The following is a 71942-nucleotide window of genomic DNA, read 5'->3' as shown; positions in this document are numbered from 1 at the left end:
CAAAATATTGTATTTGACATACTACTATTATAAAAGGATAAATAAAGTAATGGGAATAAGCTCGATGATTGGTACCATCGATTATATAGTTGTATTGTTATAAATTAAAGATATTATAAAATAATTTAATATCCTACATATATGTGTGTGTATTACAAAAGTTTAAATATTAAACTAGAGATTTGAAAATTTCATTGGCTTCCAAATAATAAATATACACATGTATATACATAATAGAATCTTTTGATGGTATACACAATATAATAATCAAATATCTTCTGAAGATAAACATAAGAGAAAATAGCACTGGTAATTCTTATAAAGAAATGAAGCCATTATAAGAATAAATCATGAAACCTATTATGTTTTAAAATGCCATCTGTTTCAATAAAATATTCCGTGCATCGGAATCTCATAATATATCAGCATGAATAGAGTTGGTTGTAAGCATATTTATTACATTGAACCTAGTTATGGTATCAATGGAGACAATGATATATTTGAAACTCCATTCTCCAACCAAAAGAAAACCACAACCATAATAATATCTATGCTTAAATGAAAAAGTTAGGATATTCATATTCACTGGTAACAACCAGGATAGTATTTAGACTTGAATCTAAGAAACATGCCTTAGTATAAAGTTTTGAGATAAGCCAATTACTTGCGTAGATAAAGTGTGATGGTTATTGGTATCTCGTAAGGATGATGACTAGAACAGTGTCTGTATGATAAATAAGCAATAACACTTGGCCACTGTTATTTCTTGTTTATTGGTACTACTCGGTTTTAGAATATGATCCATCATGAGAATACTAATTTCCTTGTTTCTTGATATAAGTCAAAATAAATGATGCGCTTTTAAAATCATGATTTGAGAGAAATTCTATTTAAGGGAAATACAATGATAATTACCTCTCCGGCAAGACTGGTAGACTCTCCAGCTTGTCCGGGTGAGATGGGGGTACCTCTCCGGCGAGACCGGGTGAGATGGGGTATATGTTATGGAATTCCCTAAATAGTACCATGATTTGATGTCTAACCTGTTTTTGGAAATATGAATCTGTTAAATACACTGACCTGATGAATGGTGTGTATATTACAGTATGTGAAATATATGATTATATAGATATGTATATCTATGAGGAAATCCAAAGACCATATTAATTGACAATTAGGGATAAATCACGAACAGGTGTGTCAATGATAATTCTAGATTTAATTATCAGGAATCTCTCTCTCGTATACGTCTATAATTCCAATATCAAACATTATTTCGTTTGATCATCTGTCTCGTAGTTCGTGCGACAAGATGAACGACAGGAACTCTATAAGTTGGGACGCCATGGAAAGTATAAGATTTCCCTTTGCGATTATTAATGCATTAAGAAGCCTGTAACCAAAAGTTGTGCTAAGACACAAAACATCTAAAAACTTATAGAGAATCGTTTTACCTTTATTAAGAACTCTTGAGAAGATAAGAGTAACCACAACTAGATATACTTACAAGAACTTTCTTCCCCTATAACTCTACTAAGATTGACCATTCGGAACCCTTAAATTTATTTTGACAGGAATATATACCTAACTGATAAATCTTTAGTTATACCTCTTCAAAGTTATAGAGGTAAATGAAGAATTTAAATCCATTAAAAAGATAATACAAATTAAAGGTAAGAATCTCAAAGCATAGAGAATAGTTCTGGTCAAAGTAAAGTGAAATTCAAAACAAAGACCGGAATATACCTAGAAACTAAACTAACTAAAAATATTCATCCATATTTCAGGGAATCTCGAGGACGAGATTTAAAACAAGGTGGGGAGGATGTAACATTCCCAAAATTTTTATTTATATAAAATATATAAACTTATGTTATTAAAAGGATGCATCATGGGTAAGTTGACCAATGAAAATATGAGTTATTTTGGGCAAGCGTAGGAACCATTTAATAATTAAATTATAAAAATACATTATATTGGAACCTACTCTGTTTCTAATAAAACTTGGTTCAAAATGTAGATAAAATTATTCTCGTTTTTATGGCATATTTATTATTTTATAAAACATTATGTTTTATAAATCATAGACGTCAAATAAGTGAAGCAGTTAAATTAATTATAATATATATATATTAAATAATATAAATAAAATAATCTATGAACTAAAACTCCTACTTTTAAACCTAGGACTCATTCTACGTAAATAAGAATACATGAAAATGGAAATGAAAAGTAAATGCATGAAAATCCTAACTTTAAAGTCAACACATGTATACGTGTAGCTCTAATATTGAACATATGAATGATGAATTCGTGTACGTGTATCTTTAGCTTGCGTGAACTCAAAGCTAAAAGGAGTATAAATAGGAAGCTCAGCTTCTTTCTTTTTTTGCCATATCATTCACTCTTGTCCCTATAATTTCTTGGTAATTCACCAAAGCCCTGACCCGTTTTAAGTATTTTAACCCTTGATCACTGATACCTTGTCCAACTGACGTAGGGCCCCGTAACGTATATCAAGGCTCTGCCTAAATTCGTTGGGGTTCTGTCTCGTGACGTAGGGATAAAGTAGAATTGGGTCACTATACTTAATGTGAGTGCACTATATATTTTATTAAATAATCCAGGAGTTGTACCCAAAATATAACAAACCTCCCGAATATTTTTCTGACACCCTACACTTCCTAAGATACACCCCGTATGTGAAAACCGAGCCCAAAATACAATATATTATTAAAAATAATTAAAAAACAAGAAAATATAAGTTTAGGCGGGCCGCGTAAAGATCCTCGATTAGTTAATGCGGGCCGCGAGAGGCTAAAAAGGTGGCGCAGCCCGGTGCGGCCACGTGGCCCAACACCCGGCTAAGCTAGTTGTCGACTCAGCACAGCTACGCGTTGACCCAGCTTTGACGCGGGCCGCGTAAGCTTTGTGCTTATGTTACGCGGGCCGCGAGAGACCCAGGTTCAGCAACTATATAAGAAGGCCATCGGGTTCAACCAAATTTCGTTCACAATTCATTCCCAATCTCAAAATTCTGAATTAGAGTTATTATACACGGGTATTATACCCCCCTAATTAGCGAAGCTCTGCCTCGTTGTAAGTATCATATGTCACACCCCAACCGATGGCGGAATCATCGGGGCGCGGCACTGAGCGAAACAGATTGTTCAGAAGTCTCCACAACAACTATCATACAATTCAGTTATATAACACGTCCCATACCGTGTCCCAAATAATAACAAGTTATCATAGAAATCAACTAAACAATATGGGAACTGTTCCGACAACTCAAATTCTTAATTATTACAGACCGAAAGTAAATATTGTTTTAAGACCTCTAGACGGCTATCCGTAAATCTTACTGACTACAGGTGCCAGTACAAGATCTACAGATAATTATGGCCCTGGGGGGGCAGGTACGTGGACACTGTCCTAAGGTCACAGGCTCCTAGAAGCTTATTATTGCCTCGCTTCCCTAGCACGCTAGTAGCTTAAACACCTGTCACATACGTTAAAATAAAAGTCAATACATATAATGTAAAGGTGAGTACACAAGTTTGATATAGCATATAGAGTTCGAATAGTTTACGCATAACCAAGCACGTACACAAGGGAAAACGATGCATGTAGATTATCAACATGGGACCATCGATACCAACGACTTCGGGTTGACTGTCCGAGACAGTTCGCAATACATGATTACCACCGTAATCCATGCAAGAAATTGTCCTTAGCAACCCCCGTGTGAACGGGTGCTGAGTCCAAACTATAGTACTACGTTGCTAAAGCAGGTAGATAGCACTCCACGTGTAAACATAATAAACAGCAATCATTTAGACAAGTAATACATGCAAGTAGGTTAGCGTTCAAATAGTTTGTGTTGTTTGTGAATTTGATAGATTACGTATGTAACACCCAAAAGTGCTGAAAGCAAAAAGGGATCGAGTATACTCACAGTGGTTGATTGTGGATTGAAGGGAGCACTGAGAATAGGTTAGCCTGAATAGTTCGATAACACAACGATGAGTAACGCGGAAAAGTAAACAATGTACTTGGATCGAGTAGGCCATTCGATCGGACAGCAGTTCGATCGAGTGGGCTGTTCGATTGGTTTGAAAGTCCGTTCGAACATCCATTCGATCGGTCGGCTGGCTCGATCGGCTGGTTCCTTCAAGTGGATTGTTTCTTCCTTTGATGTGAAGGATGTGTTTGTGTATGATGGTTTGTACTACCTTTCAAGTTGGTCGATCGAACAGTTGTTCGATCGGTTAGCCCAACCGATCGGCTAGCACCTCATTGTTTTCAAATATGTCACTCGATCGGTTGGCATGTTCGATCGGGTGACATTCCAATGTTTCGAAAAGTCTAAGTGTTTTGAAGTATAGTATCTCATGATTCGAGCAGTAATGATTACAATCGAGTGGCGTAGTCGATCGAACAATACCTCGTCAATACTACACTTCATGAGTTTGTGGGACTAAGTGCTAGTCGATCGGTTAGCCTAGCCGATCGGCTGGCATAGTCGTTCGGTTGGGCTGTTCGATCGAACAGCCTAGCCGTTCGGCCAGCTTCTCGATTTGGTTAACCTATCTCTTAACACTTGTTTCTTCCCGTTAATTGTTGATGTTTTAGAGATATTTTGACTACGAGTTGAACCACAAAACTGAAGTCCCTACTTAGTCTACTGACTCGAGCAGGAATCACCCAAGCTCGGCCAGAGGCGGTTTGGAACCAAAGTTTAACGTTTAACCCAAAATCGGTATATCTCTCGGTAAAACCCGAATCTTGAACCATGTGTTTGTTTAGAATGGTTTATAAATCGGTTCAAGTCTCGTTTTCACCTTTTTGAGTGTAAAAGAGTTGAAAGATAGATGAAAACCCATCTTCCAATCCTTTTCCACCGTGAAATGTTAAGATCTTTGGAAGATTTTAGGTTATTGTTGTGGAAATCGGTTAGATCTAGCTTATTCATGGTTGAATGAAGTCAAGAACATGAAGTTCTTGATGAACACCAAGAACACCATGATGACATCACTCAAGAACACCTAGATCTTGGTGATTTCATGGTTGAAATTCAGATTTTGAAAGATAGAAAGATGGAGAATCGATTAATGAACAAAAACGTACAAAGATCAGAACGAAATACTTACCGGTTTGAGAGAAATATGAGATTTAGTGAGAAGAAGAGGCTGGTCGGTCAGAGCTTTTCCAAAAGTGGAAAGTTTGACAAAGACAGCCCTATTTATAGGCTTCCAAAAGAGGAAAGGGTCAGCTGATCGAACAGCATCCCTGATCGAGCAGCTGTCCGATCGAACAGCCTGTTCGATCGGCTAGCCTGTTCGATCAGGTTGCCCTGTTCGATCGGCTAGCCTGTTCGATCAGGTTGCCCTGTTCGAACGGCTTGCCTAGTTTTGAGTGTTTCGCGACGATTTTTGATATATTTCGAGTTCGATGAACGATGATTTGAGGATGATAGAATTCCTAATCAAATTACTTTTAGTAGTAGTCGAGACTATATTTAACATACAAGCATCCTTACAACCTATTTCCAAAGTCGGTTTCGATTGAGTTTGATTCACCCTTGAGTCTTGATTGATTTGATTGATTCACCACACACTTTAACATAAAAGTAAACATGCACAAGTAACACATAAGGCACACACACACGTATGAAAGCATTAAAATTAACCACACTTGAGTTCGATGATTGATTTGATTAGCTTGATTATTGATTGACTAGCTTTATTGCATTGTTACTTCCTATCATTCACAGTCGGTCGTTGATTCACAGTTCGATTGTCGGTCGATTAGTTTGATTATACAACACTTACTCCAAATAATACGAAAATCAAAATGAAACTAAAATGAAATTAATCTTTATTAATCTTTAATTCCAATAACAGTCAATACTTGACTTTGACTTTGACTTTTGGAAAAACACGGGGTGTTACAGTCTCCCCTCCTTTAGGGAATTTCGTCCCGAAATTAGGCCGAGAACCGTACATCGCCGTGTGATTTTACCAATTTGATGCTTCAGATCTATCTGAACAACTGCGGGTACTTGGCCTTCATGTCACTTTCGAGTTCCCAAGTGAACTCCGCGCCTCGTTTGCCTTCCCATCGTACTTTTACAATAGGAATGCGAGAGCGTCTGAGTTGCTTGGTCTGTCGGTCCATGATTTCGACAGGCTTTTCCACGAAGTGTAGCGTTTCGTTGACCTGAAGATCGTCGAGTGGTATTATTGCGTCGTGGTCGGCTACGCATTTTCGAAGGTTTGAAATATGGAAAGTCGGGTGGACATTGCTGAGTTCCTCCGGTAATTCGAGTTTGTAGGCAACTTTACCGATCCTTTCCAGAATCTTAAAAGGTCCAACAAATCGAGGCGCAAGTTTCCCTCTTTTGCCGAATCGGACTACTCCCTTCCAAGGTGATACCTTTAGGAGCACGTAGTCGCCAACTGCAAATTCGCGGGGCCTGCGTCGTTTATCGGCGTACATCTTTTGTCTGTCCCGGGCCTTTACCAAATTTTCCCTTATCTGGTGGATCTTGTCAGTCGTTTCTTGCAGAATCTCGGGCCCAGTCAATTGTGAATGACCGACCTCGTGCCATACAATAGGCGAGCGACATCTCCTACCATACAAGGCTTCGAAAGGTGCCATTTCGATGCTGGAGTGATAGCTATTATTGTACGAAAATTCGACTAACGGTAGGTGTTTGCTCCAACTACCACCAAAATCGATAACACACGCACGGAGCATGTCTTCAATAGTACGAATCGTTCTTTCAGTCTGCCCGTCGGTTTGAGGGTGGAATGCGGTACTCAAATTCAGCGTCGTACCAAGAGCTGCTTGAAAAGTTTCCCACAATCTCGATGTAAACCGAGCATCGCGATCCGAAATGATGTCTCGAGGCGTACCATGATTCTTAATGATCTCGTCGGTGTAGATTTGGGCTAGCTTGGCCACCTTATAGTCTTCTCGTATTGGCAAAAAGTGGGCTGATTTGGTTAGACGGTCGACTATAACCCAAATACTGTCGTGACCTGATGGCGTGGTCGGAAGCTTAGTTATGAAATCCATAGCTATGCTTTCCCACTTCCATACGGGTATCGGCGGTTGTTCGAGTAAGCCTGAAGGTCTTTGGTGTTCAGCCTTGACTCTTGCGCAAGTTAAACAGCTACCAACATATAGAGCAATATCCCTTTTCATCCCAGGCCACCAGTACTTGTAGCGGATGTCCTGGTACATTTTGTCCGCACCGGGATGAATGGAATATCGGGATTTGTGGGCTTCGTTCATGATGATCTTTCGCAAATCTGTCCTCCTCGGAACCCAGATTCGGTCCAGATAATAGAATATCCCGTTGGCTTTGCTCACGAGCTGAGTTCCATCGTGATAGATTCGTTCTTTCTTCAACGTACGCTCGTTAAAGCAAGCGTGTTGTGCTTCACGGATGAGAGCTTCGAGGTTATACTGAGCCTGGATGTTTCAAACACCTATCACGTAATTCTTTCTGCTGAGGGCGTCTGCAACTACATTCGCCTTGCCTGGGTGATAACGGATCTCACAGTCGTAATCGTTGAGAAGTTCTACCCATCGGCGTTGACGCATATTGAGTTCTCTCTGGTTAAAGATATGTTGTAGGCTCTTGTGATCGGTGAAGATCGTGCACTTTGTACCATACAGGTAGTGTCGCCAAATCTTTAAGGCAAAGACAACTGCGCCTAGCTCGAGGTCATGGGTTGTATAGTTCTTCTCGTGGATTTTGAGCTGTCGAGATGCGTAAGCTATAACCTTGTCTCGTTGCATGAGAACACAACCAAGTCCAAGGTTTGAAGCATCACAATAGACAACGAAGTCATCGCTTCCGTCCGGCAGTGTAAGAACTGGTGCATGGCACAGCATATGTTTGAGGGTTTGGAAAGCAGTCTCCTGCGCGGTTCCCCACACAAAAGGCTTGTCTTTATGAGTAAGGGAGGTAAGCGGTACAGCAATCTTTGAGAATCCTTCGATGAATCGCCGGTAGTAACCTGCTAATCCGAGAAAAGAGCGAACTTCTGACGGATTCTTTGGCGTAACCCATCCCTTGACTGCCTCAATCTTTGCAGGATCAACGTGTATACCCCGACTATTCACAATGTGACCCAGAAATTGAACCTCCTCCAACCAGAACTCACACTTGGAGAATTTGGCGTAGAGTTGGTTTCCCTGAAGCAACTCGAGAACCAATCGCAGATGCTGCGCATGTTCGGCCCTCGATCTGGAATAGATCAGGACATCGTCGATGAATACAATGACGAAACGGTCTAAGAACGGTTTACACACGCGATTCATCAGATCCATGAAGACCGCGGGTGCGTTGGTCAAACCAAAAGGCATGACAACAAATTCGTAGTGGCCGTATCGGGTTCGAAAAGCGGTTTTGGGTATGTCTTCCTCTTGAATCCGCAACTGATGGTAGCCTGAACGTAGATCAATCTTGGAGAAACACTGGGCACCTTGTAATTGGTCAAACAGATCATCGATTCTTGGCAAGGGGTATCGGTTCTTGATGGTCAGCTTGTTCAATTCCCGGTAATCGATGCACATTCGGAACGACCCGTCCTTCTTTTTGACGAAAAGGACTGGTGCGCCCCATGGAGAAGTGCTCGGGCGAATGAAGCCTTTTTCAAGTAACTCTTGGAGTTGGTTTGAGAGTTCTCGCATCTCAGATGGAGCGAGTCGATACGGGGCTTTGGCCACTGGGTTGGCTCCTGGAATAAGGTCGATTCGAAAGTCGATATCACGACTTGGAGGTAATCCAGGAAGATCATCAGGGAACACCTGAGGAAATTCTCGGACAACGGGGACATCCTTGACCTCAACTTTCTTTTTCTTGTCCGTCTCTGCTACAACAATGTTGGCCAAGAAGGCTCGATATTCCTTGCGGAGATATTTGCGAGCTTGAAGACAGGACATGAGCTTGAGATCTTTCGCAGTAGTTTCACCGTACACACATAGAATATCACCACTAGCTAGCACAAAACGAATCATCTTATCGGAACACACAACTTCAGCACGGTTTTCACGAAGAAAGTCCATGCCTACTATGACATCGAAACTTCCGAGTTGCATTGGAATGAGATTAATCGGGAATATATGATTGTTGAGCTCGAGAGTACAATCACGGAGCACAGAATTGACAGCAATGGTTCTTCCGGTAGCGATTTCTACTTCGAAGGGTGTCGAAAGATAAGAGCGCTTACGTCTAAGAAGCTTCTCAAATTCAAATGACACAAAGCAGTTATCGGCTCCAGTATCAAACAAACATGATGCATATATACCATTCACAAGGAACGTACCATTGACCACGTTGTTGTCAGCTTGAGCCTGGCGTGCGTTGATGTTGAAAGTTCTGGCGTGAGCGGCTTGTTGTTGAGGCTGTTGTTGTTGTTGCTGGGGTTGTTGAGCTTCTTGTTTCACCACCCTGTTCGGGCACCGATTTGCAAAGTGGTTAGGGTCACCACATGCAAAGCAGGTCCGAACATTGGTTGTTGGGGCCTGAGCGGCTTGTTGAGCTTGAGGAGCAGGTAGCAGGGCTTGGTTAACAGCAGCCTGAGCTTGCGTCTGACGAGGACCATAGCGGCAACTCGCAGTGAAATGCCCGTAAACGTTGCAGTGGGCACAGAATCGGCAGGCCACACCCACCAGGTGATGATAGGAACATGTAGCACAGAGTGGGTGGGGGCCGGTGTACGCACGCTTCGCTGGCGGCGCATTGATCACTGGCGCTGAACGCTGTGGCTGTTGCTGCTGGGCTGGTACAGACTGTAGTGGAGCAGCAGTGGTTGCGGCAGTGCAACTTTTGTTCTTCTTTCTTCTTCTCGAAGACTTGGAGGCTTGAGTGGTGGTGTTGTCGGTTGTTGCGGCGGTGACTTGATGCAGGGGCTTGACTTGCTTATCCCAGAAACCAGCCTTCACCCGCTTGTCATTAATCTCGGCGGCGAGCAGGTAGGTCTCCTCAATCGTTGCGGGCTTTGAAGCTAGGACAAAATCCGCTACACAGTCAGGAAGAGCGCGGATGTATTTTTTTTGATGGTCATGTCGGGAGTCTTGACCTGGTCTGGACAGATGATGCTTAACTGCTTGAAGCGAGCAGTGAGACCGGCGTTGTCACCCTTGTCTTGTTTAATACCCCAGAATTCATCCTCCAACTTATGACGCTCATGGGAGGGACAGTATTCTTCGATCATGATTTCCTTCAGCTTCTTCCATGACAGAGCATAGGCTGCGTCGTTTCCGCGCTTGTTTCTTTCAGCAGTCCACCAGTCCAAAGCACGGGACTGGAAGACGCCGGTAGCATTGAGAGTCCGGAGATTATCTGGGCATCCACTTTGACGAAAGGTGACTTCTATCGAGTCAAACCAGTGAAACATAGCCGTTGGACCATCCTCGCCGGTGAACTCTTTTGGCCCACATGCCTTAAATTGCTTGAAGCTAAAAGCAGTCTTGCTGGATTCTTTCGGAGCATCAGCTTGTGACATCTCAGATGATTTGCTGGCGTTCTCATAAACCTCACTCACGGCCTTCGCCACGGTCTTAGAGATGATAGCAGCCAGACGTCGATCTCTTTTCTCCTGGCGGGTAAGACGCGAGTGTGATCTAGGTTGTCCAGATGACGACATGGTCTGCAATAGACATCGTCACAGGCTCAACACAACGAATTCGAGTCTCACACGTTCTTAGATCTCTAAAGCTTAGAATCACGTCGCATCTCTCGTCACGTAACACATATAATCACATAAGCACATAATCATAGAGGCACTTAAGCACAGAAGCAATTAGAGCACATAAGCAACTAAGCAAGTAGAGTACTTAATTTCCTAAACACGTACGCACTTTTATCACAGAGGTAGTTAATGTCACGTAATTCCTCCTAACAGTACTTAGCAGCACACTTAGTTTCCTGACTACCTCTAAGTTTTGAATATGGCGGTCACATACAACACGTCGAGTAGCTTGGTATGGCGTAGCGTAGCATACTGGTTTCGTTTAGATTACATCAACAGGGATTCGAACCGAGATAGGATAGCAACAAAGGTCACGCAGATTGATAACAAATGGAGTAACCAACAAATCTTAAAACACGTAAACAGGTAAATCATATAAAAACAAAACAACACTCAAAATCGGAGAATGGATTGTCTGCGGCTACTAGACTTTGACTAACCATGGCAATTTAACTATTCACAGTTGACTTGTCGTCACTTTCGACTCTAGGGGACATGCTTCTGCCTCGATTCTTGGGCATTATACATGCGCATTCTAGGCCATACTCGTGAGTTCAGGTCATTGGAGTCCGTCAATTGCCTTGGCGAGATAAAATAAAATCGGAATAACTGCCAAGGTTAGGGTTTCACCCCTAGCTCAGCAATTTCTTCCTTGTTTTAAGAAAATCTTAGAGGAAAGTTTTCATCAAATTACGGGTTTCAGCCCTAATTTGGTATAATTCTCCCCCGTTTGTTGATAGAAATTAGCACAAAGTAATCGGCAAAAATTTGTAATTTAGGCAGGAATTTGCGGGTTTCACTCCTAATCCCGTCCAAATTACAAAATTTGGCTAGGAGTTCGGATGGAATGATAGAATAGAAGGAAACAACATAAGATAAGCACATAAACTTGGTCTCTTGGTTCCTAACTATAGTCTAGGTCTCTAAGACAGCGATCCGGACTAGATCGTGTCTAACCTAATTCCCTATAGTTATGGCTCTGATACCAATCTGTCACACCCCAACCGATGGCGGAATCATCGGGGCGCGGCACTGAGCGAAACAGATTGTTCAGAAGTCTCCACAACAACTATCATACAATTCAGTTATATAACACGTCCCATACCGTGTCCCAAATAATAACAAGTTATCATAGAAATCAACTAAACAATATGGGAACTGTTCCGACAACTCAAATTCTTAATTATTACAGACCGAAAGTAAATATTGTTTTAAGACCTCTAGACGGCTATCCGTAAATCTTACTGACTACAGGTGCCAGTACAAGATCTACAGATAATTATGGCCCTGGGGCAGGTACGTGGACACTGTCCTAAGGTCACAGGCTCCTAGAAGCTTATTATTGCCTCGCTTCCCTAGCACGCTAGTAGCTTAAACACCTGTCACATACGTTAAAATAAAAGTCAATACATATAATGTAAAGGTGAGTACACAAGTTTGATATAGCATATAGAGTTCGAATAGTTTACGCATAACCAAGCACGTACACAAGGGAAAACGATGCATGTAGATTATCAACATGGGACCATCGATACCAACGACTTCGGGTTGACTGTCCGAGACAGTTCGCAATACATGATTACCACCGTAATCCATGCAAGAAATTGTCCTTAGCAACCCCCGTGTGAACGGGTGCTGAGTCCAAACTATAGTACTACGTTGCTAAAGCAGGTAGATAGCACTCCACGTGTAAACATAATAAACAGCAATCATTTAGACAAGTAATACATGCAAGTAGGTTAGCGTTCAAATAGTTTGTGTTGTTTGTGAATTTGATAGATTACGTATGTAACACCCAAAAGTGCTGAAAGCAAAAAGGGATCGAGTATACTCACAGTGGTTGATTGTGGATTGAAGGGAGCACTGAGAATAGGTTAGCCTGAATAGTTCGATAACACAACGATGAGTAACGCGGAAAAGTAAACAATGTACTTGGATCGAGTAGGCCATTCGATCGGACAGCAGTTCGATCGAGTGGGCTGTTCGATTGGTTTGAAAGTCCGTTCGAACATCCATTCGATCGGTCGGCTGGCTCGATCGGCTGGTTCCTTCAAGTGGATTGTTTCTTCCTTTGATGTGAAGGATGTGTTTGTGTATGATGGTTTGTACTACCTTTCAAGTTGGTCGATCGAACAGTTGTTCGATCGGTTAGCCCAACCGATCGGCTAGCACCTCATTGTTTTCAAATATGTCACTCGATCGGTTGGCATGTTCGATCGGGTGACATTCCAATGTTTCGAAAAGTCTAAGTGTTTTGAAGTATAGTATCTCATGATTCGAGCAGTAATGATTACAATCGAGTGGCGTAGTCGATCGAACAATACCTCGTCAATACTACACTTCATGAGTTTGTGGGACTAAGTGCTAGTCGATCGGTTAGCCTAGCCGATCGGCTGGCATAGTCGTTCGGTTGGGCTGTTCGATCGAACAGCCTAGCCGTTCGGCCAGCTTCTCGATTTGGTTAACCTATCTCTTAACACTTGTTTCTTCCCGTTAATTGTTGATGTTTTAGAGATATTTTGACTACGAGTTGAACCACAAAACTGAAGTCCCTACTTAGTCTACTGACTCGAGCAGGAATCACCCAAGCTCGGCCAGAGGCGGTTTGGAACCAAAGTTTAACGTTTAACCCAAAATCGGTATATCTCTCGGTAAAACCCGAATCTTGAACCATGTGTTTGTTTAGAATGGTTTATAAATCGGTTCAAGTCTCGTTTTCACCTTTTTGAGTGTAAAAGAGTTGAAAGATAGATGAAAACCCATCTTCCAATCCTTTTCCACCGTGAAATGTTAAGATCTTTGGAAGATTTTAGGTTATTGTTGTGGAAATCGGTTAGATCTAGCTTATTCATGGTTGAATGAAGTCAAGAACATGAAGTTCTTGATGAACACCAAGAACACCATGATGACATCACTCAAGAACACCTAGATCTTGGTGATTTCATGGTTGAAATTCAGATTTTGAAAGATAGAAAGATGGAGAATCGATTAATGAACAAAAACGTACAAAGATCAGAACGAAATACTTACCGGTTTGAGAGAAATCTGAGATTTAGTGAGAAGAAGAGGCTGGTCGGTCAGAGCTTTTCCAAAAGTGGAAAGTTTGACAAAGACAGCCCTATTTATAGGCTTCCAAAAGAGGAAAGGGTCAGCTGATCGAACAGCATCCCTGATCGAGCAGCTGTCCGATCGAACAGCCTGTTCGATCGGCTAGCCTGTTCGATCAGGTTGCCCTGTTCGATCGGCTAGCCTGTTCGATCAGGTTGCCCTGTTCGAACGGCTTGCCTAGTTTTGAGTGTTTCGCGACGATTTTTGATATATTTCGAGTTCGATGAACGATGATTTGAGGATGATAGAATTCCTAATCAAATTACTTTTAGTAGTAGTCGAGACTATATTTAACATACAAGCATCCTTACAACCTATTTCCAAAGTCGGTTTCGATTGAGTTTGATTCACCCTTGAGTCTTGATTGATTTGATTGATTCACCACACACTTTAACATAAAAGTAAACATGCACAAGTAACACATAAGGCACACACACACGTATGAAAGCATTAAAATTAACCACACTTGAGTTCGATGATTGATTTGATTAGCTTGATTATTGATTGACTAGCTTTATTGCATTGTTACTTCCTATCATTCACAGTCGGTCGTTGATTCACAGTTCGATTGTCGGTCGATTAGTTTGATTATACAACACTTACTCCAAATAATACGAAAATCAAAATGAAACTAAAATGAAATTAATCTTTATTAATCTTTAATTCCAATAACAGTCAATACTTGACTTTGACTTTGACTTTTGGAAAAACACGGGGTGTTACATCATAACCCCTGGAGACGTATTAGATACTCTGCCCGATTGATCTAGGGTTCCGTAACGGCTGTCGTGGTCCTGCCCGACGTAGTCGTTGGAATGCCGTCTCGGGAAGGGTATTACTAATGTTAAAATGGGTTATTATACTAACACGTGTGCATTGTTTATTTAATTAGATTATAACCAGGGAATCACAAAGGAAAGCCCTATAATAGCAATGTGAGTTGATCCTTCTTTTTATAAACTCATTTTTGTGAGTTGATTCACTTTTTGTAAACCTTTTGTTTACAGTTTTTACAAAACCTCACTTAACTAAATACATACAAACCAGTTATTGAGTATTTGTAAAGAATACAATTATAGTGGGTATGTTGGGGTTTTGTATACAAAATTGGTTACTGGCGTGGTAACATCCCATATGTTGAGTATGACCGTACCACTGATGTTAATTGTGATGTCTTGGATACAAATGTAATTGCGGATGTGCCCTTAATACTGCAAATTGGTTTTTACTTAAAGTTGATTAAACTGGGATTCACTCACCAGTATTTCCTGCTGATAAAATGTTTTAAACACGTGTTTCAGGTAACTTAGTATGAAGCCAATAGAAGCCAGCTGGAGAGCACTGAAGGTTTGGAAAAGTGGCAATAAAGTTACCTAAAATAAAATAGATGTTTTTATTAAATAAAATAGGATTTATTCCTATGAAAATGTATGTACTGCAAAACTTGGGAGTTATCCCATGTGTTTAATATTATGAAAATATGGTGGTTTTACTCTGATAAAATATTTCCTAACTACGGTCCTGATGAAAATTTCCGCTGCCAAATTGGATAAATAAATGTGATACCACCGAAACTGGCTCACGGCCGCCCGTTCCCGGGAACTAGGGACCGGGGGTTGTGACAAGACAAGTGTGGGGATGTGATGCGTGGTTGAAAACCGGTGTTCGTTGATGTTTAAGTTGATGTTTTTATTCGACTTTTAATCTGGAATAGCCTACTTTTAATTAGATTTGTGTTTTGCAGGTTTAATGAAGTTTAAGGAGCTTTTCGGGAGCTTTACGGATCACCGGGTCGGAAACCAAAGCACCAGATTGCGTCATGGATCAACCGGGAGAGTCGGGAGCGAAAAATGGAGGATTCACAAAGGAGAGCCCGTCGCCGACGGGGTCCAGACCGTCGGCGACGCCCCCAGATAAACCCGTAGGCTCTTTTTCCCCGTAACCAGTCAATTAACCCGTCGGAGGCATTTGCGTTTTTGGGGACCCGTCGGCGACGGGGTCAGACCCGTCGGCGACGGGTGGTGGTTTTGCAGAATGCGAATTTTGATGAATTAAGGGTCAAGCTCGAATATTATTGGCTGGCTGGCATTGAATTCGGGGGTTACACACTTTGGGGAGTTTGAATCTTGATCTTGGAGCCAATAGACACCATCTCTTACACTCTCAATCACCAACCATTCCATCATCTATCATCTACACAACCGAATCACCATCAAATCCCCAATTCCTCCATTAAACCCTAGTTCATCGAATCACTCACCATTTTTTCCACCATCACCATCCATCACTAACCTTCATCATTCTCCATCCAAGCAAGCTTCAAGATGAATCCTTCCACGTTCCAAACATCCGGTGATCAAGCTTCTTCAACCGTGAGCGGCTAATCATCTCGGTTTCACCCCGGTGTAGGTAGTTGTTAATTTTAGGGTTTCGAATTGTTCTTGTTTTAACTTAGTGACAATTTGTATTTGATTTTTGAAACTCTTGATAATAGTGTTACATTTGTTGCGAATTCGTGAATTGTCGAGCGATGTTAAAAGTTATGACTTCACGAAACGGTGATATGTAATTGTGCATTATCATTGTTAGGATTTACTTGTGTTGATTACAAAGTGTCTTTTTGTCCGTTCTTCGGGGCGTTGATAGTTAGTAGCACCTAAGTCACGGTACACTAAATCCGTTAATCAAATGCAATTGAGTTGAAACTAGAACTTGTAGAAATCCTAGGTTAATAATTACCGAAACCGGGTGTGATTCCTTTTTATTATTATTGTTCTAAATATCCAAAATTCGTGCAATCGTTAAGTAGTAGTTGTCAAGTAAGTAATTCAATTTCAGTAATCCAATTTCACATCTTTCAATTAAACGAAAACCCAAAAATATTTTAGCAAGCTTCATAATTGTGACAATTGTTTATAATTCATTCGAATCCATACACAAACCACATACTCTTCGTGGATCGACCCCTTACTACCACTAACACATTGTTAAGGGTAATTTGGGCTTATAAATATTATCTTTGACCGGAGCGCGACACTCCGATCACCTGTATGGAAATGGGAACTCATAACGATGGACTTTGTTACTAAGTTACCCAAAACCAGAAAAGGTAACGATGCTATTTGGGTAATTGTGGATCGATTAACCAAATCAGCTCATTTTCTACCAATGAAGGAAACCTTTAGCATGGAAAGGTTAGCCAAGTTGTATGTAGATGAAGTAGTATCCTTACATGGAGTCCTACTCTCCATTGTATCGGATAGAGATAGTCGTTTCACTTCCCGTTTCTGGACAAGTTTCCAAGAAGCAATGGGAACTCGACTTAATTTAAGTACCGCATATCATCCTCAAACAGACGGACAAAGTGAAAGGACAATACAAACCCTGGAAGACATGCTCCGAGCATGTGTAATTGACTTTGGTGGTAATTGGGATAGCCATTTACCATTAATTGAATTCTCCTATAACAATAGTTATCATTCGAGCATCAAAGCTGCTCCATTCGAAGCACTGTATGGGCGCAAATGCAGAACTCCCGTATGTTGGGCAGAAATAGGAGAAAGTCAATTATCAGGACCAGAGATTGTGCAAGAAACTACTGACAAGATATCGCAAATCAAGGAAAGTCTGAAGACTGCTAGAGATCGTCAGAAGAGCTATGCAGACAATCGCCGCAAGCCGTTAGAATTCCAAGTCGGAGACAAAGTACTATTAAAAGTATCTCCTTGGAAAGGAGTAGTACGATTCGGTAAGAAAGGAAAACTGAGTCCCAGATATGTTGGACCATTCCCAGTGATCCAACGAATAGGACCAGTAGCTTATCTTTTACAATTACCAGAAGAATTAGCTGGAGTACATGATGTGTTTCATGTATCCAATCTCAAGAAATGTTTATCAGACGAATCCCTGGTAGTACCTCTTCAAGATATAGAGGTAAATGAAAAGCTGAAATTCGTAGAGAAACCTTTACAAATAGAAGATCGGAAAATCAAGTTTCTCAAACACAAACGACTAGTGCTAGTAAAAGTCAAATGGGAATCCAAGAGAGGACCAGAATATACTTGGGAACTGGAATCAGAGATGAAGCGAAAGTACCCTCATCTATTTCAGTAAATCTCGAGGACGAGATTTTTCTTAAGGTGGGGAGGATGTAACAACTGCCACTAAAATCAATAATTAGGACAATAATTAGTCAATAAGAAAACCCTAATTGAGACACTCAATTAATTCTGCATTAGCCCTAAAATTTTCAGAACAATCAGAATCAGGATCAGAGCCCCTAAAACTCAAGGGGGGCAAACCCTAGTTGAATAGTTATCTAAAATAAACGATGGATTGTTCTGATTGGCCAAATATTTTGATTCATCCAAGCTACTCCCGTGCATGGCAAGTCTAGGACATTTAGGTATCCCTTACGGACCGTAAGGGATCAGGCTTACGGTCCGTAAGCAAGGCCAAATTTTGGCTATAAATAGCCGACCTTGGCACTTAACTGTTGAAGTTAAAACGACGTAAAAATCTTCTGTAAAGGTCGAGATATTCTGAATTCAGTTCACAACACACACACGATCACGAGGTGCTGCCGCAATCAGGGTAATAACTCGATCGCTATTACGATTCAACGTCCGATCGATTATAACTATCCAACGATTGTCCGAGTGCTGCTCAAATTGAGCTTGTACTTTGTTATTCATTGTGATTTCAACTTGAATGTTTGAGTGCTGTTCGAATTCGGACTATGCTCTGTCATTCGTTGTGAATCCATTGGATTATTAAGTATCGCACTTGATAATAGTTGTGAGGGTTTAATCTCGTGAATTGACGTAACTGCTGAATTAGTTACTAACCCCGTTTGTGTGTGTGCATTGTTATTTAAATTAGGTTAAAAGACTAATCAGTAAAGCTTATACTCTGCTCGTAAATCTGCAATGTGAGTCATTCTCTTTTCTCACAGTTTGTGAGTCATTCTCTTTTCTCACAGTTTGTGAGTCATTCTCTTTTTATCAACTGTTTTACAAAACTCCAAGTTATTTTCAAAGTTATATTTACAGTGATTAAGTCTATGTAATCACCAAGTTACAGCCGGTATGTGGGGTTTTGTATACATTACTTGTTTCCCGTCACACTTGGACAAACGGGTGGCTAAGGGGTGATCTGACCACAGTTACAGACACCATTGGACAAATGGGCTAGCCAATGGATGGTCGAGTGACAAATACTGTGGGTAGTTGGTTTGATATCAGAAACATTGTAATTCCCCTTAATACTGTAGATTATAACAAATGTGTCGTTTTCAGTAAACTGAATGATTCACTTAGTATTTCCCCGCTGACAAAACCTTTTTCAAACATGTTTCAGGTGATTTGGTATGAGCAAAGAAAAGTGCCATGGAGCATCCCAGCTTAGAAAAGTGGCTCAATGTAAATAAATAAATGAACATGTTTTGAAAATAAAGATTTCCTTGAGAAATCACATTATTGTAAATTTCGGGAATTTATCCCTAAAGTTATGAAACGAGCAGTTTAAATTATTAAAAGATCCTGTTTTAAAAAGACTTCCGCTGTCGCCTAAATTAAATACCACGGGATTCCTGTCCCGCGGCTCCTGCAACGGGTCAAACCGGGTCGGGGGCCGTGACAGGCGGCATCTCCGGCGACATCTCCGGCCTCGCTTTCCTCTCCGCCACCCCCTTTTGTGACCGGTTTTGGTGGTGGTTGCGTTAGGTTTGGTGGCGGACCCTTAGGCGGTGGTGGTGGGGTAGAGGTGGGTGATGCCGATGGCTCCGACACCACTGTAAGCCACCTTCAGAAACGACCTTGCTGGGTTTATTTTGGTATGTTGGCTGTTGATTGGGTTTGGGGTTTCTTTGATCCTGTTTGACGGCGATTATGTGGGTTTGGGATTCTTTGATTCTGTTGGTATTTCTTGGGGTTCTTTTTTATTTTTGTGGGATTGATCTGTTATTAAAAAATGTGGGTTTCTTTGAAATTTTGTGGGATTGAACAGTGTGGTGGTCGACATTGTTGCCGGCGATATGGTCTCTAGATCTCGTTTTGCCGTTGATGACATCATTGTTTCTTGATGTTGTGGTTGTTGGTGGCGGTGAACGATGGGTGAATGTTTTTTGCCCCGATCTTTGATCTTGTCTCTGTTTTTGTCCCGATCTTTGTTTTTGTCCCGATCTTTAAGTTGCACTTGTTTGAATATTTTTTGAATGATGCATGTTGTTTGAATGATGCATTTTGGTATTCTTTGATTCTGTGAGTTTTGATCTGTTGGATTGGGGGGGGGGGGCGATGATGCAAAAAAAAAAAAAAACGTAGATTTTCATGACGATGGCGTGGCAAGGATGGTGGAGGATAGGTTTTTTAACCTGCAACCCCACTTTGCAGCCTTTTGATTATCGGAAAATCTGAGCCAAGCCCCGTTTTTTTTTTCGAGATACACATTGTTTTGATGTTGTTGGTTTTTTATTTTTTCCCCAGTCGATGATGAGAACAATCTATCTGAGACACCTACCGAGTTTGTGATTTATGGGTGCGTTCATTTTGCGTAAAAAAAGTTTTTGTAAAAAAAAAAAGTTAAACCGTAAACTTTGTAACGTAAAACGTAAACTTTTTAACGTAAAACGTAAAAAGTTGAAGGTAAAACGTAAAAAGTTTAACGTAAAACGTAAAAACGTAAAACGTAAAAAGTTTAACGTAAAACGTAAAGCGTAAAAAGTTTAACATAAAACGTAAAACGTAAAATGTAAAACGTAAAAACGTAAAACGTAAAAAGTTTAACGTAAAACGTAAAAAGTAAAAAGTAAAACGTAAAAAGTTTAACGTAAAACGTATAAAGTTTAACGTAAAACCTAAAACGTAAAAAGTTTAACGTAAAATATAAAAATTTTAACGTAAAACGTAAAAGGTAAAAAGTTCAACGTAAAACGTAAAAAGTTTAATAAAAAATCTGAATTTAAAAATACTTTTAATAAAAAAATTATATTTAAAAAATAAAAACTAATATAATAATACAAAAAACAGAGCCGTCCCTAAAAACTCTTGAAAAAATTTAGGCCTCGGGCGACAAAAAGAATTGGGCCCAAAATTATGGTTAAGGGTAAATGAATTACAAAAGTAAAAACTTAACGATGGAGCAAAAACTCGAACTTAAGACCTCACATTATTTTGAGATGATTTTTGCCACTACACCACCAATACTTTTTTACATAATAACAGATAAATATACTAAATATATAATTTAATAAATATATACAAGCTTATAACGACTTTTCGGGCCCTTTGAAATTCTGGGCCTCGGGCGTCGGCACGGGTTTGCCGGGCCCAGAGCCGGCCCTGACAAAAAAGTAATAAAAAACAATAAAACAAAAAGACAGAAAAGTGTAATTTACTAAACTACCCTTTTGGATTAAAATATTAAAGAAATAATAAGACAAAAGATATTTAATATTATTTTCAAATACTTTTAATCTTATCCATCCATCTAGTTGATCTAGTGGCTAGAAAGTGGTTCTCTTTGTTCTTACAACTGAAGATGTTTTTCATTTTAGCGCTCCCCTATATATATAATATATATCGGATTTTTTTTTAAAACACGTGCCTCTCGAAATCACGGGCCCTATGCGGTGATCCTCCCCATACACCCTCATCACCGCCTCTACCTAAAATCTAATATCATAGAGTTAAACCAGACATTCCAAATGACACTAATATAAGTTCTATGGAAATCTGATATCTTTCCTACACTTCCTTTGTATATGTATAAACCTTTTCCTTAAAAAATACAACTAAAATATTTGATAATATCAAATTCTGTTTCTTAAATTTTACTTAGGGTAAATTACTTTTTGAGTCCCTGTGTTTTAGTGGTTTTAACTAGTTAAGTCCAAAAGCAAAAAGTTTAATGACCTGAGTCCCTATAAGCATTTTCTTTAACCATTTGAGTCCTTTTGAGTCCAAATTTGAACCTTTTGAGTCCAATTTTTTGGACTCAAATCGTTATAAAATGAACAAAATTGGATTCAAAACGTCATAAAATAAATGGCTAGGGACTCAGAGCGTTAAACTTTTTGATTTTAGACTTTAGTGATTAAAACCACTAAAACAAAGGGACTCAAAATTTAATTTATTCTTTTACCTAAAAACATATATGCATCACTCATATTTATTTATTTATTTAATTTAATTTCACAACAAAATGAACATTTTTTTAGCACTTTCACACCAAAAACCATCAGGGTGAACACACTTTCCGAAAATCATGCAACAGGTGTCAAACATTTTCGATGCTTCTCATCATCACGTTAACATCATCCTTCACAACAAAACCAATCACCATTGATACAAGATTCTTTCCTCACATCTATACATTTTAAATCTTTAAAAAAGCCCCAATTTTTATCCACCCATATGGGTTAAAAATTCAAGAATCCTATCAAACCTGCTTTTGATTATTTACCCTTTGGTGGGTTATTTGCAAGAATCACTTTCAAGAAAGTCAGCATATAATAAAGGTGTCACCCTTTTGGATCTAGATTAAAAAAATGTAATTTTGCCCTTGTTTTGTTTAATCTATTTTGTTCCCCCATTATATTAATGCCCCCATTAATTAATTGGTTGAAATATCTGTGTCTCCTCTTTGCTAGATGTCGATGTTTATTTGACCTCTGTTTTTTCTTGTATAGGTATAGATAGACATACAGTTGTTAAATTATGGTTGGGGAAATAATATTAATTGCGTATTAATAGCTGTCACTCATAGTTCTTGTTCTTGTTATTCTTATTTTTTCTAGGACAGTTGTGGGATCTGAATTCTTATGGGTGAGTTCTAGATCTGTTAGTCTGTTACCATTCTTATAATTGGTTTTTTTTTTTTTTTAATTAATTGTGCTCAGGTGTTTCTGCATGTGTGTTTTTTTATGTTTACTGTTGCAGATTGAACATTCAAGAATATTAATTTTCTTGCCCCCTTTTCTTCCAAGACACATTTTGGGGGATTGGCTTGATTTTGGAGTGATGATTGAAAACTGAAATCTGGGTCTTGTTATAATTTGGATTAGGGGAAAAGGGTATTGTTTGATTGGGTGAATAATGGGATCTCATCAGCATCATGATCTTGTGCCATTAGCTGCATTGATCAGTAGAGAAATGAAAAGTGAGAAGATGGAGAAACCGACTGTTCGGTACGGCTATGCGGCTCAATCGAGGAAAGGTGAAGATTATTTCATGATGAAAACCGATTGTGCACGGGTTCCTGGTCAACAATCGACAAGTTTTTCAGTTTTCGCGGTATGGGGTTCTCAATGTTTTTGTCTGACATATAACACTACTAAGATCAGATCCATGAGTTTTCAGTTATATATAACACTACTAATTATTTTGTAGGTATTTGATGGTCATAATGGGAATGCTGCAGCATTATATTCAAGGGATAATCTTTTAAACCATATTTTGAGCGCGATTCCTCGTGGTCTCGGACGTGAAGAGTGGCTTCAGGCGTTACCTAGGGCTTTAGTTGCCGGTTTTGTCAAGACCGATAAGGAGTTCCAGAGCAAAGGCATGCACATGTCACCCCTGTTCTTAGTTGTAGTTTTTAATAAATTAGTTTAACTCATGGTTGACTTTTTGCAGGTCAAACTTCAGGAACGACTGCAACCTTTGTAATCGTTGATAGATGGACAGTAACGGTTGCATCGGTTGGGGATTCCCGTTGCATTCTGGATACACAAGGTGGCGGTGTGTCTGTTTTGACCGTTGATCATAGACTTGAAGAGAATCAAGAGGAGTGAGTCAAATCTATAAACGTTGACTTCTTGTGGAGTATAGTTTATTTTTTCTTTTGCATGGTTAAACTTAGTAAAAGTGTTACTAGATGAAAGACGTTGATTATGTTGTAGTGTTATTTCAGACGAGAACGCGTAAAGGCTAGTGGCGGGGAAGTCGGGCGGCTCAGTATCTTGGGCGGTGCTGAGGTATGAGGTTTTACTTGATTAAAGAAGATAATTTTTTTCCCTGAATTTGAATGTAATTCTAATTATGTTTCGACAGATCGGTCCCCTTCGTTGTTGGCCAGGAGGTTTATGTCTTTCTAGATCGATCGGGGACATGGATGTCGGAGAATTTATAGTTCCCATACCATATGTAAAGCAAGTCAAGGTAACCAATTAAGTAACAAACCGTTGGTGGTTAGTGTCTCTGCAGACAATTTGCTTTTAATCTCAGTTTTTGTGGGTCTCATTATGTTTCTAAAGGGACCCACAGTTTGTTTGTTTTTTCTTTTATTTTTCTAACACCATGGAAATCATGTTTTGGTGCAAAAGTTATCGAATGCGGGTGGAAGGCTTATAATAGCTTCCGATGGCATTTGGGATGCCGTGCCATCGGAGATGGCTGCAAAGTCTTGTCGGGGTTTGCCTGCTGAACTTGCTGCTAGGCAAGTTGTGAAGGTAGGTTCTTTATTTAGTATTGAGTAACATGCCATTTTCGTCCCTAAGGTTTGGCCACTTTTGCAACTTTCGTCCAAAGGTTTGTTTTTTCGCATCTAGATCCAAAAGGTTTGAAATCTTGCCATTTTCATCCGACTCGTTAACTCCATTCATTTTTTAACAACCATCAGGGGTATTTCCGTCATTTAGTATTGCCATTTTGATGTAAATAAACAAAACAAATAGCTAGAATGACGAAAATGCCCCCGACTTAACGGAGAAAAAACGGATGGAGTTAACGAGCTGGATGAAAATAGCAAGATTTCAAACCTTTTGGATCCAGATGCGGAAAAACAAACCTTTGGATGAAAGTCGCAAAAGTGGCCAAACCTCAGAGACGAAAAAGGCATTTTCATCTTAAGTATTTTACATAGGGGTGTAAACAAGCCGGGCCGAGCCCGAGCCCGACTAGGCTCGAGCTCGGCTTATCATGTTTTTATGAAGCTCGAGCTCGGCTCGGTTCGAGCCTCCTTATTTGAGCTCGAGCTCGGCTCGCGAGTTAAACTTGGCTCGAGCTATTTTGAGAACAACCTCAAACAAGCTAAAAGCTCGGCTCGAGCTTGCTTCAATATCGCTTAAACGAGCCAAAGCTCGGCTCACCAATGTTATCATCATCATTATTATTTATTATATAAAAATTTTTTTTTTGTTTGGGTTCGTTTAGGCTTGCGGGCCTAAACAAGCGTTGTATCTCAGGCTCGAGCTCGGGCTTGTTAAAGCTCGGCTCGTTCGAGCTTTTAACCGAGCCGATAACGAGTATCTCTCGAGCCTCTAGGCTTGTTTACACCCCTACCTATACATATTGACTTTGGAGGTCAAACCTAGTAATTTGTAATTTACAATTTTTATCTTTGTTTTGGATTTCATTTTTAAACACAACCCCAAATTAGTACTTATATTTGGTACAATACAAATGGGTTATCATCCATTTTGCTTAAACATTTAATGTTTCAAACCAATTATGTGTTAAAACTTTAGTCCGTTGACCCAAAAAGTCAAACTACACCATATGATATTAGTTTCTGACTGGTGCTGGTATGGTTGTTTTTTCAGGAAGCATTAAGGACAAGGGGATTGAGGGATGATACAACCTGCATAGTTGTGGACATAATTCCTCCGGACAACGCAATGCCGCCAGCATCCCCACCGCGTAAAAAGCAAAGCAAGCTCAAAGCTTTCTTTCTCAGAGCAAAGTCTCTTGGTTCTACTAGTAAAATGTCAAAGAAACTGTCTGCTGTAGGCATTGTTGAAGAACTTTTTGAAGAAGGTTCAGCCATGCTTGCCGAAAGGTCAGTCTGTCTTGTCATATGAGCTTTATTATTTTTGTTTTATCAACACAACGAAAGATATCAATAATGATCTTAATTGAATTATTTAAAGTCTTTATTGGTATGTTTTCAGTATCGTTGACGTTTTAAAGATGTCCCAAAATTATCAACTTTGGTTTTGGTCTACAATTACCCAATTAACCATTATTACCTAAGGGTCTTTTTATTTATGCATATAAAATAATGACAAATGTTCATATATCTAACAGTTAGATATATGACACGAACCTAACACGGAATTCGCGGGTTTGCGTTTAGTCTAAACAAGTTCGGGTCAGTTTTAGGTTGAACCTGCGAACCCGTTTATCTAAACGGGTTGGGTTCGGGTCAACCAGTTCGGTTGGTGGGTTGACCCGTTTAACCCATTTATATTATGTTATATTTTTTTAAAAATATGTTTTATATCATAAATTAAATTGGGTGGGAATTTTATGCCATAATTATAATGTAAAAAGAGAAATTGGCATGCCATGATTATAACTTAAAAAGAGAAGAGTTAATTACTGTTTTCGTCCCTGAGGTTTGTCAAAAATAACGGTTTCAGTCCATTAGTTTAAAAATTGCGATTTCAGTCTATTAGTTTCATTTTCGTAATCATTTCAGTCCACTTTTCAAACGGCGTTTGTTTTATGCAGTTAATGGAAGCACGTGCTTGTCACGTGATGGGCAATTTGGTCATTTCCATTCCAATTCTCACAAACCCAGTTGTATTAAACACCACCTACCCCTTATTCATCCAAACCCTGACCCCCAATTCGAATTCAAATTGCCCATCACGTGACAAGCACGTGCTTCCATAACTGCATAAAACAAACACCGTTTGAAAAGTAGACTGAAATGGTTACGAAAATGAAACTAATGGGCTGAAATCGCAATTTTTAAACTAATGGACTGAAACCGTTATTTTTGACAAACCTCAGGGACGAAAACAGTAATTAACTCAAAAGAGAAATTGGCATAAGTTTTTGCAATTTAAATGTAATATACTATATTATATACATTTGTGTGTTTTTGTAGTAAATTTTAATTTTAATATACAAATTTGCAGAAACAAATTAGAAAATAAAAAAATTTGGGTTGAACGGGTTGTGTTAGGGTTTGTCTAAAATTTCGGGTTTGGGTCAGGTTGCACCCACCAACCCGCAAACACGACCAGTTTAGCACCCCCCAAACAACAAAAGACGGCATACAGTCTGTTTTATCACAAATGATGATCTTAATTGAATTATTTAAAGACCTCTGTACTTCATGTTTGAGGTGGCATATTACTATATTAGTATGGAGATAAACATTTTATTTGGATATAATGTAGATTGGGGAATGATGAGACGGGCGGTTCATCAACATCGGGTCTTTTCATTTGTGGTATCTGTCAAGTTGACATCGCAGCAAGTGAAGGCATATCGGTTCATGCTGGTTCCATCTTTTCAACAAGCTCAAAGCCTTGGCAAGGTCCTTTTCTCTGTGCGGATTGTCGTAATAAGAAAGATGCAATGGAAGGAAAACGACCAAGTGGAGTCAAAGTCACCTAACACCCATGTTTCTTTCCCTCCATTAGTTTAACCTCCAATTTAGTAACTAAACTAAAGTAAACGGTCCGTTTGAATCCAGAGTTGGCATGTATATGTGGTAGTTACAAATAATGAGTTGTAGCGTCTGATATGATGAGAATTAATGTAGTAGGTGTTGACTTGAGAGTGCTTATTATTTGGTAAACTTGTTGATATGAGTTTTGTAGTTGAGAATAAATAAGTTAGGACTGATAATCTCTATGCTCTTTCATTTGGTCAAATTTCTTTGAAATTGTGTTACAGAACGACAAAAAGTCGAAAAGTGTGAAAATTGCTCAAGAACACAAGTATTCAATGAATTACTTGAAATTAACTCAAATATAGAGAGTTGAAGAATTCAATACATGCTTTCAACACAAATACTCTTGAAAGACTCTTGTACAGATAAACAATTCATCTATGTATCTCCCCTCCAACAATTATATGAAGGATGATCATGTAATATGTTTACAGTCAAACTTGATTCTGGTAGTTACATTTTTATACTTGAAAAGTGCATTTGACCAGAAAAGCCGTAAAGTACTTGTGAATAATTTGGCTTCTCAAACTCCTGCTTAGTTTGCCATTTCAGCTTCAAAAATGTTTTTTTTAAGTATGTTGCAGAGATAGATGCTTATTTTGACCAACCTAATTACAACAGATGGAGGAATCACTAGTTCTGCTACAGCAAACATATCGGCAATGCAACAGCTTTGTGAAGTAATACAGCTGCCAGGAATGACATATTATGGCAACAGAATATCTAATCTCGTTTCTGTTGTTGCTTCTCTAGTTTATTTCCAATGTCACCTTCATGTTATGAGTGCTGGGGAAATTGGGCGGTAAAGATAAGATTTATGAGTCACTTTCCGAAATGAGTATTTTGACCCGTAAATCCAAAAGTAGCTTAAAATTATCCCCCCCCCCTCTCTATCAAGCTGGTCCAACTATGAGTCAGCTAGCTCTTGAATCAGTTGTAAATAGGGGTGCAAACGAGCCGAGTGCTCGCGAGCTACTCGAGATCGGCTCGATAAAAAGCTCGAAACGAGCCAAGCCTTATCGAGCCCGAGCCGAGCTTGAGCCTAAAATAAAGCTCGTTTGTTTATCGAGCCCGAGCTCGAGCCTCGCATGTGAAGCTCGTTAGGCTCGTCGAGCCTTATCGAGCCTTAGTGTAAACGAGCTGAGTCGAGCTGAGCTTATTTAAACTTGTTTACAAGCCAACCTTGAACCTAAAAATACACTTATTAGTAAACGAGCCCGAGCTTCACTTATCGAGCTCGCGAACCTAAAAAGTCTATTATTTATATTATTTTTATTTAATATATCAATTAATAGATAATAAACGAGCCGAGCTCGAGCGTGAGAAAATTCCAAAGAGCCGAGCTTGAGCTTTGAAAACCATGCTCAAATCAAGCCGAGCTTGAGCCCGAACTCTCGTAAGTTAGTCGAGCTCGAGCTCGGGCTCGGCTCGGCTCGTTTGCACCCCTAGTTGTAAATATCATTAGCCATCCAAACTTAACCAGAAGATATTCTGAATGATCCCAAACTTGACCAATATATATTCGAATACAAAAGGATAAACTGGGGGTTGATGCATTGGTCAATAAGAACAAAATTATAAAAAGTTAGAAAACAACCAAAGGTTTTTTTTTTTTTGGTCATATACAACTGGAAAGACTGAGTTAGATTGTGAAAGCTTGTAACATGTTAATCACATAATAACTCAGGTCCAAAGAGTTGAGAAAAAGACACAGAGGAAGAAGATGTGATTCATGTATATAATATGGGTGATAATTTAGGTATTATCCAACCTTTTCTGTCAAGACATTTGAAATGATCATCCTCTTTCTCTTCTTCATGTTTGTTATCCTCTCTTGTGACTCTGCTAAAGACCACAACATTTCTAATCCTATCTGCCCTGAGAGTTTTAACTGTACGGGTCTTGCTCAATTCAAGTACCCGTTTTACAATGTCACTGATACGCGATGTGGGTTGATCAAGGTCAACTGTACTACAAAAGGTGCAGTAGTTGAACTCGGAGGAAGGTCATATGAGATCATTAACAAGTTTGATTCTGATTCTTCCTTCGTGATCCGTAATAGAACATTCGAAGAACTCATCGAAGCTAAAAGTTGTGCGGCACTTAATAATTTCACTTCTCCAATTCCTCTTTTGTTTTCCATTTCAATAGCTCCCTACATCACTCTCTTTAAATGCACAAAGAAGAACCTCAGTTACACTCAACAAATGGATGCTTATTTCAAGCAACCTACTTACAATAGCTACAACCTTTGCAAAGATCACAATTTCTACTATAATTATTCAGTCAACAATGGAACAGTTCCAAGTGATCTCCCACATTCGTGTCAAGTAATACGATTGCCGGCGATGTTAGCGCCAGGCCCAGATGGCCCTGAAGTAAATTACACCAACATATTTTCTCTTATCAATTCTTATTTCGGTATTTCATTTCAGCTGTCACCTTCCTGTATTGAGTGTCAAAGAATAGGCGGCCAGTGTTATGCTCGCTATGGAATATTTCAGTGTTTAGACGCTAAACAGGGTAATTATTTTATATATACATGTAGTACAACCAAGACATGTATACATAGACAGAAAAAACCATAAGTTTTGTTATACATAGAATATAGTTGATATCTGAAAAGCAAAACAAGCAATTCGAACATGGTAATTGAATAATTGTTTTTTGTAGATGCAGGAAGAAAACAAGGTGAGGGTCTGATTTAAAGTGTAAAAAACACATTATGCATCATTTTTTGTTGCTATAAAATAAAACTGGTGCATCAGTATTATTATATATGTGTTGCATATATTCATACATTAAGGTAACACTTTAATGATTTTCATCGCCATTTTACATTATTGTGCAAAAAAAAAATGATAACCACTTGTTTGTAAAATGACGAACACCGGCCAGAACATATCGCTCTTGTTTTCTACCCCTTTTACCATAAGCTGCCTTTCCCCCAAAAGTTTTATGCACAAGTGCCCTTTTTACAATTTTTTTTTAACTAATAAGCACTTTTTTATACCCTATTCCAACAGACCTACACAAACACACACACACGCACACATACATTAGCTATGTTCTATTTGAGAGCATTTTACAATGTTGATGCATCTATTAATAAACTAATTGACATATAAAAATGATAGTTATTCTCTTATATACTTTGTAAATCAATATTAGTATTTTGTTTGCTTTTAAAATTATGCCAAAATTATGTTGAATGTATCGTTTACATATAACATGTGTGTTATAGAGAAGAATATTGAATAGAAATTCAATGATTCATATACGGTTATATCTGTATTAGTTTTAGTGAGAACCATGAAATAATTAGGGACTAAATGAACCACTTTTTAACTGTTGATCATGTAATGTTCATGATTCATAGAATAAAAGAGACATGTCAGAGTGAGATCTCAACCGTCCATTGAAATATGAATCATGGTTCATTTGATTCCTAATTATTTAATGGTTTTCACTTGAACCTCTCTCTATATTTCATTATTTCAATAAGTATGTGCATAATTAATCACATGAATAGACACAACATAAACATTCCTAACACAAATGATAAGCGAAGGGAACATTTCTAACATGATATTTGTATGGCTCCATTTTAGATGCAGGAAAAAAATCGTCACGGGTGATTCTTGTCATAGGTAATTATCATAAACATAACTTGTTATTATACGTTAACCCACTATTTCACTTTAAATACTAAACTTACAAAAAGATCTTGAATCTATTATATATGTTACAGCTCTGGGTGTAGGATCGGTGACAATATTAATCACCATGGTCTTATGCTTTAGAAGGAAGGTCAGATGGAGAACAAAGTCAAAGAATAATGTCAATGTGGAAATATTTCTAAAGAATCATGAATTCATAGCTCCAAAAAGGTATTCTTATTCACAAGTCCAGAAGATGACAAACTCCTTTGAAGTCAAACTAGGCCAAGGTGGCTTCGGTTCTGTGTATAAAGGAGCGATAAGTGACCAAAACCTGGTAGCAGTGAAGGTTTTAAATGAGCTTAAAGGTGATGGGGAAGATTTCATCAATGAAGTCGCGAGTGTTGGCAGTACATCCCATGTGAATATTGTCAGTTTAGTGGGATATTGTTTGGAGGGCCGTCGAAAGGCTTTAATCTACGAATTCATGCCTAATGGATCCCTTGAGAGGTTCATATATGGTCGGGGTTCTTCAAGTAATAGCGACCTTGGGTGGGAAAAGTTGCACCAGATCGCTATCGGGATTGCTCGAGGACTAGAATACTTGCATACGGGTTGCAACACACGGATCTTACATTTGGACATAAAGCCACACAACATTCTACTGGATCAAGAGTTTTGTCCTAAAATATCCGACTTTGGGCTGGCTAAGCTTTTCCCAAATGAAAGAAGCATGATATCCATGTCCCGTATGAGAGGAACACCAGGGTATATTGCTCCGGAACTATTTTCTAGAACTTTTGGACAGGTCTCACACAAATCTGATGTTTATAGTTACGGAATGCTGATTCTAGAAATGGTTGGAGGGAGGAGAAATATCGAGGTTGAAGTTGATCACACTAGTGAAATATACTTTCATCATTGGATATACAAAAAGATTGCATCACAGGAAGAAGAGCTTGGACTGCACGAGATTGTGAATACCGAAGAAAACGAGACGATAAGGAAAATGATTATTGTAGGGTTGTGGTGCATACAAACTAATCCATTTAGTCGTCCTACTATTAGTAAGGTTTTGGAAATGTTAGAAGACAACATAGCATCATTGGAAATCCCTCCAAAGCCTTATATATTTTCTCCATCAAGATCAGTTGCTTCCTCAAGTACAGGTCAATTGAGCCATTAACTATTGTTCATTTACTGGACCTTAAACTTTTTTGGTCATTTAATTATTGTTAAGTTAGTTATTTCTTAAGAATTATTATAAGTTAATTTGTTACTGTAGCAATATAATAGAGGAATCTTGTGTGTCAATGCCAATAGCAAAAATAGTTGGTAATGTAAATAGTGGGCAAACAGATTGCAACAAAATATTTTCAGATTTGGTTCGAGAATGATGGCCAACTCGTGTGATCATTTATCTTTAGAGCATAGTCAAAATTATGGATAGCTAAGGGCTTAGATGCTGCTGGCACAAATAAGCATTCAACATGGCAAGTTTGTAAAGGCTGGGAAGTGTCTATCTCTAGCTCACTTTTAGGCATTTCATCGAACATGTTATATGCATGTAAAGCAACTTGTTCAAGTAGATCAATCATACAATGAAGTTATGTGTTGGTAAAGAAAACTGAAGAAAGAAAGCATACATGATACATACCTTTGACTTGAAATTGTTTAGAATGAAAGAAATCGCTTGGCTCATTTTGATAGGTGCCCTTCTCATTACTATTGTCCTGCTTAAGTAGTCTTTTTTTTTTTTTTTAAATAGTATTATTCCTAATCTACTTTTCTCATTACTATTATCCGGCTTAAGTAGTGTTTTAGTGGTATATATTATTCCTACTCTATTTTATACTATTAAAACCTATATAAATTAGCAAACTTTTTGTGCATAAGGACTTGTAAGTTGTGTTTTGGGTGTTTTCCAAAAAAAAAACTTGATTTTTTTGTTTTAACCCAAAGGTTTGTACATTTTCCAATTTTAACCCTACATAATTTGTTTTTTTAACTTTAACCCAAAACTTTTTATAATTTGCAATTTAACTTCACAACTTTTATCACTTATACTTTTCATCTTTCGCAAATTTTCAATTTACGTATAGTTCTAAAATTTTCGAGTTAATACGACGCAACGTGCACTTGTGGTTCAACGTTTTTACCTCTATTTTCCCATGTTTGACAGGTTCGTCGCAATACGCATATTATAGGTCAAGTCAGTGTTGGTTGTCGATGACGGTTGTGTGACATTAGTACTATTTGACACCGTTTTACGCCCCGCCGCAACGCGGGGTGTGCTTTGGGGATTTTTCAAATAAAATTGTTATGCATATGGTTATCGTAACGTTGGCTTTGGGGGTTTTCCAAAAAAAAATTGATTTTTTTTTTACTTTTCACCCAAAAGTATTTCATAAATTACTTTTAACCCAAAACTATTTGTTTCTTACTTTTAACCCAAAACTTTTTATCTTTTACAATCTATTCTCATAACTTTTTTTACTTTCAACTTTGGTCCTTTATAGTTTTCATTTTCCGCAAATTTTGCGCTCTATGCTTGGTTCTAAATTTTGTGACTTAACACATCACAGCGTGCGTCTTTGGCTTAACGTTTTTACGTTTCGTTCTAAATTTTGCGAGTTAACACGACGCAACGTGCGTGTGTGGGTGAACGTTTTTACATCGTCTATTTTTACCCCGTTTGACAGGTTTAACATAATGTGTGGGTCGTAGATCGACTTAGTTATAAATAAAGAATCCCCGCCGCATTGCGGCGGGTCGTAATCCTAGTTTATTTTAAATTACTCCCTTTGCTTAGCTTTGGGCTCTAATATGTGTCTTTACCAAATGAGCTAGTCTTGTATTAGCACTTAACTAAAGCGGAACAACTTAACTATCACCAGGGCCGTCTTCGAAAATCACAAAAAAAAAAAAAAAAAAAAATTGACCCTGTTCGAGATAACAAATTTGGACCCTATTCGCAAATCTTCATATAATATAAACTCATCAATCATTCAATCAAATATATAAATACTAAAAACCCATAATCCAATGATAATTGTTATGAAATTTATAAAACAAATTAACCAAAATAGTGTAGCAAAAATGATTAAAGTATTGAACATAGTTACTAAGCGAACAATGTGGTTCTCCTAGAAAGCTTGCGATGACGATAAAATCCCCTCCTCTGCTGCGAGCCTGCGATGATGATGAATCCCCCAAGTTTCATCGTCTGATGTCTGATGATGATGAACATGAATGTCGATAGTCGACGTACGTTCTGTTTTCCCACAATTGGGTTATAATTTTTGAAAAACTCTTGTTTATTAATCACTTGGGTCTTGGGGCTGGGCTTGTTAATTGGTTTATAAAACATTGGGTTTTTTAAGCAAGCCCTTGTTTATAAATTTTTTATTGGGTTTTAAAATTCTTATACACAAGTCCTTATTTATAAAAAACATCCAATTTTTTTAAGATTGGCCATTGGGTCTTTTAAGTAGGCCCTTATTTATAAAACTTTTAAATGAGTTTTAAAATTGTTATACAAATGCCCTTATTTATAAAAAAACATCTAGATTTATATATATATATATATATATATATATATATAGGGGAAGGTTCAAATGAAAACCACTAGTTAACGCGAAAACTCGAAAACTAATTAAAAAAAGCCAAAAAAACATGCAAAAAAATTTTTTTTTTAAAAATTTTTTTTTTCAATCAAATTTTCGCAGGTTTTTTTATTAAAAAAAAAAAAATTTCAAAAAAAAAAAAAAAAAAAAATTTTTTTTGTGTAGTGCACATGTGTAATACTGCACATGTGTCTGTGTACTACACATGTGTATTATTACACATGTGCACTACACAAATTTTTTTTTTTTTTTTTTTTTTTGAAAAAAAGTTTTTTTATATATAAAAACTAGCGATTTTTATTAAAAAAATTGAAAAAAAAAAAAAAAAAATTTTTTTGTGTGTTTTTTAGGCTTTTTTTAGTTAGTTTTCGAGTTTTCGCGTTAAAAGTGGTTTTCATTTGAACCATCCCCTATATATATATATATATATATATATATATATATATATATATATATATATATATATATATATATAGGGGATGGTTCAAATGAAAACCACTTTTATTGTGAAAACTCGAAAACTAACTAAAAAAAGCCTAAACAACACACAAAAAAATTTTTTTTTTTCAATTTTTTTTATAAAAATCGCTAGTTTTTATATATAAAAAAAACTTTTTTTTCAAAAAACAAAAAAAAAAAATTGTGTAGTGCACATGTGTAATAATACACATGTATAGTACACATACATATGTGCAGTATTACACATGTGCACTACACAAAAAAAAATTTTTTTTTTGAAAATTTTTTTTTTATATTAAAAAACCTGCGAAATTTTGATTGCAAAAAAAAAAAAAAATTAAAAAAAAATTTGTATGTTTTTTTGGCTTTTTTTAATTAGTTTTCGAGTTTTCACAATAACTAGTGGTTTTCATTTGAACATTCCCCTATATATATATATATATATATATATATATATATATATATATATATATATATATATGTATATATCTATGGAGAGGATCATGAGAAAACTACATATAAATGAGAAAACTAGAAAACTAACTAAAAAAAAGCTAAAAAACATATCAATTTTTTTTACAATATTTTATAAAAAATCGCTAGTTTTTATATATAAAAAAAATTTCAAAAAAAAAATTGTTGTAGTGCACATGTGCATTATATGTGCATTATATGTGTACTACATATGTGCACTATATCCGTAATAGTGCACATGTGCAATACAACAAAAAACTTTTTTTTTTTGAAAATTTTTTTTCATGCATAAAAAGCTGCGATTTTTTTATAAAATTTTAAAAAAAAATTGGTATGTTTTTTTTGGCTTTTTTAGTTAGTTTTTTGGTTTTCTCATTTAAACTAGTTTTCTTTTGATTCATCCCCTATATATATATATATAGGTAGATGATCCTGTAAAAAGTGCTCAAAGTGTGAGAAGTGTATTATAACACCATATATAATACTATATAACACCATATAAACACCGTATAACAATATGTAACACCATATAATACCATATAACACTATGTAACACTGATGTGCTGCCAAACATTCGCGGCTGTAAGACAAGTGAAATCATGGTCTATGGATTCGTCTTCGTTTCTGCAGCTAGTCATTTGCAATTCCAAACTGTTATGGTTAAACTGTTTATTGCAGCCATAATCTCAATTCTCACGTTTAATTTATCAAAACCATCCTCCTAAAAAAGAAAAGAAAAAAAAATAACCCTTATTGACTCCTTGTAAGATGCTTATTACTCAATAGGTCAAAAGCACTACCATATCCAATTAATTGGTCCCCCAATTCATACATTTAAATAATCTACCGTGTTGTACCGATTCAAAAATGAAATATTTAATTTGTTTAATTCAGTAACACTTACACACAATTCTATGCAAATTTGAAGAGATCGCATATAACAATAACAAACGTAATTTGACTAAATTTAAAACCTTTTCTTACTTTCTAAGGAAAGCAGTGCAAAACATCATAATCTAAACTTGTAACACCAAAAATAGTTTTGGAAGAAAGAGACACTTATCTGCAATCCATTTATCGAATCAAACTTGTAACCCTTTAAACAACTTGAATATATGCAGTCCATTTAACGAATCAAAACTTATCGCTTCGTAATATCTCTTCTCTTGTTTGTTAAGATCACCAGCCCCTTTTGCATGTAGTGATTTGCCTCCACACTTCCTACACTTTATCTACAAAATAACAACTAAGTTTTATGTGCTATAACTAAGTGTATAATTATTAATTCAAGTAATTTAATACAATCAAATCGGAACTTAGCAGATGGAGCAGGAATGGACCCAACATAAAACATGGACGCGGGTTAGAAATGGGCCCAAGGAAAACAACGATAGAGAAAATGGTTGTTTAGGTTCAGAGAGATCACTTCACATGTGGTCATTACAGCTAATTTTCAATTTGAACAGACTGCCAGAAATGAAATATTTAATTTAAAAATGTTTTTTATATACTCAACTAAGACGTGGTTGCTAACTAAGATTTGGGGGTAGAACCACCCCGACCCGTATGAGCATGACGTGATTTGGTCAAAACCCAATTTACGGTTTGCCCAACCTTTCCATTTTACCAACTCTATCAAAAAAAAATTGGACGAAAATCATGCATAGCGCAACGCTTAAGCCGAACTGAGCCTAATCAAACATTGCAACTTACTTACATCTGATGAAATTATCTATTCCTTAAAAATCCATGATCCCAAATTCCTAATAGACCATTATACAGTTCATGACCATTTAATGTCATATATCTAAATCAAAATTGGCAATGAAATAGAAAATATCGCTGAATTAATGGTGAACTGTGAATAGAATCGTAATTAAAGGATATGTTAACAGCAAACTAACCTCTGTATACAGGAATATCTAGCATCTCTTAGATCCGCAAGTTTCAAGTAAACAAGATATTTAATAACTTTAAAAATTTGTGAAATAATAAAAGACATCTTTTTGTGAGATTTTCAGTAGCTGATAAAAGGTAAATAAAATTATTCAAGGTCGACAAAGAGAATAAGAAAAATTAGCTGCTTAACTTAAATGGCTTAGACACATCTTGTGCAGTATAATTTTGCAGAGATCTTTTGTTTATTGAGTGTTCATTAATCTCAATAATTTTAAAACATCTATAATAAATAAATTAAATAGCAATTATGTAAACGGATGTAGTATAAATTCAATAAGTCTAAACCTTACCTCTAAATTTCTAAACTAAGGTTCAATATCAGCCTCATCAGCTTCTTCTTTATCTTCACCTTCTTCAGCAATCCGCGATAAAATACGAGCAAAATCATCTTCGCCTGAAATTTATTTTAAAATTTCAAAATGCAAAAAGAAATTACAATTTACTGACATATATCCATGAGCGTTGTATCTGTTTCAAACCAAGAAGATATCAAATAATACGAGATATGAACCTGCTTTTGTGGCCTTATCTTCATTAAAAGCTTCTTCAACATAGTCTTCTCTTATTTATACAATACCCTCTTGTTTCAATCATCGTTTGAAGTTAAGACTTTGTGTCATCTTTTTTAAAACAAAATATAAAGATACAATAACCCATATAGAGATATATGATATTCTACATAAGTTGCCATTTCTGCAGAGAGATGAGAACTTACAGCAGCCTCGGTAGCTGTTTCATCAAAGAACAAGGCCTCAAACTTGAGATCCTTTATTACAGCGTTAAGCGATTCAATCTGTGACTCTAAAACCTTTCCTCTTCTTTTCAGAATCTCAACTGTTTGTTTGGACATTCTTTCAGCGTAGTAGCCTTCTCCCAATAGAACCTACAATGAAATTGGATACAGCTCATAAGGTCTAAAACATTAGTTATAACAGTTTAATTTCATGCCACACCCCAACATATTGCACAAATAATCATACAAAACCAACATATTGTACAAATAGGAGGGTCGAGTCGAGCGACATGTTAGGTCAGAACAGGCTTCAACCTGGATCCTGTCAAACTGAAAAACGGTCATTTAAAAGTGTATTTTACCTCTGCATCATAATGCCATATTCCTTTATTCCAAGAGGCACAACAGAAAGAAAATCATTGTGTAAATAAGCTGCAAAATACCTGCTTTTGCGCGCTTCACGCTTTTTACCTCTGAATCATTACCCACCAGCCTTAGGTGGTGCTGCTTTGGTAATATTCTGTCATTCAGATCACTTATCAAAGAGTACTTCTGCATTCAGAAGAAAGTTTAAACAGAGCCTATGATTTATTCATATATACAATGTTAATAGATCATACTCACTCCATTGCCAAGAATTTGCTATATTTTAATTCTAGAGCCTAAACAGCTCTTCACCAAAACAACCATCTGCTTGTCTGTAGCTTGTTATTAAGCTCCTACTTAATACAAAGAGGATTTGGTCAATAATTACATTATCGTAGTAAAAGACAATCACTTATGCCGTTAAGCCGTTAATTTTGAGTCAGATTGCAAACCAACTGATGTGAAATAATATGATGGAACTTACGTGCTCATGCCATTTTCAGATGGCTTTCATCATCATCTTTTTGAAAACCCCCCTCAAACAAAATGCTTTTATGAACTGCTCCCCACTCTCCCACTTTAATCCTCTACAGATTTTGCTCACGCTTTTTCCAATACGTTCAGTCTCTCCTCTTTAACTTTTGTAAGATAATAAAGGTAGCTCAACAGATGCCTGCAAATTGATGAAACAAACACCTGTTAGGGCTCAAATCAACCTTCAACAACATGAAATCAAACAGCTCAAGTGCTCAAATAAACTATCAAAACCTTCAATTAAACAACAGATTAGCAAAAATCGTGAAGATGCGTGATGCGGAATCAGCAGAAGCGCAAATAACGAATCGTTCTACTATTTCGATACGCTGAATCAACGATTCAGCTCCGTTAATCGCTATTTCTTCAGGTAAACACCTCGATACTATCACCAAACACGAAGAATACGAAGCGAAAACAAGGAAGAGAGTACCTGAAGTTGTTGATGAAAAGAATGTGTTTACACCGGTGAGATTGTACGGAGAGTGTTCGTCGTTGGATCGCACCGGAGATCTCTTCTGGGTGGTGAAAATTGAAATCGGTTTGTTTGAGGGGGGTTTGAATTTTGAAATGGGTTTGTAGAGTGAGAGAGAGAAAGAAAGACAGGATGAGTAAGAAACCCTAAATCGGAGAGAAAACAGAGGGTGAAATGTGAAATGAAAAGTCTATGGGGAAGTGCGAATGAGCGGGCATTCAAATTTTGAACAAAAATTGGCCGCTCAAAATTAGATTTAAAGGTTGGTGTGCTTTATAAGACTTGTACACCATGCTTTAAAAGTGTCAAAGGGTATAAGTGGAAAGTGATGTTTTATGGTGCTTAAAAGACTTGTACATTATGCTTTAGGGGTGTTTTAAGGAAATTTTTTTGGACTTTAAGAAGTCCTTCTAATATGTATTATAAAGTAGTATAGATATATATAGGGTTGGGTTCATTTCAGAACTCTAAATAATTGCAGAACTTTCAGAACTCCTAATAAACAATCATTTTATATATATATTTTTTTGTATTTAGGATATTTTTATCATCTACTAGTATTAAGCCCCCGCGTTGCAGCGGTTGTCGTAAAACTGTGTCAAGTAGTACCAATGCTATACCTCTATCAACAATCACCAACGTTGGAAAAACTCGTAAAAACAAAATAAATAAAAACAGAAAAGAATAAAGCCGAGCGAAAAGCAGACGTAAAATCTTTGAATCACGCACGCTCGTTGCAGAGAAATTAAACCGAAACGTAAAACATAGAAAAAATAACTAAGTCAATCCAGGACCCGCGTGTTGCTTGTCAAATGGAAAAATATTGATGTGTTGCGACGGGCCAAACGGGAAAAAATACACGAAAAATGTTGAACCCTACACGCACGTTGACTCGCAATATTTAGAACGAAACGAAAAAGTTGGAAATGATGAAAAGTATGGTTGACCGAAATTGAAAAATAAAAAGAGTTGAGTTAAATTGCAAAAGATGAAAAGCTTTAAGTTAAAAGTAAAAAGGGTCTACATTGCAAAAGAGTAAAAGTTTGGGTTAGAAATGAAAAAAGAAAAAAAAATCCTATACTTGAGGTACAACATCCTAAATTACAAAAAAAAGTTAAAAATTTCATTTTTGTAAAACTTGAATAAACTATTATATTAATAGAGTAAACTTTAGTTAATAGTTAAATACTTATTTATTATCTGTATAATACACGACATGGTTTCAAATTATTTATTGTTCTTTGATTAATTTAACATTTATGAATTAATTATTTTCATATTAATTTAAGAGATATTAATAATTTATTAGATATTAAATTTAAATATTTATAATATTATTATTTGAATTTATTAATATTGAAATAAAGATAATAATAAAGATAAAGATAAGTTATATCTGTATATTGGTTATTAATATTAAACAAATATAAATAAATTTATAAGGTTGAAGGAGGGAATGCCATGTGGCATTATTTGTAATCTTTTATTAATATTTAGATTATATGTATTTTTATGATTACATACATGTTAAAAGTAGTTTACATATGTCTAATAGCCAAATCATATATATGTGTAATAACTAATTACATATATGTAAAAAAAACTAGTTTACATATGTGTAATTATAAATTTACATATAAAAAATGATAAAATTACTCTTAACATGTAGGTAATCATAAAAATACACATAATGAATGATAAAATTATTCTAAACATAAAAGTATATAAATAAAAAGATTGTTTATTAGGAGTTCTGCGAGTTCTGTAAATATTTATGATTCTGAAAATGATCCTTACCCTATATATATATATATATATATATATATATATATATATATATATATATATATATATATATATATATATATAATTTTTAAAAAAAATTTCGGACCCTATATTGATTTGGGCCTTGAGCACAGGCCCACCCTGCACTTGCTTGTAGCTGGCCCTAACTACCACCTAAAACCCAATTAAGTTTGTTAATCCCATTTACACAATTGGTCACTAATCTTTTTTTTAATGGCTAAACTTGCATATCATAGGGATTAAACGCATGACCTTCTCGTACCCTACACCTTATCTAACTCATCAACACCATTAGGCTATTCCCAATGGATGATCCCTAATCTATTACTTCTTGACATTAGTAGCTAAACTATTATTAAAAGTGTCTTGTCCCCATGAATAATCATCATCATCATCATACTCGGTATTAGTAAATTCCAACAATAGCAAAGTAAAGGAAGGGTAAGATGTAGATAGCCTTACCTTTACCCCTAAAAATAGAGAGGCTGCTTTTAGTGAGACCCCTGACTTGATCTTGTCCCCATGAATGAAAATCCTAAATCTATCAGTTATCAATGCTCAACAGAAAGATTCTATTAATATCAAGCACAAGAATCAAACTAGTTGATATGAGCTTTTGTAGGAAGTCAAAGTTTTAGTTGTGTTGATCACAAGGAAGAATTAGACTGTAGGGAGTGGGGGTTTGGGTAGGGGCTTTGCTCGACATGTGATGATAGTGGGTTCACCGGGCAACCCCAAAAAAAGTGGGGTGTGGAAGCGGCGTGGGTTAGCGGCGTTGGGCAGCTATGTTGGCTGACTTTATTTTTTTTAAATAGTTGAGATTTATAAAATAGTGGGGTCCACTGGTAAAAAATGAACACCCAATCCTGGCTAGCCAGCTCACCCCGCCCCCCGCCAGGCTCCATAGCGACGCTGGCTGGCTTCTCCCGCCCAACCAATGCCACCACTCCCCGCAGTCTTACAACATGTGTGATCATTTGACGTTTCAAAGTGATTATTGTTAGGTTTGAAGCTAGAGTTTCTTCTCTCTGAACTCTTTAAACACCTAGACATCATACATGTCCTGATAGAAACAAATAATTTTAAGAAAAACTGAATCTGAATGGCAGAGTTTTGGCATATGTGAGTTCAACTTTTATACAAACACTTAAAGTCAACTGCAAAAACAAAATTGTATGAACTCATGTTTACCTTTATAGCTTTTCTTCAAGTGTGCTGCAAAGTATATACTATCCTACATACAGACACTCAGTGGCGAAACCAGAACAATTTATTTAGGGGGTTATCATAAGCTTATATTCTATACTGGTTCAAATTAGGGGGTTCATCTCTAAGTTTGTTCTTCAAAAACTCAAAATTTATAAATAAAAACTCAAAAAGTTCCGGTGACCGGAGGGTCAATGGACCCTCTTGACTCCCTTCTGGTTCCGCCCCTACAGACACTCTGTTATGTTTAAATTTTCTTCTAATATGAATATTGGAAATATAAGAAAATTGTAGGTACCAATGGGGTGGTGGTCCATTGGTAAAGGACAAATCCTTTAAACACATTGGGAGAGTGAGGTCTTGAGTTCAAGTTCTACATGCGACAGGAGTAAAGAAATTTGCTGTTAAAAATAAAAAAAGAAAAGTGTAGGTATCTTTTTATTTAACTTTAGATTATGCTAAATTGAGATGCGTTACATGGAAAGGAGAAATGAGACTAAAAAAAAAAAAAAAAAAAAAAAAAAAAAAAAAAAAAAAAAAACTTACAAAGTGTGTGTCCTTTTAGCGTTTGAAAAGGGTTAAGGATGAACGGAGGAGAAGAGTCAATGAGGCAATGTCTTGATGGTGTTAGTCAATATGGACAAAAATAGCAAAAGTGTTGAAACTTCCATTGTATGTATCTTTTGGCATAGAAATACAGCAAGTTGCATTTGTGAATTTGAAAGTTTCTTCAATGTCAATAACATGATAGTTCAGGGCCCCACTTTTGGGCCAACCTTTCCAAAGACTTCCTGTAACTATTGTTCATCAGATCAGCGATGAAATATCAACGACAAACAAATCGTGTCAGTATTGTTCGTTTACCAGGATTTTGATATGTTTTTTGTCAATAAGTATTATTAAGTTGTTCATTACCCCAGAATTACAGAGCATGCGCGCATACAGTAGGTTTGTTATGTTGAAAGTTAATCCTAAAACTCGTATGAGTTGAAAATTGAAGGGCTAAAGTGAAAGATTGATATAGTTAGTTATTATTAAAGTTTGATTTATTTTAGGTAAGTCTTGGAGAGAAAGTTTAGTAATTGGTTTAGGAAATGTTTAATAGCTTGAAGAGCAAGTTTAGTAGTACTATAAATAGGGGTCTAAGTTAATGTTTTTATTTGTCCCTTTCTTTGTAAGTTCGTATCTTTGTTTGATTGAATAGAAAGAGTCGCGGGTTTGTCCCATCAATATCTCATGTTCGTGTTTGTTTGATCGTGTCCATGTTTGTTGATACGATTGTTTAAACCGTCTGGGCCAACAATTGGTATCAGAGCTGTGGTGGCTCAGTATTTACACACGAAGATTCGTAGAAGTTCGTTTATTACGTTCGGTCAATCAAGATAGACGCTGTTTGTCTTCGTAGGAAGAAAGAACATTATTTTTTGTTAGAGCTTGCAATTACCAAGAGAAAAGAAAAATCTTTTTTTTGTTTGTTACAATTGTCTCACGTAGAGAAAAAAGAAAAGGAGTTTCTTTAGGTTTGACCAAGGTTTGGTCTTTGACCTAAAAAAGTATTTTTCTTACTCATGAGTGAAAGAAGAAAGGAACATAATAATTTGTTTTTGGTGTTTACGCCTTAACATCAGAAAGCATATTATTTATTATTTTGTTTGTCGAGCAGTCTTGAAAATCACCCGCCAATTTATGTTTAGTTCGTTCGACAACAGGAGAAAGAAGCTACGTGAATCACAAAGGACAATTTTTTTTTAAGAAGAGGCAGTAGAAAAAGATTTTTAGGATTGGTTGTATCGCATAAGCAGGCCAATTTGATGGTTGAAAGTAATATATATTTTTTTGGTGTTGAACTCCAAAGAAAAAAAAAAAAAAAACGCAACAGTAAGTTCTTGTATAGCAAGATTGTTTTCGGGTAATCAAGAATGTTGTTCTTGATGAATTGAAAGAAAGAAAGAAAGTAAAAAAGAAAAGTATAATGTTTGGTTATTTATTAGAGATTGGTTTCGGGATCGGGAATCAATTCTAACTGAAAAATAACAAACGAGAAAAGAAACGGAAGATAGAAAAGACACAATGGTGATTGGGGGAGTACCAGTATTGACGAAATCGAACTACAAAGTATGGTCGACCAAGATGGAGGGATTCTTGAAAGACTATGGATTTTGGGATGTTATTGAACCTACAGCCGACGTAGTTGTAGATGAAAGGAAGATGTACACCGCATTAGGGTACATATGTCAAACCCTACCGGAAGACATCTTGGTACAAGTTGGCATACTCATGAATGCTAAGGAAGTATGGCGTGCCTTGAAGATTCGATTTCTTGGAATCGATCATGTACGAAAAGAAGAACAGGAAAAAGCAGCTCAAGAAGCCGCTGAGAAAGAAAGATTGGATGAGATCGCTGAGAAAGAAAGATTGGATGCGATTGTTCAAGAAGAACAAGCACGTAAGAAAGAAGCTCAGGAAGCTACAGAAAAAGAAGAAGCTTTGCAAACAGTTTTGGTAAGTGAAGAAAAAGAAAGATTGAATAAAGAAAACAAAAGAATTCTTTAGATGAAGAAGAGAAGAGCGTGAATCTTCAGGTATGTTTTCCTAACTCAAACAACCTTGAAGATGAAGAAACTGTTAAGATCAGTTTGCAGCAGCGAAGCAAGAAACCTGCTACTGATCATGATGATGATGAGAGAAAAGATTTAGTACCGTATGAAGTAAAGGGTGCAATTAACAAGTCTGCACATTTAGAACCGTATGTGAAAGTCAACAATCGAGCATCTGTTGAAGAAAAATCAGAATTGAATGAAAAGTTCAAGGGAATAGTCAAAAAGAAAAGCCCAACATGGTTTAATAAAGAAAGAAAGACTAACCAACCTGCGAGTTTTGGATCAAAGTCGAATGACCAAGAATGTTTAGATAAGCAAAGAAAGAAAAGAAGTGTGGGGAAAAAGAACTTGTCAATTGAACAAGTGATGCAACAAATATTTGAAGACAGAAAAGTTCAAGAAAAGAAAGTGAAGAATGAATTTGCATTTGAGATTAATGTGGATGGTTTGAATGATGAGCGTGAAGAACCTGTTAAACAGGTTTGTTACAAACAAATGAAAAGAAAGAATAAAGACGGACCAATGATTGGAATTAAAGAGTTGAGAATGTTGTTGGGGATTCAAGACCTTGGCGGTACAAAGTCAAGAAAGTTTGAGTCGAGTTTTTGGATTAAGGAGGAATGTTGAAAGTTAATCCTAAAACTCGTATGAGTTGAAAGTTGAAGGGCTAAAGTGAAAGATTGATATAATTAGTTATTATTAAAGTTTGATTTATTTTAGGTAAGTCTTGGAGAGAAAGTTTAGTAATTGGTTTAGGAAATGTTTAATAGCTTGGAGAGCAAGTTTAGTAGTACTATAAATAGGGGTCTAAGTTAATGTTTTTATTTGTCCCTTTCTTTGTAAGTTCGTATCTTTGTTTGATTGAATAGAAAGAGTCGTGGGTTTGTCCCCCCAATATCTCGTGTTCGTGTTTGTTTGATCGTGTCCATGTTTGTTGATACGATTGTTTAAACCATCTGGGCCAACATGTTATGTCTCGTTCATGATTGTATGTATGTATACATTTAATATCCAAATGATCGAAACGAATACTGATTTATCCTCAACCAAGCATTAATAGACAACAATTGAAAATTTTCTAAGGTTGTAACCTCCAACCCCAACCTTTTGTTTTAAACGCCCTTACGGAAATGCATGCGAGATTTTTGTTTCAAATGCCCTTAAGTCAACACTTTTCTCGCATGCTTAGCATGTTCAAACAGCTGCTATGCATGTGAAATTTTTGTGGGTGCGTGCACCTAAGGAAATGCAAATTGTGGAAATGAAGGTATCTTAAATTGTTACTCTTCCCATTTGCCATACTTCATAATGTATCTAATCTACTACAAATATCTAGTAGGATGCATATAGGATACTTCATAATGTATCTGATCTACTACAGATTATGGAACTTTATTAATCATACTCTTGCTCGGTTTGTGGTGTAGCTTGGATTCCGCACTTGTTACACCATTCGAAACAAGAAATCCTTGTGTTCAAGATCCGTTTCAGGACCTACATGTACCTTAATTATCCCGATTGTGATTCTTCATCTTTTATGCGTTCCTTAAACGCCTTCATTCGACCAATGACATCACCATTGAATGCAATTGATTTTACATCCAATAGTTGCTCAATTGAGGCTACATATGGATGAATCGCCTTGGTAAACCGCTGAGAAAAAATTTCACGATCCTTTGTTCCTCGATTACAAAACCGAGAGACGCCGCTTTTAAGACATTCTTGATAACTTGCTTGAAAAGTCATCAATTGTACTCGAATCCTTCATCTTCCTCGCCTCAAATTCTGACATCAATGTCTGAAGTCTTGCTTCACGTACCCGATCAACTCCTAGATAACGGGCTTTTAGTGCTTCCCACACCTCTTTCGTCGTCTTCAGAATACAAACTTACAAGATCTGTTCTTCAGGTATAGAGGTATAAACTGAAACAATATATCAATCGCCATGTTGCTCTTCATATTTGTTTCAGTTCCGGGTTCGATGGCCTCCCACACACGATGAACATTAAAAATCGCGTGAATATGCATTGCCCAAATAGTATAATTAACCAAATTCAATTGCGGGCATTGAAGTAATGTTGAGTTTGGTACCGATTTCTCGCGATTCGAGCCACCACTGCCTCCGCCTTCAACCATATTTTTCTTTCGTCGACTGTACGTAAAAGTAGTCGAACCTGGTGTAACTGGTTCAGTTTCTTCTAGTCTACATGATTAAATCAAATCCCAAATCTGATCAGAACACTCCTTTCGATATCTTCAAGACTATGATTAAATCAAATCCTGAATCTGATTAGAACACTCCTTTCGATATCTTCAAGACTTAATATTAATCGAATAATCAAATTAGAACAATAGTAACTTTTTTTCCTTTGGACTTTATTAGTGAGGTCCATGAAAACCCAATCAAAAACCTAATCAAAAGAACAAACACTTTAAAATACGCTTTCAACCCCCAAACGAGTTTCTCAGTTGTTCCCCTTCTCTCGACAACAACACCAGTGATGACAGACCTTTAACACACCGATAATACTTCTGGTATTGAATCACGATTTCACTTCTCTAATCGTCCTCCTTCTCGTTATCGAATCGCGCATGACAACTGCAGCAAGCTGCTTCCAACCTGCTACAATTTGATATTAACAAGATAATCAACAGCCGCGTGGACTACTTTTACCTTGTTAATTACGATTCGAAAGTTGACGACTGGAAATCCTCTGATCCTTTGCTCAATCACAGGTTCTTAAGTTCCCACGTATGCTCTGATACCAATTCATGATGGGAATCGGTATCACAAAACAGTAAATCGGAAAACACGAACAACTTGGCTAACACCCAAACGTGACTCAAAACTTGATTACAACCTCAAATACCCAAAGCATGGTATTTATAATCTAAAAACAATTATTAGATTTTAACTAGGATTGCTAATAAACTAATAATATTGGACATGATAATTATCACTTATAATTAAATCTAATTCAGACTTAGTTTTTTTGAACAGCTAAAATCACACCATACCTGGCAGGATTTGAACCCACAATCACTTGGTTGGGGAATACACCACCTTACCACCAAGTTATCCCTTTCAGACTAATTCACCTGTAATTATCAATAATTATTCAGTCTTGATTTTGTTTCCTTGCCTTGCACGCTAAGGAACCCTTTAATTCAAAATTACCAACACATGTAACTTTTGTAATTTAGACCCTAAATATGTGATTTGGGCAAATCACTAGGACCATTTTTGTAATTAACTGTATTCTTATTTTTTTTCTAAAATGTGCTGCTGTTATTAAAAATATATAATTAAGATTTTTCTAATCAGATGCATCCTCTAGGAAAATAATTTTGTTAGTGAACATCAATTATGAGAACATGATATATATCATCAGATAGAGGATCCTGTACATTAATCCAGACATGTGAGAGATGTATTATAACACTATATATAACACTATATAACACCATATAAACACCGTATAACACTATGTAACACCATATAACACTATGTAACACTATATAACAAATATAACACTATATTTTGTCTGAAAACATATCTATGATAGATGTATAGTGTTATATTTGTTATATAGTGTTAGATAGTGTTATATGGTGTTATATGGTGTTATATAGTATTATACGGTGTTTATATGGTGTTATATAGTGTTATAATACACTTCTCACACTTCTGGATTAATTTAGGGTGTACGGTGTGGGAGTCGGCAAAGGGCGGCAAACGGGTTTGCCGATCGGCAAACACCGCCGCCGACCTAATGCCGACGCGGCAAACAAAAGCAATCGGTGACAGGTTGCCGACTCGGGAACAATGAAAATTTGACCGTTGGGGAATGTTACAACGGTAATAATACCATTCAAGGTAAAAATAAATTATTTTTTGTTTTAAAAAATTACACTATAAATACTAAACCAACTATCTATTCTCATCCACTGTTTAAAACTTTCAAATATTTTGAAAAATTACACTACAAAAAATGGAAGGCTCAAACAAGGGTGAAGGCAAGAAGAAAATGGTAGGGTCCGGTTCGAAGTCGAGAGCTAAAGATAAACGTGGTTCGGGTGGTACTAGTGTCCCGTTTCATCTGCACCTTGGGTTTGCGAATCAAACCCAACCTCCTTTTTTTTATAACCAACCCATGCATCAACCTTTCGGTTATGATACCCAACCCACCCAAAATTGGATGCAACACGGTCCGACGATGACTCGACCCGGTTATTATGAATACTCCCTAGAAGCGCAAAATGCTTTTGACCCGTTTGCTTTTCAAACCCCAATGTCACAATCACCGAGAGACGTACAACATGACTTCGATGAGGAGTTCGTGCAAGAAACCCAAGAACAAGAGTTAGATGATGATGATGAAGATGTTGCGGTTGAAGAAAATCCCGTGAACGAAAATGTAGCCGAACCAGAAAGAAAAGCAAAAGCCAAACGGGAAACTTGGACGCCTAGACAAGAAGAGGCGTTAGCAAAAGGTTTTGTTCATTGCACTTTGAATAAAAAGAAAGGAAATCAACAAAAGGCGGATTGCACTTTGAATAAAAAAAAAGGAAATCAACGAAAGGCGGATGGGTTTTGGAAGAAAGTTCTGAACCACTACAATGAAACGGTCGGAGGAAGTAACCAAACCCACCACCAAGTTCGCTCAAAATGGATGACGATACAAACAAAAATTAACACATTCAATGGTCTATATCATCAAGCGGTAATTTTTTTTATACGGTTTATTTTTTAACGAAATATTTGGATTTAGTTGTTGATAATTTATTATTTTAGGATCGTTTACGTCCTAGCGGGAGTGACGATGCTTATGTAATGAAACAAGCGCTAAAGGATTACAAAAGCAAAGAAAAAATTGAATTCGCTCATGTTGCGGCTTGGGAGGTTGTTAGAACAAATCAAAAGTGGTCGCTGGTACCTTTGTTGAATGAAGAAAGCTCCGGTTCGGGTCTAAAAAGAAAGTCTTCGGATTCGGGAAATTATACACGAGGATCACCGAATGTCGAAATCTCGAGCGGATTCGGATTCGATATTCCCGACATAAACGAGGATCCTTCACCACCACCACCAAGACGACAAACGAGAAAGGAGAAAAAGGACAAAGGGCCGTCTTCAAGAAACGAAGATCCAAGAGATACAACACACAAATTCGAAGAGTACAAGGCCATGAAAAAAGAGATAATGGAAATTAAACGTATACGAGAAGAAAAATATTTGACATTGGCGGATGAGCAACGAGAGGCGTTGCGACAAACAATGTTCGACAAGGACTTGGAGACGTATAATCGGCCTACCGACAATGTTCACCCTGCGATGTTGGAAATCACACTCGCTAGAAAACGTGAGATCGCAAAAAAATATGGATGGCCTTGTGATTTTTAGTTTTTTTTTTTTTAAGTTAGATTTTATTAAAAATGTAATGTTTTATTTTTATTTAAGATGTAATGCTTTATTTTTATTTAAAATGTAATGCTTTATTTTTATTTTTAAAAAGTTTATGTTTTTTCCATTTTATTTTAAATATAAAAAAATAAAAAATAAAAAAAAAAGTTTGTCACTCAGCAAGTGTTTAAACCATTGCCAACAATTTTCAGCAAAGTTTAAACACTTTTGACTGATTGACATGGCGCGCTCTGATTGGTCGGTTTTTTGGTTTGCCACTTCAAAGTGTTTAACGACTCCTTACTCCCTCATCATACACACCTTGTTGGGTTAGTCAATTATATACAGCTTTGAGTCTTTGACCATGTTTAAATGAGACGTATTACGTGAGATGGGACCACCATATGAATCCTTCAAACTGTGTTAAAAGGGGTTATGATAAATGGAGGAGAAGAAAGTGCTAAGTCATGGTGGAAGATATATGTGCGGTACTAAAAACGAAGTGTTTTAAGTTAAATCATTTAGATAGTCGTCTACTCATTACTGCTTGATATTGGAAATGATTATGTACATTTCTATTCCTATCTGCCCGGAAAGTTTCCGTTGCGCAGCTTTGCCCCCATTCATGTACCCGTTTTACAATGCCACCGACACATCATGCGGGTTGATCAAGGTAAACTGTACTCCAAAACCAGAGGAAATTCTGATTGGAGGATGGCCATATGTGATTTTGGAGAGGTCTGATTCTGGTTCTTCTGTCCTGATCTATAACAAAACATTTGACCAGCTTCTGAATAATAATACATGTGAGGCTCTTATGGAAAATTTCACTTCTCCAAGTCCTCTTTTGTATTCCTTTTCAACAGATCCCTTCATCACTCTTTTTAAATGTCCAAACAAACTCGGCTATGCTCAACAAGTTCATACTTATTTCAACCAGCGTAATTATAATAGTTACAACGGCTGCGAAGGTTACAATTTCTACTATAAGTATTTGGTCAGCAATGCAACAGTTCAAAAAGATCTCCCTAGTACATGTCAAGTAATACAGTTGCCAGTGAAGCAACGATGGCAATTTTACCCACAACAACCTGATGAAATCAACATATCTTCTCTTCTATCTTCAGCATTTACTATTTCATTTCAGATGTCAGCTTCCTGTGAAGATTGTCACCGAAGATTCGGACAATGTGATACTAACAATGGATATTTTCAGTGCATACATGCCGTAGAAGGTATTTACAGCGTATTTTCTTCTTCCTTTTTCTCCTTATTCGGGTGTGCCAAAACTGATTCGTGAAATTATTATCCTATCCTACAATATGATATTATATTATACTAATTCTTCTCTTTTGTTGTTTGGTTTTTGCAGGAAATCGGACCATAAAACTGATACTAGGTAATATACATCTTCGATCACCACTATGCTTTACACACGCACACGACACCAAATCAGATTTTGGTCTTAGATATATTATATGGTTGTGGGAAATAAAGATTTATGTGGTGTACAAATCAACTAACTAATTTCCAAACGTGTGCCAATGTGGAGCTAGCCCACTTGGTAGAGGCATATGCCTCTTAGAGGGGAGGTCCCAAGTGGGCAGGGCTGACTCCGAAAATCAAAGATTTTTTTTTTTTTGGCCTGTGCGAGATAAAAAAATTGGGCCATGTTCATTAATCCATTATGTTTGTTTATTGATTGGGCCAAGTCATTAATTCATTACACACTAAAGGGCTTTTGAATTTGATTAGCAAAAATAGTTGGGCTTCGAAACAGTTGGACTTTAACGTGTTTAGTTCATAAATCTAGGCCCTTTAAATGATCTATGTAAATGGTTAAATGAGAAAAAAAAACTTACAAATTTAAACAACAAAACATGTAAACTTTTTCTATATAAATGGTTAAATGAGAAAAAAAAAAGAACTTACAAATCAAAGGAAGCCCAAATTTAAATGTGAAAATTTATAAATTTAAACAAGAAAATATATACTTTTTTTATGTAAATGATTAAATGAGAAAAAAAAAACTTATAAATCAATGGAGGCTTTGATAATTCCAAGCTAAAGGCTAAAAATTAAGTTTTATGGAGCCTTTCACCTTCTTAATATAATAGGCTAAATGCCTAAATCAACACCAATACCTTGAGGTCCAAACAAAACATGGAGCAACCCAAGAAAAACAAAAAGGAAAAAACTATAGCTAGTGGGATTCGAACTTGGTTGGAATGAACGTATCTATAAACAAAGGTTGCTTCCATTGAGCTGAAGAGTTTATTTGTATATACTAGTTCTACAATAAGTTTATATACAAAATATACATATATCTTTTAAACATATTGGGCCCTCTGATATTATGGGCCCTGTGCGGTGGCACCATCCGCACAGGCCCATAATCGGCTCTGCAAGTGGGCAAAGGAGAATAATTTAGGATTATTGGTGTAATATAGTAGGAGCAAACTTCGCCGTAAAAAAACAAATCTCCAAATGTGTGCAGGGTGTAGCAAAAAAAAATTAGATGACATGTTTCCTCGTTTCTCTTCTTCAGTGACAGTTTCATTTCATTTATGACCTTCCTGTGCCCTGTGTCACAGAAAAGACTGCATGTGTCATACAATGGACATTTTCAGCGTTTACATACTCTGAGGCTTAAAACCTGAATGCTAAATGCAATCTGAGTTGTTGAATATGTCTCTAGCTGTGCTTTTTCAAGTTTTTAGGCACAGGAAGTGTTAAGTTATTTGATGAGTTCATATTTGTACATTTTAGATCTTTTTTTAAACATATAGTGTTTTTCTTATAATGTAAATAAGAAAAACTTGTGTCATTCCAACACTAAAAAACCTGTCTACCAGACGGGTACTACTAGTTGTATCTTGACAGCATAAATTGTTTACTACATAAATAAATCTCTTTGATGATCACCTTTGCTTATTGAAGTCCTACAACCAGGGGCGCAGGATAGAAGGGCCCAGGGGGCGCCTGACCCCTGAACTTTTCGCTCAGTAGTGTCCGGTATGTAGTTTTCGTATAGGATTTTTTAGGTATATACGTTTTCGACCTCCGGTCGGGAATCTCAAGCTTGGCCCCTGCCTACAACAAAGAAAAGTACTTCTTCACGAACATTTCAGATATGTGGTGTTTTTACCGATAACTTAATTTGTCAAACGGTACGATTTCTCAACAAACAACACAAGAAATAACACTAAACACAAGAGAAGCGGCAAAACGGTGACATAAAATTTCTATTAATTACCCAACCAAAAAAACTCCCAACCAAAACCCTTGATCTTACACGAAGTAAGATCTGATGTACAAATGATTAGATCGACTGATTAACCAGTTGATCTATGAAATACAAAGACAGTAAAGGAACAAGAACGCATACAACCTGATCTACACAGCAAGATACAAAGACGAACAAATCTCTCAGATGAGATTAACAAACAAGACAGAAAGATCTTCACAGTTGAGATCGATGTGTAGTCCAAGAGACAAACTGAACTTCACGGCTGGATATAATCTCTGGAACATCACAATGGAGAGAAACCTTCTAGAAAGAACTTGTGAGTGAAATTTTGGGGAATATCACCCTTCTGCGTAAAGGATACAACATTATATATCTAAAATATCCAAATAATACACTTCAGTCCAAAAGAAGTTGATGAGACGATCGGGGTCCCTCACAAGTTTCATTCTGCCCCCTCGAATTATGTATAACCTGTCACACTAACAAACCGACTTAAACAAACATAACAAACCATAAACAGATAATACTCGGCCCATTTAGAATTATCCAGTAATGACCCAATAAACATATGAATTAAACCTTCTCTTTTAACATTCCCCCTTCATTCATATGTTTAAACATATTTATCAAACCCAATTTATCACAGAATGTTTCATGCTGTGATACTGAAAGCCCTTTAGTAAATACATCCGCAAGTTGATACTCAGTGTCAACTTTCTCAGGACGTATTATACCACAGGCAACCTTTTCTCTTAAAAAATGTAAATCCAGTTCAAAATGCTTCGTTCTCTCATGGAATACTGGATTTGAAGCTATAGACAAAGCGACTTTACTATCACAAAACAAACTTACAGGCAAGGAAACATCAACCTTAAGCTCTTTTAACAAATTTATAATCCACATTATTTCACACGTAGCCGAACACATGGCTCTATACTCTGCTTCAGCCGTTGACCTCGACACTACACTTTGTTTTTTACTCTTCCACGAAACCAAGGAAGAGCCCAGAAATATGCAGAAACCAGTTACAGATTTCCGAGTAGCCAAACATTTACCCCAGTCAGAATCAGCATATCCTAACAGCTCTAAGCCACTATCAGATTTAAACCTTAAACCCCGACCAGGACAAGATTTCAAATATCTTAACAATCTTAGAGCAACTTGCAAATGCGATTCAGTTGGGCTATGCATAAATTGACTCAGAAATTGAACCGCATATGATATATCAGGTCTGGTCAACGAAAGATATATTAATTTTCCAATTAGTTTCTGAAAATTAGTGACATCTTTTAACAATATTGGATTTTTTTCCGTTTTAGACAACACAACAAAACTTTGTTCAATAGGAGTTGAAACAGGTTTACAACCTAACAACCCAAATTCATTTAATAACTCCAAACAGTATTTTCTTTGATTCAAACAAACATCATCTTTATCATATAAAACTTCTATTCCAAGAAAATACTTTAGCTTACCCAAGTCTTTTATCTTAAAACTGTCACTTAACAATTTCTTAACTTTACCCATTTCATTAACATCATTTCCAGCTAAGACAATATCATCAACGTACACAAGCAGAATAACAACCACAAAATCTTTACACAAAATAAACAAAGAGTGATCACATAAACTTTGTTTAAAACCAATCTTTTCTAAAACCTCGGTTAATTTTTCATTCCACTTACGTGGCGCTTGTTTAAGTCCATATAAGGACTTTACAAGCTTACAAACCTTTGTTTCTTCCTTAGAATAATACCCAGGGGGTAACGACATATACACATCCTCAGACAATGAACCATACAAAAAAGCATTATTAATATCAAGTTGAAACATTGGCCATTTATTTTTCACAGCAAGGCACACAACACATCTTATACTAACCATCTTAACAACAGGAGAGAAGGTTTCACTAAAATCTATGCCTTCTCTTTGATTATAACCTTTGGCAACTAACCTAGCTTTGAAACGTTCAATTTCACCATTAGCTTTATATTTAACCTTATACACCCATTTGCACCCAATAGGCTTTCTATCGGGTGGCAAATCAACTAAAACCCATGTATTATTCTTGAATAAAGCCTCCATTTCAGAATTCATAGCCTCAACCCACCTAATGTCTTTAACTGCCTCACTATAACTAACTGGTTCAACAACTTTATTCAAAGAACTAACAAAACAATAATTCTCAGCAGACAAATAAGAGTAATTAACAACCCTATCTATACCATATTTAACCTTACCATCAAGAACAAACCCATCCAATTTTTTTGGCAAAGAAATATTTCTAGAAGAACGTCTAACATTTTGTGTACCCTCAGATAGGCTGGTGTCAACATTTAAACCTAAAGTGTCCTCTGCCCCGCCATTGTTACCCTGACCACTACTGCTCTCTCGTCTATCAGAGTCGGGGGCTGATGTAGAGGGTGACAATGGCTGCTGATCATCACTAATAGGATTATTAGCACCATTTGTACCCTCTTCATCATCGGGTATGTTAGGAACTTCAGATGCATACGTTTCAAAAAAATTAATATGATTTATATTTTCTTTACAAACAGTTTCTCGACTATCAAACGACTTAACTTTGAAAGGGTATACATCTTCATAAAATTTTACATCTCTTGAAAAAAATATTTTTTTACTGTCCAAGCTCCACAACTTATACCCTTTTTTAAAATTTGAATAGCCAAGCAAAACACACCTTTCCGCATGAAACGCAAACTTATCTGATTCATTTAAAATCGTACTAAAACACAAACATCCAAAGTTCCTAAGGTGAGATAAAGAGGGACTGAAACCAAACATCATTTCAAACGGACTTCTACCATTCAACACACTAGAGGGTAACCTGTTAATTAAATATACAGCAGTTAGCACACAATCAGACCAGAACCTTAATGGTAGACCACCCTGAAACATCAGGGCCCTAGCTGTGTTTAGAAGATGCCTATGTTTCCTTTCCACCACACCATTCTGTTGTGGTGTATAGGAACACGATGTAACGCCCTGCTTTTTCATACTTTCCATAATTAGAAAGCTCGCCTTGTAATGCTATTTTTGGAAATCTTGTATTATTGTAGTCGTCTTTTCGTTGTAAAATCCGAGACTTGGATCATAAATAAAATTCGTATTTCTTTAAATTCGCCATCTACATATTCATACATGTTCATACGTTGGAATTCATTGTACATCGAATCCTTATTTGTAATTCATACTTATACGATACTTATTCACGATGCATGTCCATGCTTGTCCTCAAATTGTTACCTAAAAACCCCTAATAATATGCTTATTTATACAACGGTTAATCATCTAATATGTGACATATACTTGTCACTTACAAACATGTTACATACTTGTACATTACACTTTTTACCTAGTTAAATCATGTTTTATTTCATATTTCACCTTGTTACAAGTTAGGGGAAACATTGTTGCATATTATTACACAACTTAATTAACAAAATTACTCATTATAATGTTTTAAAAGAATAAAAAAATAAAGAAATATGGCAGCCCCAATTCAGCAAAATTCAGCCCCATATAGTTGGGCTTTGTGGGCTAGTTTCAAGGTGTAACCCCTTCTAAACACTTCCAAAGCCCAACCCATTGAAACCCTAATCCTTCCCCCTATAAATACCACTTATAACCAGCCTCCCTACCACTTTTGCAACACTAAAAACTCTCAGAACATCCTCCAAACCGTAGCTGAAAGCAAGGGTTCGAGCAGATTGACACCGCTTCACGAAAATGAGCATAACTCACTCATTTCTTAACGAAATCACTTGATTCTTTTTCCTACTTACTTGGATAATCATGGGGTTCGATTCCTAGACTTCTCCTTGGAGAAATCAGACCTGGAAATGCCCCGAAATCGTCCATAAACTTTCTGTTTGTTTTTATGTTCATCAAAAACTTGTTTAAACCTATGTAACTTGTGTTCAACACATCTCAAACCTATGTCCTAATGCTTACAACTTATCCCATGGTTGGTTAAGCTTAAAAACAAGGTTGAGACATTTAAAATCAGAGGATTAAACCTCATAAACTTGGTGTTTTGTTTAGGGTTTCAACCCACAAATCATGTCAAACATAGCCTTTGATACATGAGTGATTATGGAACGACTTGGGTTGTCCTACATACAATCCTCACATGATTTGATGATTTCTCTATAGTTAGGTTGTTTATGTTATTGTGCAAATCCTAGTTCGTAACCCTCCTTGGTTGTTGTTACACCAAGTGAAGTGGTGAACATTCAAGGGGTTCCTAAATGGAAGCATGTCCTTCCTACCCCATACATGACATCTATGATAATACGAGGTGCCTAAATGAAGTTCCTAATCTTCTACCTCCTACTTGAATTATTGGACTAAATAATATGTAGTACCTAACCTAAGTATATATATACACTCATTCGAACCTTTGATGTTGAACTTGTGTTTATATGTTAAAGTAGTAGAACATCACCTAAGACCTAAACCTTGTTGTTATTCTTATGGGTGTTCAACTCATGAAAACATTATCATAACCCTTGTGGTTACCAAGTGTCATACAAGGGTTAAGTGTTGAAGATGATTATTTTCACATGCTATTCTCATATCTTACTTTTATGTTGTTTTAAATACCGAATCTCGACTCTAAGCATACTAGAACTTTAACCCTACACATTCAACTTTCTAACCCCATCAACTTCGTCACATTGGATAATCGGAAAGCATATGCAAATTTGTGAGTATACTCGCAACCCCCTTTTTTATGTTTACCACTTTTTGGGGTGTAACATGTTTTACTATTAAACTACACTTAAACTTATTCTTTATGCAATGCACAAAACAATCCTTATACATGAATACTATGTTATGATACTTGATGCTTACGTGGACCATACTTATGTGATATGTTTTAGTCATTAGCTCTCACGAGCCTCCCTTCGACATGTATAGCGCTATAGGAGTAACGCACCGCCCCCCTTAAACTTGGGTCATGTTGAATTAATTAAACTTACTTGCGTAAACAGAGGTTGGCTAGAAATATTGCATGCCACGATAGGTTGATCTCGTATAAACTAAGTTGCCATGTGGATTCGTTTTAAACTTTTATACTTATACTTATACTTATGCTTAAACTTGTATACTCGCCTTTGCTTTTGCATTGAACTTTATTTTAAACATGTTACAGGTTGAGGATGATGATGCTATGAAATGAAGTAGCGTTGATGCCTAGATACACATATAGACGTTTAGGTTTAATCGTTGTATCAATTTTGATTATGTTGTATTCTAATTCCTTTGAACTTGACGTTATTTGATTTCTTTGTAACGTTGACAAATGAATTATGAAATGAAATCGGTTTATTAAATATTGTCACAAATAGCGTTATGATGTCTCTAGCAATCTTCACACTTCGTCTCATCCCGATGTTTCCGCCATTGGTTGGGGTGTGACACACGAAGTTTGATGTAAAATGCCTTTTAACTTACAAAACATATTCATTTGATTATTAACAAATTCCGTCCCATTATCACTTCTAAAAATCTTAATTTTCATTTTAAACTGAGTTAACACAAGTTCATAAAAATCTTTTATATTTTCAAAAACCTCAGTTTTGTTTGATAGAAAATAACACCATACAGACCTAGAGTAATCATCTACAACAGTCAGAAAGTATTTAAAACCATCATAACTTGCTATTTTGTAAGGACCCCATAAGTCTAAATGTATTAAGTCACCAACACACTTAGACTTGTGTTCACTCAAAGGAAATGGGACTCTAACTTGTTTTGCTCTATGACACACATCACACGGACCATGATCACTTGAATTTATGTTAAGACTCTGTTTCAACACAGCTAAGACTTGATCTGCAGGGTGTCCTAACCTACTATGCCATGTATAAGACTTCACAGAACTATTGAAACAAACATTCATAGAATTACCATTACTACCAACAAAATATAGACCACTATCCTGTCTACCAGTCATCAGGATTTTCCTTGACTTGGAATCCTGTAATACACAATTATTTTCATTAAAGATCACAGAAATCTGATTATCCTTAGCAAGTCTATGTACAGACAACAGATTAACATTATATCCTGGAACATAAAAGACGTCTTGTAAAACCACTCCATTGATCAATTTTAGATGACCAATCTTCATAACTTTGACACTAGTTCCATTAGGGTGACTCACTTTAAGATCAAATTCTGAGACATCAATTATATTAAATAATTCTTTATCATCATTAACCATATGTTGATTAGCCCCAGAATCTATGACCCACAAGATATTACTACTAAACCCAATGTAACTAGAACAACTAACAAAATTATTGACACAAACAGACTCACCTCCCATATTCGAACTTTGAGGATCAGTTCCGTTTTTTCCACCTACTAAACTCAACAACTTTGCTATCTGTTCAGATGTGAAAGGCAAACCAGAATTTCCAACAGAAGCAGAAGAACTAATAGTTGTATTACTTGACTTATTATTATTAAAATTGTTTCTAAACGACTGATTGTTATTATTATTAGTTCTTCTTTTAAAACCAGGAGGATACCCTATGACTTCAAAACACCTATCAACAGTGTGTCCTAACATATTACAATGTGTACACTTCAGATTTGGGTTTGGTCCTCTAGACACTCTTCTTTTGGGATCAAAACTATTTTGATTAGACTTAGTAGTAAAAGACACATTCTGCCCTTTTGAACCAGAACTAGACAACCTATGCGACTCTTCTCTAGAAATAATAGAGAACGCCACTTTAACTGAAGGAAATGGTTCTCTTGTTAACAGATTTGTTCTTACTGGTTGGTAAACATCATCAAGTCCCATAAGAAATTGCATCAACTTTATTAATGTTGAAAAATCATTATAGTCCTTGGCAGCTTGACAAGAGCATGAAGGCAGATGCAACATAGCATCAAATTGCTTCCACATTGTTGTCAATCTATTATAATAGTCTGCCACAGAACTACCATTTTGTGAAATATTATTGATTTTCTTATACAAATCATATACAACAGAACCATCTACCTTATAAAAAGACTCCTTGAGATCATTCCAGACCTCAGAAGCTAATTTTGAAAAGACTTGACCAAGAAACAATTCCTCAGATATAGAGTTTAACAACCAAGTAAGCACAACTGAATTACATCTATCCCACTGAGCAGACAACACATCATCATCTTTTGGTTTTTCACACTTGCCATCTATAAACCCGTACTTATTTTTAGCTTCTAGTGCAAGCTTCATTGCACTAGCCCAAACTGTATAGTTTTCTGTACCCTTAAGTTTTATACTAACAATGGTCAATGCACTAGAGTCACTAGGATGCAAGTAAAGAGGAGACCCTATATCAAGTTTGCTAATGAGAGTAACAGACGTATTACTATCACCCATATTGACAGATCAACAAAAAAAAAAAAAAACAACAGACAGACAATCACAATACAGAACGATGACAAAATAACAAAAAACACAAGTTATCAAACAGATAACCACTCACAGAGACAACAATCAATTTAGATGCAAACAAAAATACCCTAAGGCGAAGCTGTATCAGTGTCCAGATTCCAGGTTCATCACTTATAGTGCCTGGACAGGTCTTAATACAGGAGCCACACACTAAGACAAGAACTAAAACAACAACTGTGAACAGACGAGTAATCAACAAGAAACAAAAAACAGATAATAAACAGCAACAAAAAACAATTAACCACAGAATAGACAAGAAATCAACAAAAAAAAAAAAAACAAACAATCAAAGGTGCCGGTCCTCACTACCCCGACTTCAACTAACCAACAACAGAAATAAAAAAGAGGATAGGAACGATCATACAGTGGGTGCACAAAAAATCCAAATAATACCAGATCTGTAGTTTTCAAGAACTACAAGATCTGATTAGCTACAATCAACAACCAAATATACCCGGTTAGTTTGCCCTGAACCTTCTAGGGTTTCAGAGACTAACGCAGGTCTTCACAGATCTCCTAAGCACAGATCCCAAGGTACAACTTCGATCAACTCAGCGGGCAAGAAACCCTAACAGACTTCAAAGGTTCTTACAATATCTAACAGATCTTACAAAACCTATACCTGCAACCACAAAAAAAAATCAAACAGAACAGATCTAAACAGAAACTGAGAACAAACTCAACCACAATAACCACAGCGGAACTAAAAAAAAACCAGAATCAAGAGCTATTGCTCTGATACCATGTCAAACGGTACGATTTCTCAACAAACAACACAAGAAATAACACTAAACACAAGAGAAGCGGCAAAACGGTGACATAAAATTTCTATTAATTACCCAAACCAAAAAAACTCCCAACCAAAACCCTTGATCTTACACGAAGTAAGATCTGATGTACAAATGATTAGATCGACTGAGTTGATCTATGAAATACAAAGACAGTAAAGGAACAAGAACGCATACAACCTGATCTACACAGCAAGATACAAAGACGAACAAATCTCTCAGATGAGATTAACAAACAAGACAGAAAGATCTTCACAGTTGAGATCGATGTGTAGTCCAAGAGACAAACTGAACTTCACGGCTGGATATAATCTCTGGAACACCACAATGGAGAGAAACCTTCTAGAAAGAACTTGTGAGTGAAATTTTGGGGAATATCACTCTTCTGCGGAAAGGATACAACATTATATATCTAAAATATCCAAATAATACACTTCAGTCCAAAAGAAGTTGATGAGACGATCGGGGTCCCTCACAAGTTTCATTCTGCCCCCTCGAATTATGTATAACCTGTCACACTAACAAACCGACTTAAACAAACATAACAAACCATAAACAGATAATACTCGGCCCATTTAGAATTATCCAGTAATGACCCAATAAACATATGAATTAAACCTTCTCTTTTAACATAATTGATATATAAAGAAAGTCATTCTCTTAAATTCAGTTGATAATAAAACTGAATGTATCAGTAGCTCTGTCTATTGGTTTGTAAATTTATGTTAGTAAATATAGAATATTAAATTAATCTTAAACATAAATGTTTGTTATCAGAAGTCAGAACCCACTATTTGACTTTAAAAATAAAATTGTTAATCAACTTACATCCACTTAATGTTACAGAGCTATCTGTGGGCATTGCAACTTTCTGTAGGAGTTGTGACAATATCTATCATCATATTATGCTTAAAAAGGAATTTAAGGAGGAAAAAAAAGGTGAAGTACAATGTCAATGCTGAAAATTTCCTAAAAACTAATAAATTCTTCGCTCCAAAAAGGTACTCTTATTCACAAGTCCAAAAGATTACAAACTCCTTTGAAGTCAAACTAGGCCAAGGTGGCTTTGGAACTGTGTACAAAGGATCATTAAGCAATGGAAACTTTGTTGCGGTGAAGGTTTTAAGTGAATCAAAAGGTAATGGTGAAGATTTCATTAACGAAGTTGCTAGTGTGGGCAGGACGTCCCATGCTAATATTGTCAATCTAGTGGGATTTTGTTTAGAGGATCGTCGAAGAGCTTTGATCTATGAATTCATGCCTAATGGATCCCTTGAGAAGTTCATATATGGTCGGAGCTCTTCAAGTATTAGTCAGCTGGGGTGGGAAAAGTTGCACCAGATTGCTATCGGGATTGCTAGAGGTTTAGAATACTTGCATAGGGGTTGTGACACACGGATCCTACATTTTGACATAAAGCCCCATAACATACTTTTGGATCAAGATTTTTGCCCTAAGATATCTGACTTCGGGTTGGCAAAGCTATTCCTTGAGAAAAGAAGCATGATATCCATGTCTTGTGTGAGGGGAACACCTGGATATATTGCTCCTGAAGTAGTTTCTAGGAATTTCGGTCACGTGTCCCACAAATCAGATGTTTATAGTTATGGAATGATGATCCTAGAAATGGTTGGAGGGAGGAGAAATGTTGAGACAGAAGTTGATCATACAAGTGAAATATACTTTCCTCATTGGATATATAAGAAAGTCGTGGTAGAAGAAGAATAACTTGGACTGCATGGGATTGTGAGCGAAGAAGAAAATGAGATGGCAAGGAAGATGATTATTGTGGGTTTGTGGTGCATACAAACTAATCCCTTAAACCGCCCGGCAATCACCAAGGTGCTGGAAATGCTAGAAGGGGGCTTAGATTTATTGGAAATCCCTCCAAAACCTTATATGTATTCTCCATAAAGATAAGTTGATCTGTCAACTACAGATTAGTTGCTTTCTTATAGTTTACTACTGATACTACAATGCTTCTGTAATCTAAGTACTGCTATGTTAATTAATTCCTTATGACTGTTGAGCGCATGTGTGCATATACAAGCTAATACTAAAATTCTGCTATGTTGGTTAGTTCCATGTGAACTCCAACATACATGTCAAGTTATATGGTACTGGTGTTGTAAACAGAAGGGTTATTTAAAGTTTGTTACATTATTCGTTAATACTCTTAATTTGGGGTCATAGGCTCCTAGGTATATGTATCTCTGGTACACTCAAGCTTCATAATACTAAGAGAATGCAGAGTTTCGGCTCTCTGAACTGTTTCAGCACCTAAATCGATCATGTCCTGATAGAAAAACATACATTTTTAAGCAAAAACTAAATCCGAATTGCAATCTTTTGGCATATGCGAGTTTCAGTGAAACTGCTAAGAAAAACGTACATTTTTATACAAAAACTTCAAGTCAACTACAATAACAAAATTAACTAATGGATCCCTTGAGAAGTTCATGGGGAGGGGGAAATGGGACCACATGCAAACTTACTAAGTGTGCCCTTTTGGCGTTTGAAAGGGGTTAAAAATGAATGGAGGAGAAGAATCAACGAGTCAAGTCTTGATGGTGTTGGTCAATAGAGAAAAAAATAGCAAACGGATGGAACTTTCACGTATTTATATATTGGCATAGAAATCATCATATTCCACTAATAGCAAAACTAAGGTAAAGTCTGAGATGGGAAAGATGTAGACAACCTTACCTCTATCTCATAGGAATAGAGAGGCTGCTTCCAGTGAGACCCCTGGCTCGATAGTAGTTTTGTATCAAGACTTGGACATAAGGCACATAACACTCAACAATTGGTACAAAAGCCGATTAGTGCATGTACCCCCTTGTCTTCGGCTATCGATGGCACCGCATGATGCATGATTAACCGACCCTCACTTTTTAACGTTAATTTCACGAAATTAGTAAAATAACCTTAAAATTAGTGCACTTTCACTTTTGCCCCCGAGGGCCCACACATATACATATTATATGCGCATACCGTAAGCGGGGCGATATACTGACATAGAAAAAATTAGTGAAAGTTTGTTAAACGTTAGTCAGATGATAGTTCAGGGCCCTCTTAAGTAAACCATTGCAAAGACTTCTTGTAAGTATTATTCAATAGATCAGTTGATTCGGCAACTACAGACAAATTGTGTCACTATTGTTCGTTTACTAAGACTTTGATTCATGTAAGTATTTTGTAAGTTAGTTATTACCTCATAACTATTGACCATGCGTGCAAACAGTAGTTTTTATGTATATAGCAAGGATAAATATCTGGTTCATGAATATCTACTTATGATATCCAAATCTATTAACTATACTAAAACAAAACAATCTTATGCCACATGGCATAAAGTTAAGTCTATTACTGCCACGTGCCAATCCCTTACTCGACCTCTCTTTGGTTTAGGAGGAAGCTATTTTGCATTAATTCCTTTTCTTAAATGACCTTCTTTATTTACTGCGTTTAGTTTTTTTTTACAAACCATAAATGTCTTCTTCTCAATCACGCATCTCCTTTGTTCGCAAGATGTTTTTTTATTCAATCGCAAGAAGTAAGATTCATACTTTTTATTGCGTTCTAATCCTAAGATATCCATCTCTATTAACCACTTTTTTCCCTTTTCGCATGTGATATAAAACCCTAGATCTCTAAAGCAACGGTTTGGTATTAAAGATGAAGATGCCTCTGTTCCAAAAACCAAATCAATTGTGATTATTAATTCTATGAATTTATTCTTCTTAATTTTGATTTCCTAATTCAAAATCAAAAACCATATTATTCTGTTACTTGCTTATTGGAAAGCGTTGAACTGATTTCCGAGTTCTGACATTCCGCATTGGCGCATTCGAAGGCTTGAAATTTGTTTTGCGTTTGCGATTTCTGATTATTGCGACGCTCGTAGTCTTGATTGTGGGTATTTATTTTTGCAAATTTTGTGGAACTGTTCACCCATACGGGTCGATTGGATTATCTAGAGGTGTATAATATTTTTGTATTTAGTTTGATTACAAACTGATGGGTGCATCGATATATTGATATTGAATCTTACAACTTATATCGGCGACTTCGAATGCAGAAATTGGTGATACGAATTGCATTCTTAAAATCAATTTAATGTACGTTGACTTTATCCTCTTTCTTTGTGATATTGCGAAGACCCCTTGATGTAGCGTGTGTTACAGAAAATGAAGATCAACACGTTGATTCTACGAATACCCGTGTAGTTCTTCCCCAACCCCCAAATTGCAACCCAAAGGCCACGGAATTTGAAGTGAAAAATTCAATGGTTTCAAAATTCAATTCTGATCATTCATATTACTAGAGGGACATATAAATAGAAACCGAAATTCGAAATGGGACTAAAAAAGATAACGGGCCAAACACACGGCCTAAAACAAAAAGCACAAAATAGTTCAAAAAACATAAAAATGCAAATAAGTAATAGAAATAAGCATTTTTTGGCCCGGAAGATGGAGCTCGTTCTCACGTTCGTTTCGCCTGGTCGTACGCCCAAAACGGACCACTGTAGCCCAAGTTAGAGCCCTTTTAGTGAAGCCCCTTTTGTTACACGATCTTGGGCCTCCAAATACAAAATAGCCCGCTCCTCCATACTTGGGCCTGCATCACCCCTGTATTTATGCATAGATCTGTTTTTTTTTTGGTTCTTAGAGAACATACAAAAATTTGTTCGGTGGATTGAAGTATCTTTTGAGAAAGAAGCCTTACTTCTATGAACTATATTTGTCAAGTGGAGATGTCACAACCATCATTGCCGATCACACTACATCAGCATTACTTGCCTTCTTTTACGAGGCTAAGACATCCATTCTTCGAACCGAACACTTCAACATGGTTGTTGCCCACATCTACGTAGACCCATATACAATACCAGAGATGGAGTCATTTTCTTTTAATTCAGTGTAGTTTAATATTTACGTTAGTAAGTGAACGTTTCTTTCATTAAAAAAATTATGTCAACAATATTAAATAGTATATTTTATTATGAGGTCACCCGTGTAATACACGAGAACTTGAACTAGTGAAATTTATAATATTGGTTTATCCCCCGCTAACATTTTGTTTTGAAGGCTAGCATGCACACATGAATATAAGCATTATTTATTTCATATAACTATTTAACCATGTGAATTAATAGAATATATAGTCTTTAGATCAAACTGTAACACTCTAACCAGTTATAAGTATTATTTTAATAAATACGGATGATTAGGTCTCATAATTTTTTTTTTTACTTAGAACTTATACGTCCGGATTAACCGACAACCCAGATGATTGGCATAACAAATTATTACACTTGATTTGTGTTTTACAATAGTTAAGCCTTTATGTTCCAAAACTTCGACACGCATGATAATGCTTAATCCTTCTCGTGATTCTTTCCAAAAAGGTCGCGATTTTGGTGTGTTCTGTTCTTTGTGTACTTGTTCGTCATTCCATCTAGTTCCTACCTTAGAGAAAACGTAACAAAATTTTTCATTAAACGATTAGTAAAATCGATGGAACAAGCGAAAAAACGTCAAGGAAAACATTTGTTAAACTTTGCACTTTACTGAAATATACACTTCTCTAATGTGTGCACGTTACTTAAATGTGCACATCACTAACGTGTGCACTTCTGAAATGTGCACATCCCTAACGTGTTCACTTTGCTGAAGTATACACATCACTAACGTGTCTACATTGCTGAATGTGCACATCCCTGATGTGTGCACTTTACTACACTTTGCTGAAATGTGCACATCTCTAATGTGTGAACTTGCTGAAATGTACACATCCCTGTTGTGTGCACTTGCTGAAATGTGCACATCACTAACGTGTGCACTTGCTAAAATGTGTACATCCCTGGTCTGTGCACTATGCTGCACTTTGCTTAAATGTGAACATCTCTAACGTGTGCACTTGCTGAAATGTGCACATCACTAACGTATTCATTTGCTGAAATGTGCAAGTCCCCCACGTGTGCACTTTGCTAGTATGTATGGGTCATGACTTGTTAGTTCCCCACCATTCTTTCGGTTCGGCGTTTTACCCAAACTGACCCGTTAGGAGGCATTTCGCATTCTAAATCATGTCTCCTACTTTCTTAGCAACATTCTAGTTATTTCCATCAACCACAACTCGATTGTGGTTGTTTACATTGGACGAACCTTATCTTTTTCATTAATTTTATCTAGTGGCATTTTAGTCAATTTTGGTCCTTTTTTGCAACCGGTAAACTTCTAAAGTTTAGATAAAAAAACTAGCGAGCATTTTTAACTTCTCATCCCATCTAGATTTATTACGTCCCTAGGAATATAGAAGTTTCCATTCGTTTAGTGATTTAAAACTCAATTAGTCATAGATTGCTTCAAGGACACGTTCTCGGCTCTAATGGCTGTTTTACCCGAAAACTAGATATACCTCTTGTGAGATGATCTAGTGCCCAACCTTGACTAAACCAACTCTAGACGGACCATAAGCCCTCACCAAGAGTTTGACCTACTACCATACCTGGCGCGGGTCAATGACCCGTTTTCAATACCTTGCAAATTCTTTTCACTAGTCATGGCAATACTTGCCAGTATAATAAGCTTACATGTAAGTTTGACACTTAACAATAACATGCGTTAAGTACTACGCTCATATGGTGATATCATCACCATTTGACCCGTTTGATCTTTTAACCATTATTGGTTCATTCTTTAGGAAACTACACAAATCCTTATATTGTTTAAATCACTATGATTTGCTTGTGATATCACTTAATTGACCCAATATGGCTTATGTCATGGGGTTTCCACATATGATTTACTTGCCCTTTTTATCGTTCGACCTATTTTGGTTCGCGTCAACAAGTGTTTTATATCAAAAACTTATTTTTAATCGGTCGACCCATTTTAGTTCGCGTAGCAATTGTTTTATATCAAAAATTTTTTTTTACTCACTCTACCCATTTTAGTTCGCGTTAGCAAGTGTTTATACCAAAAACTTAGTTTTACTCGCTCGACCCCTTTTAGTTCGCGTCAGCGAGTGTTTTATATCAAAAACTTATTTTTACTCGCTTAACCCGTTTTGGTTCGCGTCAACAAGTGGTTATACCAAAAACTATATTCTTACTCACTTGAGCCATTTAGGTTCGCGTTAGCAAGTGTTTTATATCAAAAACTTATTTTTACTCGCTTGACCCGTTTTGGTTCGCGTCAGCAAATGTTTATACCAAAATCTATATTTTTACTTGCTCGACCCATTTCGGTTCGCGTCAGTAAGTGTTTTATATCAAAAACTTATTTTTACTCGCGTTACCCGCTTTAGTTCGTGTCAACAAGTGTTTATATCAAAAACTTATTTTTACTCGCTTGACCCGTTTTGGTTTACACCTTAGGGTCCAAATTCTAAAAATTCGATAATCAATCACCAAAATGTGATCTAACATAATCTTACCCATTTTGTCCCGTTTGGTCTTCACCATGGGTCTCGACTTCAACAAGTCATGTTTATTTCCGTGTACTTCATATTTCTTAATTAGTGATTCTATTATAGGTGGTGTAAGTTTTACTTACCTTGCGTCCAATCATGCTTTCTCGCGTCTCGACCCGTTTGACCCATTCCCTTCCAAGCTCCCACCTAGCTTGTTAAGAGTCAAACTATCATATAACATCCACAAGATTATTAGATTAGTCATTCTACATCATGACTATCACACCTTATGGACTTTTATATCATATTTCTCTTCCAATTCTGCTATAAGTTAGTTTGACTTTTAAAAGTCAAACTTCCTAATGACATGTATAAATGCACTAACACTTTGATGAAACTCAGTTAGGCATTTTATTAATCACTTGGTAGGCATCATTTTTGTTTTGGTCAAAAATTACCGAAGCAATTAAGTGATCAAATTAGTTAAGTGAGGTAGTGTGCTAAAAAGTGTGTTGAAAATATGCTGGTTATGTTGTTTGGAAAAACAGTGTTCAGGATACGGCCCAGGATATTGAGCTGTATCTACGATCAAACAATGAGCAAAAAGTAAAGGGGTTGACACGAGATGTACGAGGAAAACCCTTGATCAATCTAGATCGCCGGCACAAAACCTCGGGAGCTGACCATCGCAGCTGCCTTGTTCTTCTTATTGCTTTAAACTTCAGGATACAGTGCAGGATATAGATCAGATCGCTAAGTGTTACAATGAATTTGTATGAAAGTGAAAATTGCTAGAGAGCAAGTGTTAGAGTGTAGCGAATGTGATTGTGATGTCCTAGTTGATCTGATATACCCACCTATTTATAGTAAATGAATTACAAACAATAATCCCTACAAATATGGGCTACTCCGAATATTCCATTATGAACGTTATGGACCGAGTAATACGGCTTCAACGTCTTCATTTGAACGACTTGGACCGAGTCTTCCGTGGAATAAGTCTTGTTAACGTTGCTAGCTTCTAACCCACGTACCTGCACATAATCCATTAGTAATCCCGAGGATACCATTCAGGATGTTACCAATATCCTGAACTAGCATCCCGGATGTAAACAGATACTACATAAACAAGATATATATCAAGATATTTTCCAGGATATGGGCTCAGAATTTCACCCATAACAATTTTTATTTTGGCTATCATGTTAGCTAACTTTCAAGCATCATAAACTAATTCATCAAACTATGACACTAGAACTTGGGGTTTTCGTCTCTTATGCAAAAACTCATTTCACCAAATAATTAGACATTCATCTGAACACCTAAATTATTCAAGTTCTTCACACATTCTTGTAAACATGGTGTTTATAACACTTGTATGAACACTTACCTAAATCTCTAAATTGTTCAATTATTTTACATATACTAGCAATTATGATGATCATAAACTATATCATCAATTTCATCATATCATCAAAGCCCACTTACACCAAAACTCATCATATACAATTTCATCACATACCTTGTGATTTGTAGGTTTAGATGATTGAAAACCCTTGATCATGCAAGGATTTAGCTTCGATTTCAACCTTCAATTTGTTAGATTTTATGATCTAGGGCTAAAGAGAGGAGAATCCTCTCTTTCTCTCCATCACGTTTCACACACACACATTCTATGTGTGTGTTTTGAATCATTTGAGTTTTTATACATGCCACTTTCAAACATTACATTTCTGTCCTTGTAGTTTTTTTATCAATCTTTAAGTAGGTTATAACCTACTTATTTCTACTCATATTAACTCTTATTAACTGGTTAAACATTCCTAGCTAAATTACTAAATTCGGGTGGTTGCAACCCAATTTAATTTAAGTCCCGATAACCCGGGCCTTTTACAACTTTATCTTATAACCCATATACACTTAAGTTAGGTGCTGGTATAGAAAAGTGGAAGAAAGAAAGCATACCTCCATTTGTATCTTCCATTTTTAACTAGTATGCAACTAAACAAGCACAAATTTGGAGTTTGTGAGATTACCTTAAGTTCAAAGTGGGAGTCAATCAGAAACTGCATATGTTAACTGTGGTGATCATGGGATCACAAAACGCTCAAGCATAACCTCACCACTCACATGCCACCATCACCATCTACGATGGCATCACTTCCGACAAACCATAATACATGTCACACCCCCAAAATACCACATGCGGAAACCCTCGCGAGGTGTGTTACATACCAGGATCCAGCCACTAATCACATTGAACTAATGAAGCATTTTAAATAAAGGTTCCCATTCATTAAGATAATGTAATTCAAAACATAAACATAAAACTCAACATGTTCAGCGAAATCATAATTCATTGTTTAAGTATTTCAAAAACCCAAATGTATGAGAACAAATAGCCTTGACTCGTG

General features: G+C 36.6%; 6 protein-coding genes and 1 long non-coding RNA gene across 14 annotated transcripts; 5 read left to right on the top strand and 2 right to left on the bottom strand.

Moving 5' to 3' along the window:
* The first annotated feature begins 22115 nt into the window (after positions 1–22115).
* Positions 22116–27474, top strand: LOC110920707 (probable protein phosphatase 2C 15). 6 transcript variants are annotated; one of them, XM_022164903.2, is made up of 10 exons: positions 22116–22398; positions 22683–22705; positions 22820–23173; positions 23270–23441; positions 23516–23669; positions 23793–23856; positions 23933–24040; positions 24205–24330; positions 25423–25658; positions 27010–27474. In XM_022164903.2, exons 3-10 carry the CDS (start codon positions 22976–22978, stop codon positions 27227–27229), a joined length of 1278 nt encoding a protein of 425 aa, XP_022020595.1. In that variant the 5' UTR covers positions 22116–22398; positions 22683–22705; positions 22820–22975; the 3' UTR covers positions 27230–27474. The 6 variants fall into 6 exon arrangements, with proteins under 6 accessions (XP_022020595.1, XP_022020594.1, XP_022020592.1 ...); XM_022164902.2 differs by having other exon boundaries at positions 22678–22705; XM_022164900.2 differs by having other exon boundaries at positions 22570–22705.
* A 1446-nt stretch (positions 27475–28920) lies between these two features.
* LOC110922449 (rust resistance kinase Lr10) lies at positions 28921–32218 on the top strand. Its single transcript, XM_022166750.2, has 3 exons — positions 28921–29810; positions 30899–30937; positions 31039–32218. The coding sequence occupies exons 1-3, from the start codon at positions 29081–29083 to the stop codon at positions 32130–32132; spliced, it is 1863 nt and encodes a 620-aa protein (XP_022022442.1). The 5' UTR covers positions 28921–29080; the 3' UTR covers positions 32133–32218.
* A 5966-nt stretch (positions 32219–38184) lies between these two features.
* LOC110922454 lies at positions 38185–39641 on the bottom strand. 2 transcript variants are annotated; one of them, XR_002583172.2, is made up of 5 exons: positions 39531–39641; positions 39048–39236; positions 38822–38919; positions 38641–38749; positions 38185–38347 (listed from the first exon to the last, which is right to left on the bottom strand). It is a non-coding gene; the product is annotated as an uncharacterized LOC110922454 (long non-coding RNA). The 2 variants fall into 2 exon arrangements; XR_002583171.2 differs by having other exon boundaries at positions 38822–38916.
* Positions 39642–44714: 5073 nt separating this feature from the next.
* Positions 44715–45811, top strand: LOC110924302 (caldesmon-like). Its single transcript, XM_022168325.1, has 2 exons — positions 44715–45086; positions 45167–45811. The coding sequence occupies exons 1-2, from the start codon at positions 44715–44717 to the stop codon at positions 45809–45811; spliced, it is 1017 nt and encodes a 338-aa protein (XP_022024017.1).
* A 5232-nt stretch (positions 45812–51043) lies between these two features.
* On the top strand, positions 51044–53078 carry LOC110922453 (LEAF RUST 10 DISEASE-RESISTANCE LOCUS RECEPTOR-LIKE PROTEIN KINASE-like 1.1). 2 transcript variants are annotated; one of them, XM_035987123.1, is made up of 3 exons: positions 51044–51258; positions 51733–51820; positions 51958–53078. In XM_035987123.1, the coding sequence occupies exons 1-3, from the start codon at positions 51145–51147 to the stop codon at positions 52110–52112; spliced, it is 357 nt and encodes a 118-aa protein (XP_035843016.1). In that variant the 5' UTR covers positions 51044–51144; the 3' UTR covers positions 52113–53078. The 2 variants fall into 2 exon arrangements, with proteins under 2 accessions (XP_035843016.1, XP_022022445.1); XM_022166753.2 differs by having other exon boundaries at positions 51044–51820.
* A 1330-nt stretch (positions 53079–54408) lies between these two features.
* On the bottom strand, positions 54409–61243 carry LOC110922450 (retrovirus-related Pol polyprotein from transposon RE1). Its single transcript, XM_035986231.1, has 2 exons — positions 59472–61243; positions 54409–56683 (listed from the first exon to the last, which is right to left on the bottom strand). The coding sequence occupies exons 1-2, from the start codon at positions 61241–61243 to the stop codon at positions 54409–54411; spliced, it is 4047 nt and encodes a 1348-aa protein (XP_035842124.1).
* A 1496-nt stretch (positions 61244–62739) lies between these two features.
* Positions 62740–64256, top strand: LOC110922452 (PR5-like receptor kinase). The gene is given in 1 exon segment (XM_022166752.2): positions 62740–64256. A coding segment is annotated over 1 exon segment (1077 nt). The 5' UTR covers positions 62740–62943; the 3' UTR covers positions 64021–64256.
* The last annotated feature ends 7686 nt before the right edge of the window (positions 64257–71942 follow it).

The sequence above is a fragment of the Helianthus annuus genome, chromosome 17 (genome assembly GCF_002127325.2).
Source record: "Helianthus annuus cultivar XRQ/B chromosome 17, HanXRQr2.0-SUNRISE, whole genome shotgun sequence".
NCBI classification, from domain to species: domain Eukaryota; kingdom Viridiplantae; phylum Streptophyta; class Magnoliopsida; order Asterales; family Asteraceae; genus Helianthus; species Helianthus annuus.
This window is presented reverse-complemented; position numbering and strand designations above follow the sequence as displayed.

Excerpts from the sequence above, each read along its gene's own strand:
- LOC110922449 (XM_022166750.2), top strand. The coding sequence starts at position 29,081 with ATGATCATCCTCTTTCTCTTCTTCATGTTTGTTATCCTCTCTTGTGAC. Across the intron at positions 29,811-30,898 it reads GTGTTTAGACGCTAAACAGG|ATGCAGGAAAAAAATCGTCA; the intron begins GTAATTATTTTA and ends GCTCCATTTTAG. Across the intron at positions 30,938-31,038 it reads ACGGGTGATTCTTGTCATAG|CTCTGGGTGTAGGATCGGTG; the intron begins GTAATTATCATA and ends TATATGTTACAG.
- LOC110920707 (XM_022164904.2), top strand. The coding sequence starts at position 22,976 with ATGGGATCTCATCAGCATCATGATCTTGTGCCATTAGCTGCATTGATC. Across the intron at positions 24,041-24,204 it reads CATATGTAAAGCAAGTCAAG|TTATCGAATGCGGGTGGAAG; the intron begins GTAACCAATTAA and ends TTGGTGCAAAAG. Across the intron at positions 24,331-25,422 it reads CTGCTAGGCAAGTTGTGAAG|GAAGCATTAAGGACAAGGGG; the intron begins GTAGGTTCTTTA and ends TTGTTTTTTCAG.
- LOC110924302 (XM_022168325.1), top strand. The coding sequence starts at position 44,715 with ATGGAGGGATTCTTGAAAGACTATGGATTTTGGGATGTTATTGAACCT. Across the intron at positions 45,087-45,166 it reads AAGCTTTGCAAACAGTTTTG|GTATGTTTTCCTAACTCAAA; the intron begins GTAAGTGAAGAA and ends GTGAATCTTCAG.
- LOC110922450 (XM_035986231.1), bottom strand. The coding sequence starts at position 61,243 with ATGGGTGATAGTAATACGTCTGTTACTCTCATTAGCAAACTTGATATA. Across the intron at positions 56,684-59,471 it reads GTTGTAGATGATTACTCTAG|GTTACCCTCTAGTGTGTTGA; the intron begins GTCTGTATGGTG and ends TTTAATTAACAG.
- LOC110922453 (XM_022166753.2), top strand. The coding sequence starts at position 51,145 with ATGATTATGTACATTTCTATTCCTATCTGCCCGGAAAGTTTCCGTTGC. Across the intron at positions 51,821-51,957 it reads GTGCATACATGCCGTAGAAG|GAAATCGGACCATAAAACTG; the intron begins GTATTTACAGCG and ends TGGTTTTTGCAG.